Source organism: Atractosteus spatula, chromosome 12 (assembly GCF_055471065.1).
Source record: "Atractosteus spatula isolate fAtrSpa1 chromosome 12, fAtrSpa1.hap1, whole genome shotgun sequence".
NCBI classification, from domain to species: Eukaryota; Metazoa; Chordata; class Actinopteri; order Semionotiformes; family Lepisosteidae; genus Atractosteus; species Atractosteus spatula.
This window is the reverse complement of record NC_142717.1, coordinates 3,797,925-3,870,013: the sequence shown is the minus strand read 5'-3', so window position 1 is coordinate 3,870,013 and position 72,089 is coordinate 3,797,925. Positions and strand designations below refer to the sequence as shown.

The 72,089-nt window shown below is 41.2% G+C and overlaps 2 protein-coding genes across 3 annotated transcripts in view; one reads left to right on the top strand and one right to left on the bottom strand.

The window, feature by feature from the left end:
* The window catches only part of fbxl2 (F-box and leucine-rich repeat protein 2), a 60,992-nt gene extending 40,540 nt beyond the window's left edge, over positions 1 to 20,452 (bottom strand). For both annotated transcript variants that reach the window (XM_088928782.1, XM_088928783.1), the window contains exons 1-2: positions 20,079 to 20,452; positions 764 to 825 (exon numbers count right to left, since the gene is read on the bottom strand). In XM_088928782.1, the coding sequence (XP_088784908.1) occupies positions 764 to 825; positions 20,079 to 20,108 (92 nt within the window). In that variant the 5' untranslated portion in view covers positions 20,109 to 20,452. The remainder of the gene's footprint in view (positions 1 to 763; positions 826 to 20,078) is intronic.
* A 15,348-nt stretch (positions 20,453 to 35,800) lies between these two features.
* Positions 35,801 to 71,262, top strand: susd5 (sushi domain containing 5). Its single transcript, XM_088929736.1, has 5 exons — positions 35,801 to 35,977; positions 48,224 to 48,401; positions 55,613 to 55,731; positions 58,542 to 58,730; positions 65,937 to 71,262. Exons 1-5 carry the CDS (start codon positions 35,890 to 35,892, stop codon positions 67,280 to 67,282), a joined length of 1,920 nt encoding a protein of 639 aa, XP_088785862.1. The 5' UTR covers positions 35,801 to 35,889; the 3' UTR covers positions 67,283 to 71,262.
* The last annotated feature ends 827 nt before the right edge of the window (positions 71,263 to 72,089 follow it).

Genomic DNA, 72,089 nt, shown 5'->3' with positions numbered 1-72,089 from the left:
TGTTAGTTATTTTTTTACTTAATACATCATAAATGGCACTGCAGTAGATTCTCTGTCTTAACAGGTGAGGTGCGAGGAAATGAGGATGTTAACAATGTCCTTCTAAAGGTGACAGACGGATTCTTGAGCTGACTAAGACTTCATTTTCATGAAGGTACCACTCCTGTGAAGCTTTTTACAGTTCCTGAAGCCCTTTGTGGTCACCAGGCCCTATTGCGAGAACAATCTTCGACAATAAGGCTCCCGAGGTGAACTGCTTCCCAGTCCTGTGGAATCAGCAAACGTACTACTGCACAAAGACACGAACAGCAATGATAACTCTCTCAGCTACAAACCCGGGGACCTGCACTGAAAACACAGGCACAGACCCGGCGACCAGCCATCTTCCAGCTCAAGGGCAAATTCAAACATTTTCTTAACCCACAACAAGATATTCCAAAACGTATGGCGGGAACGACAATCACATTATGAAGTGTGACACTGAAGTCACCCTTGCCTCATTTTTTGCTTTAGGAATAAAGAAACGCAATCCCCAAAATATCCTTGAGTTCTTCCTGCCATCCGGATTATTCCTATCCTCTTTAAAAACACATTTATGATGCCAGAACCTCTCCAGGAAGCATGAATATATTTTACACTTGTCTTCCTGAACTTTTGCCGATAACCTTCCAAGACGCTATTTTTGGCCTGCTACAAGCCAGCGCAGCATTCTCACTGGGATGGATTAGCGTTCTTAATTACTTAAAAGGGATTAGACACTCACCTAAGGAGAAGTTCCTTTGGAAGCTTTTTGTTAATGGGTGCCTCATCATTGTTTGAGAAAACCTGGGAAAAAATGTAAAACAACATTATCAACAATGAGGGAAAATAAACAGCTTTCTGAAGAGTGGAAGGTGAACAAGGTTTATGTAAAAGCAGGCTAGATCATGTTTGTGGTGTGGAAGCCGGTTTACAAGACCTACCAGACAGCCACAAACACGATGCATTGCAGATGAGCCGAAAGCTTTTTCTTACCCCTGTGGTAGCCGCAGTGTGACGTGCAATTAAATAGCTCAGTGGAAAGGTGTGCACTGGTGACTGAAACCTCCACTCATTAACTTTTGGGTTAGCAAATACATCCCTAATGCATTCACTAAAGATGTTACAATACATTAAAGGCCGAAACCGTTTTTTTCCAAGTTACTTATACACCGCTTATCAGTGCGACAATGACATGAAATCTTTCAAGGCATTTTGGTTTAAAAACTGCTTCTCCAATGTTGAAGTGAATTATTAACTCCTATTATTCTAAAGCCAACTGAGCAGTTGTGCCACCACATTAATATGTGACCAAAACCAGGCCTAAATTTGTTCTTGATTCTCTCACAGAAGGAAATCAATCTGTTTTCCTACTGGCAAGATTCAGGTGTGCAAAGACATATTCAGTGTGTTAATTGTTAACCACTAGCATTCAGCTTTACAGGGAATCATGTGGCAAGGCAAAAGTCTAAGAATTACAGGATCTGGATTATAGCTGTATCCATTCTGCTTTTCACCTGCCATGAGTCTAAGACAAATAAATATATGTCCTATGTTTTAAAATTGTAAAAAAAAAACGATAAAATATCAAGAGAAACAGGTTCTCTACAGAGGAAAGTAATGGAATAAGAAAATCCTGTTAAATCCTATCTGAACAATGTCAAAGAAGATTCCACTTATTCAGTAAAAATGTGGGCATTACAAAGCTGGTTTTTTTTGTAGTTTATAAGGTTTTTTACATTCCACAGGATCCACAGTGTCTGATTAATGGATGCTTTCAGAGTTACGAAAAAGAAACACAAACTAAAATACTAAAGCTGCCAATACACGTTTTAAAGTTCTTACTGGAAAACAACAGAACAATGCTCGTATAATTTGATTTCAGCCTAGGAGGACAGCACAGAAAAAAAACTCCCGAGTCTTAATGAACCACCATTACTTAAGCGGCCTCTGTGTGCCACAATAGTAGTTCTCATGATTTCAGGACAAAAACATCGGTTTTTGTGAGGTTCCTTAGTTGGGGAGTGAATTTCAAGTGGAGAAGCATGAAGACCAAGGGGCTTTCAGAGAAAGTCTGGGATAAAGTCTTTGAAAGGCACAGATTACGAGAAAGGCAGAAAAAAAAATATCAAAGTCTCTTAATATCCCCGGTAAGCACAGCCTACTCAATCATCTATAAAAGGAAGTTGCATCATACCACCCAGATACTGACAGCTTACTGAGCAGCTGGGCAAGGAGGAAACTAGTGAGCGGTACCACTGCAAGGCCAACAAGAACCAGAGTGCAGTGGCTGAGATGGGAGACAATGTGCATCAGTCAACGATATCCTAGTAACTCCACAAAGCTGGCCTGGCAGAAGTAAAAAACAATCTCTTATCCCACAGGGGCTTGGAACACAGCACCTGAATGATCTGGCAAAAGCCAGCAGCCATATCACCCTGCAACTCACACCTGGGAACCCACTGGAGCCCAGCAGGTGTGAGCCTGGCCAGTACCTGGATGGGAGACCTCCTGGGAAAAACTAAGGCTGCTGCTGGAAGAGGTGTTAGTGGGGCCAGCAGGGGGGCGCTCACCCTGCGGTCAGTGTGGGTCCTAATGCCCCAGTAATGCCCCTAATGCCATTTGTAAATGCGATTCCACAAGACCGGGATGAATAGTTTTGCAAAAGTTAAAGCATGAATAGTATCTGTGGACAATAAGGGAATGGTGGACAAGAAGGCTGTGTATATCATCAAAATCCCATTTCCCATTATACTTGTTTTTATTTCCCGGGTAAACCCCTGCTGAGCTCACTGTAGCAGATATTCTGACTGATAAAAGGCAGAAACACCGAACAATACAGACCAACGCATAAAAGGACAAGCACAACAAGACTGCCTCACAAACCTTAAGAGTGATGTTAATGTTTTCAGCCTTTGATTTCTTCAGCTATTTTATAATATACAATGATAAAATATACAATGCAGTGTCTTACATGAAGCCATTCAGTATTCAGGAGACAGCAACCTTAAGAACAGAGAACCTTACACAAAGTCAGGGGCTGTTTCAGTCTGGCTGTATGAAGGAAATATCGCAGCAGATCAAACCTGGCCATGCAAGAGTCACCAGTCAGACACAGGAAGGATGTACTGTAGTGCTAAACAAAATGTGGTGCCCACAAGCTTGCTTGCCTACATTTACTGAGCACAAAGGTCTTTTAAAGCAGCACATGGGTGGACTGTCAAAATCAGAGCCTCCCGAACTGCAACCTGTAGCTGACAACTATCATTCTCCCTACAGCTCCGATCTCAGCCCTTGGTTTCCATACAGCTACAGTTGTAAGTCAACACAGCAGAGATTAGCGTTTCCCTGAATCCAATCTGTTCGGCAGATATGGTACAGAGTTTAACAGGGGTTTATCTGGCTCTGAATGTATTGCAGGAAAAAAAAAAAACAAGGCCTAACAGATCAACAGAGGAAAAAAAACAGTAATCACTACTCCATCTGACACAGGGAAAAAGACTAGGCTTTAACAAAATATTGTGAGTAACTGAAGTATATAACAGACAACAACTGAAAGAAATCTTATTTTATGAATAATCCACTCCTTAAAGCTATTATTAAGAAAGTCACTTATAATTTGGATGTGCATAATGAAATCAAATCATGAACATATCCGCCTTATATTATTAAAAATGACTAATGCTCAACAAATACAGTGCAGTACTGCTGTAGAATGCTGTAAAGGGCTAAAGAGATTTCCAAAAGAATGAACATTTATTAAGAGTTGCTCACTCATACGGTTTGAAATTGAAGTCTATAGTGCTATCCTGGAATGTATCTACAGTGTCCTCTAATGCTAATTCATAAAGCCCATTGATTCTATAGACGGAGTCATAAAACAATTGGAGTCTGTCGATGATCTTTTTTTCTTAAGGCCCTGTTAGTGGTCATTGGGGGTCTTGTTACAATGGCAAGAATGACCATTACACCGACATACAACATTTATTCAAAATATTTTGAAAGTTCAGCACAATTCTTTTCCCCAGATATTTACGATATAATTAAACACAACCAAGCCCCTAAAGCACCAAACACTCTCAGTAAACTCACTTTCGCCAAACGATGCACACCTTCAACACTCCGAATTCACACAGTCAGCAGCTTGCCCCTGACTGCTAGACTCCTGTCACGGTCTTTTTCAAAACAATCTGCCACCTACACCCCCGTCCCCATCGACACACCAACAGGAATTGTCGGAATAAATCAGGAGTGAGTTAAGCGAGATAAACCGAACGTACCTGAGAAGCCAGCAACTGAATAAAAACCAGCTAATGAACAACGCAGCTGTGGTTTAGTTTAAAAATTGATTCAAAATGCTGGTGCTCTGAGTGTGTACTGTATCACACACTGGGTAGCAGACAGCGGGTCAGGATGCCTAGAGCAAAATATATCGGCCCTGCTGCATTATATCAGCTTCGGTGCCACCCAAGGTCGTGATAATCCAAATTTCAAAGCAGCCCAGCGCCTCTGAACCGTGACAACGGCCCTCAGCAACTTCACTATCTCCAGAGCTCCAGGGCTGCGCCGCGTACAGGACTGGGGTGTGCGTTCAGGTCTTCCTGTTTGAAGAAAGATAAAGACAGACGTCCTGCTGCAAGCGCACTAAACACGAGAACGAAGGCTTTGAAAAACAGCCTTTCCTGCAATTCATGCGACGGCTGTGGGAAAAACGAGTGAAACATGAGGATTTTGTGTTTGATTAGGTAGCACTGCTGCTGCTCAGCGCAGGGGCCCTGGGTTCAATTCTGGACTGTCTTTGTGGAGTTTGTATGTTCTCCCTGTGGTCACATGTGGGCTCTGGTTTCCTCACAGAGGCTAAAGACATACTGGTAGGTTAGTTGGCTTCTGGGAAAATTGGATCTAGGGTGAGTGCGTGCTTGTCTGTGTACCTGTATGTCTGGCCCGTGATGGACTGGTGTCTCGTCCAGTGTGCACGCTGACTTACACCCGCTGCTTGCTGGGATAGGCTCCAGCTTCACCGCGACCCTGAACTGCATTAAGCAGTTAGAAAATGTCTAGATGGATGGACTTTTTGTTTGGTAAAACAATCGGGGATAATAAATACAAAATCCACCAAATATTTATTTTCATGTTTTAATCACTTTATTTGGTATAGTTCCCTTCGCAACACTTTGTCACAGAGCACTTTACGGATTTTTACACTAGTAAACAAAATAACACTTGCCGATCATTGGGCACAGAGAAGAGGAAAACAAAAACTCCCAGTGTGAGACACGAAACCTCTGGGGGTACCAACAAATTCCCCCTCCGGGCAGTGGGTTTGTGGTACATTCTAAATTTGCACAGTTCGGCCTAATCATGCTAATGAATTGCAAACTAAATGCAAATGGAAGCACATTTAAAACTTTAAAGCCATCACACACTCATGGATATCGGAATTGCCATAAAAGTGAAATGACACATATTACTCACAAACCAACCTGCAACTCTTAAGTCTGTATTATTTTAGGAAAAACTGTTTAGATTTATGAAGAACTTTTCCTCACTCAGAATGTTTTATAACAACGCCCCCAACTCGAAACAAAAACTCTCTTTCAAGCACAGGCTCCTCTGGAGACCTTATGGAGCTTTTAAGTGACTGTTACATATACACATTGATTATTTCCAGAGCCAAAGATTCTGGTTTCATTAAATATTTTACAAATATTGTGATCTAAAAAGAAAGAAGAGTTATTGGATATACTGCCAAGATAACTGACAGAATACTTGGACAGCCAACAAAACACCAAACATATAAATTGTGAAAAGGAAATTGTTGTACAGTGAATTCTAAATTAAGCACATACAGTTGGTTGACAACAATTGGAGCTGCAGCTGTTCCAGAGATCTTGAATATGACAGGGAAAATGAACATTATAAAGGAGTTTCAGTCCCATAGAATATATATTTTCCACTTTCCCCAGTAGAAAGCATTCTTCCCACAGTGACCATAAAAAGTCAAATATGTCCAGCTGAGCAGTGCAAAGGAATTTAAAGAACTCAATAAAAGGCATATTTAAGAAAGCCATTACAAATTTATGCTAGGCGATTCATCTCCCTGCCTCTCTTTACATTTCTCCCTTGGTGAAAACCAAGTACTCTATCACAGAGGTCCTCAAACCAGGTATCTTGGTGCCTGAGGTATACTGTATGGCCACATATTCTTGGTGTTGGCCAGATTGCTTACAGGAAGTATTACACTAAAAGCCTGAGTTTTTTCTAAAAAAAAAAAAGTCACCAGCCACTTCAAGGATCACCTGAGAAACCTTCCCTAGAATTCAACACAACCAGCTACATAAACTGGCACATCAAATATATCCCAGTTGAGAGAAAAAATGTATACGAATAGGAAAAAAGAACATGAAGATTATGGTGTGCTCAACACATTTCAGTCGCATCAGAAAGTGCCTAGGAACTGCGCATTTTGCACACAGAAGGTATTGAAAATCTCATTAGAGATCTTTTTAATGCTGAGTGTTGGGCTGATATTGTATCTAGTGAAACATTTTCTTCACCGATTACATTTACAATTCCCTCTTGTTAAATCAAGCACATAGCCTTAATTAGACAATTCCAACACACATGGGTCAGACTTGGACAACTGTACTGTAAATGCAGGACCTGTGAATTTCAGGATCACTTGCCCTATATTCAATTATATTCTAACAGAACCAAACTGATCAGTGGTGCACGCCTGCTGTTAATGAAACATATCCCTTATTGTGGAAAACACATCATTTGCCCTGTTAAACTGTTTGCAATTAAAACCTTTATTTCTATGCTTTGCCTTGTATGATTACCTTACTAGGAGCACTACTTTTGCCACATACAGTATTTAAAACTCTGCTAAGGTATTTGCTAAGGCCTGCACTTACAGTGTGTCCCTTTCAGACGAGCGTCCTTACAATCACGAACACTGCAGCATGTCAGTATAACACATTATGCTTGTGTGACTAAACCTGTCATTCTTACACCAAAAATATGGATATCCAACTAGGATCTTTGAATGAAAGAAATAACAATGTACACTTTCATAAATCGCACATCGTACTTTATGACAAACCTGTACAGACTGCTAACAAAGCATGTTTCTGGGCTTAAAGAGCTGTGGAGAAATGTTGGCCCTTCAGCCCACTGCTTGACAGGATAGGCTCTGGGACCCCTGCTACTCTGAATTGGAAAAAGCAGTTAGAAAACAGATGGACTGTATATTAATGGATAAATAAGACTTTCTGGTGCAATTCTGGATTCATCTATTTGGTGAAAAATCAAGTTACCATTTGTTGTTATGCTAATGGCTACTAGCACATGAGGAAAGTATGTGGTGTCACATAATTGATGTTTCAACTCTTGTCTAATTCATCTCTGTTTTACTGAGCATTTACCACCACTTTTTGAAACAGAAAAATGAAGCTACAGCAATGGGTCAGAAACCTTGCCTGAGAAGAATTAGTATTCTGATGACTCACCTCTGTTACAGTATTGCGAAATCTAGTATTACCATATAGGCAGAATCTGTAATCACCTTCATCAGGAAGACAATTATTGTTATTAATATTATTACTATCATCATCATCTGTACTATCACTCAGCTGACTTAAAGTTGTCAATTAACCATACCAGTTCCCTGGAGACATACAGTCTCACCACCCTAATTCTTAAGAATTAATTAAGAGATGTTCAGACACTTGGAGCAAACGTATCTATAATGTTGCGTTTCACGGGCAATTTTTGTTAAATATTCCATGCGGGGGTGAATTTGCATAATTATTCAAAAAACCTCCTCCAGAGTTCTGAAAATAAAACTCAAAGTTTGCGATTACAAACATTCTCGGTCAAAAGGGTGCCTTTTCTCAAGGCTAACTTATAGAGGATAACCTTTGTAAAAAATATTTTGATCTCCTAATATATCTTTAAGAAACATTTTATTTTCTCCTTTTGGAGGGCATCATTATAAGGGGTAGACACTTAGTACACTCCATTTGACAATGGTGAATTTCAGAAGGCACCATGGTAAAATAAGACAAGCGATTCTTATGGCAGAGTTCTAAGCAATGAAATACAGCCCTAATAAAATCCTGATAAAGTCAGATCAATAAGATCCCACACTCCAGAACTGAACTGCTCTTCCAGTACCAACCAGCTCTGGGATAATCTCAGATTCAGAGAGGATTTAGACAGTGAACACCCTGTTTGACAGCAACACCACTGCCAAGCTTTTGACCATTAAAAACAAATAAAACACTTTTAATCTGCACACACCTAACAATGCATCAAAGACACAGTAACCACACACAGCATATACACTGCGAGTACGGCACACCAGTTTAGGAAGATCACGTTTTAGAAGCAAATGAAATTAATCTTACACTGCAATGAAAATGTGTCATAACACTGAAATCTGCAGGCTGTACTGTATGGACACTGCACTGCTAATAAGCAGCAGCAAAAACTCTGGGACTCTTCAGACTTATTAACAGCATAAATAATATTTTAAAAAATGCAGTCAGTAGGTATTTTGTCAACTCTAAAGCCTTTATTCCTATTTTTATTTTCTGTTAGCATTTCTATTCTTCTTTCGTGTGACTCTGGTCTCCAGCCAGTCCCCCAAGCCTGTCCACGCTCTATGGCTGATAGGGTCTTCTCCTGCTGCGCCCCAGAGCTCTGAATTCTATCCCCAAGGATATCAGGGAGTCACCTACCCTGAGCGCTTTCAAATCCAGGCTTAAAACCCTCTTCTTCAGAAAGGCTTTTACTTAATCAGTTCTGTGTCTGCCCCTTCCTACTTCCTGTGCACTCAAAACCCTTGTCTTTTGATTTTTCTAATTCTCCATCGTTGTTTATTTTTACTGTATTTCTACATTATGATTGGCCTTACCTGAAAATGACCTCAGTCAAAGGATCTTTCATTGAATCAAACAAACATCACAAAAAGTACAAAGTCGTGTCCAAAACAACGTCATTGAGCGCATGTAACCATTAATTATGTGTATAATTTATCCTCAATCAACTCTAGAACAAGCAATTATTGTTAAGGAACAGGGGTAAAGTGTAAATTTGCGAAAATCAGAAAGAAGCTTCTAGGCAAATGAGTCATGGCTGCTGCAGCTAGAGAATGATTTACATCAGGGCAGCCTAAGACTGTAATCCATCTTCTGTTTATCATACAGCAGGTTTCAGAGTGACCTCCAAGCCTGACTCCGAACACATGGCTTCAAATTCTCCAGCAGTGACAGCTTTCAGAAATAAGGCAGGGACAGTTACTACTGTTCTCAAAACTTTCCAAGAAACACACATAAACATGGCAAAGACAGGGCTAGAAATCCACCTCACCCTCCCCAGTCGATGAAGAATTTTCACAGGCTATATTACACAACTGATAGAGTGTGGACAGTAGAGGCCACAGACACACACACTGTGCCTTGCAGAAGTATACAGATCTTTCACATTTTGTAGTAATGAAGCAGCGAGTAGCATCTGTTCTACAGTAAAACCCTCAGTGTTACGGACTGCGGATTTAACAGGCAAAATCTGCAAATGGGGAGTTTTGTAAAACCCCTGACTTTCCCCGCAATAATGGGAAAATGCACGCTTAAATTAATTAATTTAGGGGCACAAAATGACCTTGACAAACCACACAATTATTTTGCATTTGATCTATTTCAGTTAACGTTTATCTTCATAGCAAAATGGACATTGTATCTAAATTCTCCCTGAACATGTGCCAACGTATTTCTGACCATGTAATAAAACCTTAACTACCTATTAACATTTTTTACTTATTAAAAAACAAATTAACTTACAAAGCAAAAGAATGAATGTAACCACAGAAGAGAAAGAAATCCAAAAAAAACACTTAAAACGTGCACCTCTCCCACACATGGTTCTATAATAATTAATAAGTTGAAGATATAAAAGAAACAGAATATATATCAACACATCTCTGGAATTAAAAAAAAAACTGTAATGCCAAAGATATTCCAAATACGGGGTCCTGCTCTCAGGTTATTCAGTGTTTCCATTTATGTACACAATTTTCAATACTGATTCTGCAATATTCAACTTTAGCTGTAGCACTCATGTGAAAAACAATCTGTGGTTTCTCACTGTTATTAGTACATGCTTTCATTGCGGTGTTTGATACACCTATTGTGTAATAATCTTAATAGTTCAGCGCTTACATAAATGACTACAGTACATCTCCACTAGGCTTAATATAAAGCAAGCCGACAGCTTTGTAAAACGTAGGTCTGCTCTTTTAAAACCACGGACAACCAAGTGAAACGCAGCGTGATCTGAAGATGAAGCAACCCATAATTCCAGCAGCTGGGAAAAATCTGGACATCCAAAGGGTTTGTGAGGGCAAGCAGTCTGCCTGCTGAACAGGCACTGCATCCAGTCAACTGTGCTTAAACTGCTCTAAAATCTGCCATAACATGCCTTCATACTCCTGAAGCACTGTCAGAGTCAAACAATGCCCTTGTCACAGACAAGATTTCCAGGGCTATACAGTAGCTATTTTTGTAGCTCTGCTAGGTTTTCCCATTTTAGCAAAAATCCGAGATCGATAAAAGATTAAAATATCTTCTACGTGTGTAGCAGCACAGCACCTTTGCTCGAAGAATGGACGCAAGCTTCCATAAATCCCCAACGTGAACAGCGTCTGAACAACACAACAGATATTCCTTTGTATCTTACAAATAGAAAAGAATGGCAAGCACACAGTGTAAAATAAAATATTATGCCGCCTGGATTTCTTCAGTTCAACCAAACACCTTTTTATGACTTTTTCCACAAGGAAATGCCAGAATATATAAATAGCAAGCCCTCACTGTACAATATATACTCAAACAGGACACTGGGCCCTACATGTAAAGAATTTAGCATCAATATGCTATAATCCACACTTTTTCTAAATGGATTGTAACACAAAACAATAAGTCACGTTTGGTTGGTCAGGCAGCAGCCTATATGTGGGATTCTACCAGCCTTCAGAAACGTCATGTTAAAACTGCATAAGCCGATTCTTTGGATACTGCAATTTCCCTCATGGGATCAATAAAGTATCTATCTATCTTGGATGAGAGCCTTGGATCAATTAACTACTAACTACCTAATGAGCCTTTTTTCATTTGTCAATTGTAACCTTTCTAATAATATTCTTAAACACGAACCCAGGCCAATACAGAATTTGTGGAAAACAGGTTTGAATACAGAGTCTACTATGTTTAACTATTAACTACATCACAGGTGCAGATGTACCCTAAATGCAGCCACTGTTAACAACTGTTGCCCCTCCAAAGAAATTAGGAACAGCTTTAAATACTATTTCTTTTACATTGTATTAATTGGGTTGCTTTATAAGAACTACATAACAAATAAAAAAAAGCCTAGATGATTGTAAGCAACAAGAAATTCCTCCTTACTTTATGCCATCTTCTACATCAATAAAATCAGAAATTTGACTTTAATCTTGAATTTGCCCTGACAGACTCCAAAGGCCCAGATTTTCCAATGCAGTCAGAGGCCGCGGCTTAGGAGAAAATTCTAGGGCGGCTCTCGGGTCAATTTCAAATTCCAATTTCACATTAAAATTCAACAAACCTTTATTGGCATGATGGACGGCTTGCAGTGTTGCCAGAGCAGATACAGTACAATTAACACATTGACAGTACAAGCATGCTTTTGCACACATCATTTAAGTGAAAAGATTCTGAAAGATCCCAGTACACACAGTACACACTGGGTGTTCTCAGAAACGCTGAATAGCGTAGTAAGGTGGTTCCGATCATGGTCAAGGAGGAGCACAGTTCAGTCGAGTTTTAAATCTGCGTTGCTCACTGATTAATTAATTGATTGGCTTGACAACCGGTTTGAGAAACAAACTGGCGTCTAAAGACATTTTTGGGGCGTTCTAAACATTTGCGCCACTGCATTACGGGGCCAAAAACTCTCACGCTTCACAGAGGAACTCCACAGAAACCCATCTGTTCGACGCAAACAGCACAGCGAGCTGGACGCTTACTGCAGTCTGGGGATGCTTCGTCGCTTGTCAGCTCTAAGAAGAATTCTTCAAACGCTGCCTCAAAGTGGTGAAGGATTAAGTATAGTATCTGAAGCACAGCAGCGCCAGCTCTCCTCGCTTGTGGAACTGGACAGCAAGACTGGGAGACACGCCCAGCCTCCAGTTAATTACTAAGCTCTGACGGTCCCTTTTCTGGATTTGTAACGCAAAAAGAGGTGATCTCCTTATACTATGGCTCTTTTCTGTCTTCCATTCTCCAATTCCAAGTCAGTCGGACATTTCATTTAATCAGTTTTAAAAGAAAACATCTTGGTATGTACATTTATTCAAAAAAAGCTGCATACAGTACCTCACACAAAATTATCTGGTCCGCATTATTTAATCTGCAACTATTTATTAGTATAGCTCTTCCATTTTACTAAACAGACATCTAACTTGCCGGAGAGCTACAGAAAGGGTTTTCATCCAGGCTGTGGGTCAGTTTACCCATCACGGTTATACACCAGGATCACACAACACTGCAGGACAAACTTGTTTAAAGAGAGAAGAAACTGCCTTTTCAAAAGAAAAGGTTCTTTTTCTCTTGCGGGTTCTTGAAGAAGCCAAGTACTGTATATCACCGCTTATTAAAAAAAAAGCATAACATCAGCAAGAACACATACTGTATTTCCCCTGAAACAGCAAATAATAGAGACTACTTTTTGTCCTGTGACTAAAGGCTCATGACTGCTGCAGCCCAAACCACAGCTTGAGCAAACGCACATAAAAACAAAATGAGAGAAAGTTAAATACAGCAGGGATCGCTAAACAAGTGGTCAAGAGAGCACTACTCAGTCACTGAGACAAGAGCCAATTTATGTTCACCGTAATCCAATAAAGCTATAGCTGGACATGGACAGGGAAAGGCAGTCTTGGGGGAAATGTTTGCACACCATATATTTTCAATGCAGTGTGAAAGAATAATTGCTTAAAATTGAAAATTAAAGTGTTTAATTAATTATTAAACATAAGTAATCATAACTTAATATAATACTAATGTTATTTTTCACAATACATTTCCATTTATTTTCCTTACCTATAGGAATTTATATTCCATTCATGTTTTCTCAGATTTTATTTTGCTTGCAATTCACCTTGTGTCTTTTCTTCCTGTGAAGTTACCGTCTGTTTCTTTCATCTAGCTATGTTCACAAGAGTGTCATATTGTTTTGCCTATGCACCAAATACTGTGGTCCAGTCAAAATGTTTCAGTTGTCAACTCCTAATCTGTGCACGTCCAGTCTGTGATGAAAAGCACATCACAGCACTGCTGTCAGGGCTTGACTGGTGGATTTGGGGTGTATAACCACACCTGCGCCTCATCCCGGACAAGAAAGAAGATGAGGGAAATAGTGACAAGACAAGATTCAGGGGGTACTGACTGTGGACTGTGGGAGAGACTCCATTAACCGCTCTTCTGCTCTATAGGGAAAAAGGGTAATATCGCCTCCTGCAGGCATTCAGGTGCTAAATGTTATTATGTTAACATTTTTGTGTAGAATTAATTTTCCTGTAGTCTACACGGTATTCTGTCCTGGGCCTCTGTCTTCTTTTCAAATCGAGGTAAAAGAAATTAGTCTTACAAAGGGTAAAGCATGCTAAAGAGTTAAATTTTATATTTCAACATAAAACAGTCTCTTAAATGTTGACAAATTAATTAACGTCCATACCACATGTACACAAAACCTGGCCTTATTGCTTAATTTAATCCCAGGATTAAATTGTATTGTATTTGTTTTAATCCTACATATAACCCTAACATGAACCCCAGATGAAACCCTATTATATGTAACTATATCTAATAAGGCAGCAGTAGTTCATACCTTGAATAATACAGCCAGTATCTGAAAGCGCACCACAACAAGCGTCGATTGTTATCTCAAATGGCATAAACAGTAATTGTTCTGACACAGATGCCAGATGGGAAGTACGGCAGTTTGGAAAGGGTACAGATACAAATACACACGGGCTATACAACGTCAAATACAGTTTTCCGCCATTGTATCTCATGTTGTAATGTCATGCTTTCAAGACACACAAACAAAACACAAAATTAAAAAGCGACAGAGGGACTTGGATTCACAGACAATTCAACGCCTCTGCTTAGTCTTTATACCTCATTTTTAATTTGCTGGAGAGTGTTGCATTGTCCTCAATGTACAGCAAACCCTCAGTTTAACTGATTAGTATAGGGCAATGGGTGTTTGTTATTGCTTACAGTATGTGCATTGTATCATTAAGTCAATATATACTGTATGTATGCTTCCTGGATCTTTTCACTTTTTGTAACAATTAGAACCAACACAGTCAATGAAAACTGTTCCTGTACCTTTTACGTCTTAAATATAAAAGCTCTTTATTTCATGTCGTAAATATCCTTTATGAAATTTGATTAACCATACAAGACACAAACAACATACCTGATAAAGCAATAGACACACTCTTTTAGGGCACCATTGATATTCCTGAATTTCAAACCTATGTAGTATTTATTTTTACTTTGTTTAATATTTATGCATTTCCCTGTTGTTGTGTGGAAAGTCCAATATGTTTCTATTTTACAGGCAATATTCCACTTTAGCAGATCCAAAGTCCGTTTTGCACCTCCATTTCTCTCAGATCGGCTCTCCAACAGCTTTAACTACCCTGCTTGGCAAAGCCTCTGACCAACAGTGGACAACCTTCTCCCTTTCTGTAAAAATGACCCATTCTTTGTCCGCCCCTACAGCAATGCAGATTGTAAAAGTAAAATTTACAGCAACAAAAATGCTACCGAACTTGAACTTCATTCCTCTCATGGACTGTGGCAATCCATCCACAACTTCACAGTAAATGCCAAGCTACAAAAGTTAATTTTCTAGTAGGAAGTATTTTGCAAAAATGGTTTCAACACTAGTTTGTCAAGAGCAATGCATGAAAAGTTGTTCGGTACATGTGATTTATGACACTAAGATATCACAGACATGTTTTCAATCTGCAATGATTCTATCACAGAACTAAAGTGGCTGTGTTTTTTTCATCAAAACAGGAAAACATTAACCAGATCATGACAATTATAAAAAATAGATGTATAAAAATGGAGTCAGAAAGGACTACTGTGCTGTGCCTGATTAAAAATGAGCAATAATTAAAAGGTAATTCACATAAGTTAAAGCGTAGTAAACTGGTGTTTTTCAGTTCACATTCTAAGATGGTTTCAACCCAAATCTGATCTGCCTTGGTTGCAATAACTGTAGGTACTTGAAAAAAATATTTTCTAACATGACATGTTGTAGCTGCTCCAAATACTTCAGACAGATGAGTAATCAAAAAATATAACAGGAATTTATGTTTATCTTTTTTATGTTGTCTTATGTTGTTCTTGTAGACCTTAAAAAAAGATCAAACATATCATTTTGTCTCTGCTGCCTATAGTACTGAAACGGAGAATATTAAATACTCATTACTGATTAAAGTTTAATTAGGCTTCAGTAATACCCTTGATGTAAATACTGAAGGTAACCTCACCTTAGAAAGGGACAGACAGCAGTACCAGATACACACACACACACACTCACTGCAGAAAAATAAACGGTAATGACAGGAACAGAGAAAAAAGTAAAATAAAAATGTTTTACAACATAATTATAACTCAGGCAGCCATAAGTGCACATTCTTTATGCACCACTTAGAACATGTACACCAAAATCCTAAGTATATAAATTCCTGGAGTTTATATAGCACTTTTAATCCTAAAAGGACAAAAAAGCATTTCTGAGTGTTTCACATACACAGTAAGATGAGACCCACTTCATCCTCCCCTGAGATACAGCACCCCAATGATTGACACCCTGCTGCCAGTAGGAACCAGCAGTCCCATCACACAGCAGATCAAGGGGAGAAGTGGGAAACTTGTTTCACCACTTGAATTAAGGAGAAACTATAGAAAGGCCCAACTATACAAGCTAAGAGTGGAGCTCATTCAAAAAAGGTTCACACCTCTACCATTCTGTACAGTGCCCTGCGACACTCATTATACTGGAGTAAGATTTCAGCTCCTGCAACACAGTGTCTCCTGTCCCCATACTTGGGCAGTGATTTTGGAAATTCTGGTCCGGAGGTCAGAGTGCCTCCTACTGGTCAACCAACAACACTAGAAACAATAACCTGGTCTTTCCTGGGGGGTTTCCAAGCACAGGACTGACCTGGCCTAGCAGTACTTATCTTCTGATCTGATCTGAGATCAAGCTAAAAGAAGTTAACAGCGCTAGTCAAGTCAGCATCTACAGACAACAGTTCTGGCCTTATTATTCCTTATCAAGGCAACACAGACACACTGGAAAGACACCAGCTACCAGTAACATTGCAAATGCATCAGTGTCTTTAACACATCCTCTTTAATTGTAAACACCCTGCAAAATTTGTTTATCTTTTACACAGAGTTAGGATATATTTTTCTTTTCCACTCATTAAAAATCAGGGTTCAGAAATTACAAGGGGGGTGCTACTGGCTTGAGCTAAACAACATTCAGGAAGAGACAGGGAGAAAGACAACGACTGAATAATAGGATTATCAGAAAATATTGCACTGAAATGACGGAAGAAATGCAGTGATTACTTTTAAAATTGGCGTGTGCTAGAAAAAACAACACCTAATTTACCAAACTTCAGACAACCATGAGCCACAAATAGTTAATAAACTAAGCTTAATTTTAGCACTGGAAGACAACAGGCCACAAAGTATCAATAGCACACTAAAATGGCTATATCCCTACTATTCTTTTCTCAGTAATTCAAACAAATCTAACAGTGAAATACAGGCCTACTTTACAAGACAAAAATGGCTTGTTGACAAATGATCTTTTAGGTTTCTACATTTTAAATCAAATACATCCACAACGTACCTACTAGTCTTAGTTCATAAAAGAGTTGGCATACCACATGGTATTTCGTTGCAATTATTTTAAGCGTTTCAGCGTTAATTTTATGAGGCATTAAAAGTCTCTGGTTCAAAACAATCTGCACCCCAGAGCAACTTTCAAAACAAAAAGGGAATAAAACATATGATCTCTTAAAGAAACTGATCAGGTGGTTTTGATCCGGTCCCTTCCTTATTTAGAAATGAATAACTCTTGTTTTGTCATTTACATTAAGCCTCGCTACAGTACACAATGGCTATTTCAATGCCAAAGGATGTGAAGAGACCACTTTACAAACTATCATGGCTTTTGGAAGGCTTGTACTTAAACATTCTAGTCTGGTTCCAGTCAGTAAACTGTGTCTGTTTGAAAAGCAAAGACTGTTTTCCTTTCTCATGGACTAGGGTGTTAGATTCCACCATTTTCAGATCCCCAGCCTACACCACTGTCCTCGGGAAACAGAACATCACTTCATTTGCCAGCTCGCTCTGAATTTCCTAGGAGGAATTCCCGAACTGTTAACTTCTCAGCTTGTTTCTTACTAAAATCCCGAGCTTGTGCCAGACTGAAAGATGACTGATTGTATGGTGAGCGCTCAGGCTACAGTAACTCTTATTAAGCTTTCTGGACTTACTGTAAGTAGTTTGATTGCATTCTGCACGATAAATGAAGGAATGCATAACCTACCAGGTTTATCCACTGATACACTATGGTTAGAATGGTAGTTAATCTGGTTAATATGATAAAAACTCAAGTCAAAAGGAATTAAACTGCAAAAAAAACAAGTAATAGGTTTATTTCATGCTGAAAGAGAAGAAAAGAAACACAACATTTCGGCTGTGGAGCCTTCTTCAGGTGTGAGCACGCTGTGTTTTCTTTCTTCTCTTTTCAGCATGGAATAAACCTGTTACTTGTTCCTCTGCAGCCTACGCATGCTGTAGAGAATAAAACTGGCCTTAGATGGTTCATATTAGGTCATTGGACCTTAGATTGCCCATCTTGTTGGCATTACGTGACCTTGCTTGTAGCAGATTCTAACGAAGACAAAATTACATGCCAGGAAGCAGGCTGCCTTTCTCACATAGCAAGTTCAAAACAATAACGAGTGATCTGGTTATATTACAGCTATAACCGGATTTCAAACATACAGGCACTTACTGTAGGTATATGATCCTGTGCCTTAGTTTCACGTTCGAATTGAGTTATGGCTTCCTTTAGATTAAGGATTCCTACCTCTGGACTTCAGAGTCCAGAATCCGGTAGGATTTCCGTTTGTTGAAATCGCCAGCAGTTGAAGGCTCTGGTGAAGAGAGGGCCTGATCCAGTTAAATCTTAACTGGTTTAACTGGTGAAAAACTAATCCAGGTGAAGAGCTGTTTAGAGCTCAAGGGGATCTGTGGGAGTCTGGACCACGAGGACCGGATCCCAGTTTCCCTACCTCAGATAAAAAAAGAAGCGATGGCAACTATTTCGATGAAAGTGATCATACGCTCTGTAAAACCTGTATCGTCTCTCTAGGCCAACTGACAGCTGTGTGCGTAGACTGTCAGTGTGGCACTGCCCTAGCCTGACAGGCCTGCATTTTCACATCCCCCCCCGGGTGTGGTGTATGGGAAACAAGTGGTGGAGGCATCAGCCACAGAGCAGGGCAGTACTGAAGGTGCGCAGTCCACCCCTACATCTCTCTGAGGAATGGGCAACAAGTTTAAACACTGCAGAGTCTTGTGCTGATACTCAGGCTTGCCACCCCAGGAAGTTTGACATCGAAGACGCCAAAAATAACCTTTAAGAAGAGAAATGCTATTTTCTAGTATAACTTCTTGAGTATTCCTTTCAACCAGTGATAGTAAATGACGGGAGGGGGGACTATATATATTTGATGTTGTTTAATAGGGTTTGGGACATATAACGTTAAAATAACAACATTCTGACTGCATCACAACAAAATGATCAAGAGGCCTCGCATCACATTCACAAGCCCTGTCCAATCTCGGTGCCCGTGTGTCGCACCAGACTGTCAGCCACTGCCGTGGAGGTACAGTAACTACATCGGAACTACAGAAGGGACACGGAGCTCACACCGCCGGCAGCCACGACACACTTGGACAGCGGGCTGAAGCCCCACATCCACCCACCCAAGATCACTGACAACCGGCTACAGTCGGGGTCTGACGAATTAATTGAGCTGCGATGCACGAAGCACGGGGTATAAATGTTTCGGGAGCGTAAAGCACGGGATATTCGCCAGCCTGAGTCCCTTTCCCCTCGCCTCCGATTTATTTGCAAAGGCTGCACAAAGACCCCCCCCCCCAAAAAAAAAACCAACAACCAGGGATTAATCAAAGAGGCGCAGCGTACAGTACGTCTAGTGGAAAATGAACAGCAAATAACAAAAGCGGTGCAATAGGACACACATGCACAAGCTCCTTTTCTGTGCAGACCTGCCAGTACTGCTGCTACCTATCCTGACAGTGTCTTCACCAGTCTCCCTTCCTCGCACTGCTGTGGGGAACTGAGCCCAATCACACAGCTTCTAACACAAGGGACAGCCGGTTGATCACAAAACGACACATTTGTCAGGATGTGTGGTGTGGTGTGTGTGTGTGTGCAACATTGCGCACCGGGAAATCCTGTTGTATTTATTTCGGGGTTTTAGATTTTGTTTGCTGTTGGGTTTGTTGTTTGTTTTTTCTTGTATGTGTGTGGGTGGGTGTGCGTTTGTTTAGCGTCACAGCTGGGTTAAGCAACATAAACAGGCGTCCGTGAAACTACTGCCGATCCCGAACAGCGCGGTCCCCCCCAGTCCGTCCCCCCGTCCCCAACCCCGACTCCCACCCCTGACAGATGTTACGATGAACAGGCAGCGGCCCCAGCGACCTCGGCGAGAGCCGTCGCGCTGCCCGGAGCGGTGGCACAGGAGACAGCAGGGGTCCCTTGCCTGGACACGGCCAAACAGGAGCCCAGCGGCCAGCAAACGCGCTGACAGCCGCAAGACATGCGGGTCCGGCCGGGTCCCCCCCTCCCCGTCTCCCTAACCGGGGTGCACGGCAGCTTACCTCAAATCTGCCCTTGGTGATGCCGTTCATGTCAGCAGGCGAGCGGTCTGTTGGAGCGCCAGCACCAGCCTGACACCAGCGCCAGCAGCCTGTGGCAGCGACGTTCAACTGGGGGGTGATCTTATTGTACGGGGCTGCAATCGGAGGGACCCAGCCCCGGACGCGCACGCCAGCGGCAACCTCTCTCCGTGTGGCCCCCGATCGCCTCTTGCTCGTCTCCGCCGGGGAGGGGGGCAGCTCTCTCTCTCTCTCCCCGGGCTGGCAAAGCGGCGACTGCTGCTGCTACAGGGCTCGGAGAAGTCCGTGCTCTCCCGAGCGTACCATCACACAGCCACAATAAAAATAATAACATGGAGGAGACGTCCTGCCTCTCTGACCTCACTTCCGCTTACTCTCCTAAGCCGATCACAAGACTATTGTGTGAGACGCCCGGCTCCGCTTTCTCTCCGCCGCGTCCCATAATACTGTCGGGTGAAGCACAAGGAGAGGCTGCCCGGGTGGTACCTACTGTGCCCGACGCCGCCCGCTGGGTTTTAGGTACAGGGGTGCTTTCGCAGGCACTGTGCTGGAGGAGAGGAGGGGAGGGGTGTGGTGACGTCATTTCTGCGGGAAAAGCACGCGTGGCTGCTTTGTTTTGGTTGTGAGCAGGGCCGGACCGGGGGTCTCCGCCGGGCTCCGCTGCCCTCTTTGCGGCTAAAGAGTGACCGCCGGACACCGCCCCGGGGCAACCGACTGGACGCTGCTGTCGGTGACCAGCCCGTCCTCCCCTACCTACCCTACCCCACCCCACCTCCATACTCATTCGCCTCCTAGCTCGCCACCACTCTGCACCGCGTCCTATCTCCATCGGAAGCAACGCTTGATGGCGCCCCTGGTCCAGTTTATAGGCTGCTCAATCCATACAGGAGCCGAAAAGCCGTGCCCCGTGGGTTTGTTTAGCTTTTTTTTTTTCCAGTCTGAAATGATTAGAACGTAAGAGTAGAAATGTAAAAGAACTACCATGTGTTCCAAAATTACACTATACCTTCTGCTAATTTGCGAGATCCTGTTTTCTTTTTTTAAATATTTTTTTTTCCAGAATGTGGAGTCGTCGGCTACTGTAGTCAGCTGTGATGGAGGGGTGCAGTTCTGTATTTGTCCTAAAGCAAGGCCCGCACTTTAAAGTTTGCCAGTATTTCGCCCGAATGTTTACGTTTTTGTTGCTGTCAGGTGAAAAGCCTACAGATTTATTTCTGCAAGCGTGCAATGCAAGTGATTAAGCTGCCGGGATTGTGGTATACATACTAGAAAATAGAAACCGCCGGATGAAAAGTAGTTTTAAATTGCGTAAACCCGTTTTCCACATTTTAAGCAAATATTGAAATGCTTTCTGACAACATTTCGCTATTTTGTTTTTGTTGAGATGTCGACGTGTGGGTTTTGTTCAAACACCCGTGTCAAAAGCACCCATTCACATAAAGATGGCCTAAGTGGCTTTAAAAAGCAGACATTTTCAAATCAAAATACTTCGAGCCGAATGAGCCTGTTTGAAACAATTCTCTCCTTTTAAGTGGATAGTGACACGGGGATATGTGTGACCTCTATTAACTATTCACCAGGATCTGAATACACCCCTGCAAAACCAATATTAGTCCAGTTTAAACTGAATTGAACACCCCGTAGTTCCATATAATGGGGAAAAAAGAAACCGCTGCTGTCCGCATCTGTCCGAATGGCACAAATTGCTTTGGGTTAAGAACTGCAACAAAACAGCCAATGTTAGAAATGCCTCTTGTCCCCGTGTTGAAGATACGGCACGATCGCCCATGACGAGCTCTAATATACAGTATATCCCTCTCAGGCTGACGCACAGGCATTGACTGTTCCTTATTAAGTAATGGGTTTAACTGTGAGATGGTCACGCTAGTATAACAGTCTTGCAAAAGTAGCAATTGAAAATCCCGATCTTAGTCTAGGTTTTGAAACTGTTATGAGCTGCAATGTCAAATTCCAAGAACTTTTCTTTCATTTTCTCTTCGTGATCTTACCAGTAAAAATGCCATAAAAAGTTTATCTCATTTTCGGGGAGGGACATGTCAAGAACAGGCAGCAAGCAGTCGCAATATAAAACCAGTAACAGAGATGATAACATAATTTTTAATGAGAACTGAAAGTAACACCAGAAGACCTATTAAGACTCATACATCCAGAAATGAAAGAGAAATATCTAGTCAGAGAAATACTCAAATTACACTGATGTTTTTAAGTTCTCAAACATGAAAACAACAAAATGGTGGTGTTCATTTTCTGTACCTGAGCTGTTCCATGTTGTATAGTAATGCAATGTTCTTGTATTTCAGTCTGTTGAAAGTTAATCTTGGGCCGACACTTTTGACGTTATAATAAATCCTTTTTTAAAAAGGGACGCTAACTGTGAAGAAAGGGATTTCAAAAACTGTTTGTAAAAAATCCTTCAAGAATGTTGCCTATTATTTTGTTATACGGAGAACATTAAGAAGTTCTGTTGGATATGAAAGTTGAGAACACCACACTCATTAGTTACTGATTATGATTAAAACAACAATGGCGTAGATCATAAAGATTTCAATTAGTAAAATGGTTTCAGTCTAAAGTCTCATAATTTTTGTTCTCCCTCTGATAAAGTTACATCCAGCTGGCTTTCAGTGTGCTCTCTGCTTTATATGGTGTTTCATGGTGCTTGTGTTTCCAAAAAAAGTCTCCCACATTTAATTTGCACAGGACAGAACTAAAATCCAAGAATAACCCAAAGGAAAAAAAAAATTCTCCAAACCGCACATCTACTTTTATGTTTTCCAGCTTCTGTGAGTATATAACCCCAGTCGCACGAAGCAGCCAATTTTAAAAACTCATTACATTCTGCTTTGTGGCTTCATTAATTTTTACATCATTCTATTCTATGCGATTTTTGAACCACTAACTCTTCTTGCCAAGGCTTTTGTACAGCTTTTTAAAAGACTGCTAGGAACTACTTGAAAGCAACAACAACAGCAACCAAATTTCTGCTGTCAGAAGCATGTGCTGGGTACGCCGTTTATATTAAAAACGTTTCTGAGAGAAAAACAAATCACCAGGTGTCAGCTATAGGATATTTCTTTGCATAAGAAATGGTCGGTTTCTTTTATTGTATTAAATCTAAAAAATAATCCATATTCTGTCAATAGAAAGCATTTTGGGTTCGAGCACACAATGCATGTCCCATTGAGAAATTGGGATTCCTTTTCTGAGTTTAGAAGACAACATCCTCGGCATGGGTCTTTAGCCCTCTGGACCTCTGGAGTAAAACCTTGCAATGTGGCTCCTCTGCCTGTTTGTTAAGCATCAAGGAGTTGTCCTGGTGTGATTCTGTGGCAGAACACCTGCTGTCCTGCCCTTTTCTAGCTAATTAGCTGGAGTGCCAACCTAACTGTTGTTGAAGGTAGACAATGAAGCCAAGTGCCTAAGATATGTGTTGGAGAAAAATGTCATTTGAATAAGGGAGGAGCCTACGTCACATTTTGCCCTGATATGGTTCATTCTTTTTCAGCCATACTGCTATTTTTGCTCTTAATTTTTGAAAAGTGTTTTTGGGAACATGTTCACTGTGGCAGAAATGAGCAAGTCCCAACATAAATCGTGTGTCTAAAAAACAGAGAATCACAATAAACAGAATAAGATAAAGGATATAAAAAATCCTTTCAAAAGCTAAATTTAGAAATGTGTCATTTTACTTTCCGAACGACAATTCTCACAACATCTGCCCAGATTTACAGCAGATTGTTACAGAAGCTGCTGTTTTAGTTTTTGTCACAGTAATCATCATTGTACAGTACTTTAGAACTTGTCCCAGCCGCCTTTGACTAACACTATACGCTTTGATACTGGAAACAATATTCATACAATAAGCACTCCTACATGAAGACTGTGGCTGAAGACGTTAGGTAAAGTGGAATAAAGTAATGTACAGTATAAAAGGAGGATGGTCTACAACAATCTAAAGTAAATTCTGTCCTGCTTTCTGTCCTGGTTTAGTAAGAGAGAGAGACTGCTTCTGTTAAGCACCATGAATGTGTCTCATTCCACTGAAAAATGAAACATTGTCAAGAAAAGTATACAATAATTGTGTTCCGTTTTGACTTTAGGCTTTCTGTTGCTAGGCTCAGTGCCTTGCATGTGCTCGGTCTTTAGTGTATTGATTCAAATTGTAGCAGGTTAGAAATTAGAAACTGTCTTGTTGATTACAGGAAGAGTAAAGGAGAAAGTTAAATACCTTTGACCTCAGCACTCTGGATAAATGTAATCAATGGAATGTTAAAACAGTCCTTAACTTCTTTAAAAAATATATTAATACCATTATTATTATATTTATTTGACATTTTCTGGAAGGGAGCACCATGTTCATCTTAATATGAATAAATTAACTTTCTCAAGGTGTCATTCCATATGCGTAACAGGTGACACCCTCTCTGTATCGATATCTTATACCGATGATGTCCCTGCCTTAGGCTGTCAGTCCCCTGTGTCAGAGGACTAGCCGTGAAGTGTAATGAGTGTGACACTCATGTGGGCTGTGTGGCTGAGGAGTTCAGAGGTGAAACGCCTGGTCGATTTCTAGTGTTTAATTTCTGCAATGGCAAAAATAGCTAACATTTAGATCAAGAGCCTTGCATCAGTGGGAACCAAGACCGAATGTCACATCACAATGACACAGGGCCGCAGAACAAAAGTCCTGCATTTTTCAAAGTGCCTCTTTCAAAGATTTACCTTGTTTAAAGGTTAAAAAATCATCTTTTTTCTCATTGCCTAGAAAGGGGCGATTTCGAGCCAACCAGCTAAGAAGTGAGGTGTGAGTAGAAGCGTGTAAAAGTATGTCAAATGAAAATATTTTTGTTTTCTCTCTCCTAAAAAAAAACCTATGTGAAATGAAACTGCGACACTGTATATTGAGTAAGAAAACTAACAAAAAAGTGCTTTAAAATATACTCTTAGTTTTTTTAAATCATCCCTGGTTACACTAACTTACATATTTATAAGAGTTAATGCTATCCTTGGAAAGAAAGCTAGCACACAGTCTCCAATGAGGTTCCATATAGGGGTGAAGCATTGTGCCCAAAACTGTCATCTGTCTGCCTCTACAGCCATGCTAAGCTAAAGCAAATATTATTGTAAGCTAACAATACTCAGACATACGTAGTCTCTGCCAGTGCCTCACCAGCATGGAGACTGATCACCCAGCCCCATTGGCTGGTACAAATGAACACAGGGCTGGAGGCATGGTCAGGGGTCTAGACCAAGTCACTGCGTATTTCATTAGAGTGGCGGGGCAAGACATTCCCAGAGCATCGCAACTGGGGGACACATCCTGGGATTCGGATTCTAAAAAACAGGCAAAAGCTTGACCGCGGCTTAACAGGGCTGCAGCCAAACCTGGCAATGCGTGAGATTTTATTCTGTTCAATGTACATAAGTTAACATATTCAGCGCAAGATGGTATATTTCATGAGTCTGACCAGTAAGCAGGGTATTATTAATAAACAGACTGTTACGTCATGTGCGCAAGGTCACAGGTTTGTGTAACAGGTTTCTTAGCAAGAGATGAGACTATTACAGCAATATCCCTTGCTTGGACTCTCAGGAGCTTTCAAACTCTCCGCAGTATAAGACTTTAGTTGGAGGCACACCAGAGGCAGGGATTTGAATCCACTGCATATGTTATGCAAACACCTCAAAAGTAATACCCTTCTGTGCTTCACAATACAATTTTCAGCTGTACTGTGTATTGCAAGAAAGCCAGCTTATGTTGTCTTGCTCTCAAGTGCCTAATGGCAGAATTCCATACTTGGTTATCCGGGGACATGGAAAAGAAAGTCTCTAAAATGTTAAGAATTCCTCAGTCACTCACCAATATTCCTTGACAAAGACAAAGTCCCTTCAATGCAGTGGATAGCATAAGTATCTATATAAAGCTCATCATCTGAGAAGAGATGAATACAGTAATCCTTGTAATGTGACTGAGTTATGTACAGTATAAATAGATTTTTTTGCTCTGATAACCAGAGGTCTGTCTTTACTTTTCATAAATGCTCTATCACTCACGGGAATAATTGATGGGTAAAAGTGAAGAAGTATTGCCTTAGAGCAAATCCTAGTCTATTTTTCCATGATAATAATAAAACGTTTTTTTAAAATAAAGTAATGTTAATTAAAATCTTCTTTTGGTCATTAGTTCCATAGATTCATTTTACAGTAGGTCCACTTCCATTAACAGGCTGCTATTGAATCTGTATACTGTATATAGTTTTCAGAGTATGTTAAAATCCAGGTTACAAATACATTTAAAAAAAATGTTTTTTTTCATATTGTGCACAGGATTCAAATGGTTAAAATAATTTATTTCTGTGTTTTTTGGGCAAAAGTCTTTCTTCAGCTGCTTAGAAAGAAATAGCTCAAAAAGCCATTTGATTCTGTATACACACCTATACAGTATACTCATATTGGTATAATTCATCTACATTAGAACAAGAAAAGAAAATATCTGAAGACTAAATATGTTGTTCAGACAACATTCTGTTACCCTTTTCATGGGTTTTCAAACGTCTCTAGTAAGCTGCAGATAAGGGCTAACAAGGGTAGCTTTTCTTTAAGGGGCAAAGGTGAAGGCTTGGACGTTTTTCTCCAGCCCTGTGAGTAAGTGGTCAATTGCCTTGTTAAATAGCACAGATCAGAGACAGCTGCCCTGCTTGCCCTCTGTCGTAGATATGCAAGGAAGCCCACTTGAATTTCCCAGCCGCAATACAATGTGTATGTTCTTGGCTTCCAGTAAAAGAACCAAATTTTGACATTTACTTGAGTCAGAGTCTGGCAGAGACTATTGCATATACCCGCAGGAAGCACTCATCATGTTGTGCTAACATTTCAAAAATAACTCCTCAAACATGCAAAGCCATCACCATGAAAACTAGAAACCATTCAGACGACCAGTCTGCTGCTTTTCAATTTCAGTAGCGTAATGGTCTTCTGCACTGCAGATAAAATAGACTTCAGGGCACAGATAACTGGATAACAAAGATAACTGGAACTGAGAAAAGCAGCACAAAAATCTGCACGAAAAGAAAAAGAAACAAGTAATTGTAATTCTAAACTTTTTTTTTAAAGTATAAAACAAAATTACGGATCATGGCCCAAAATGACGTTTATCCTGTCTTGGCCACACATGCGTTTTTTTTGCCACTGGAACTCAATTCTGGATTATTCACAAATCCACAGAATGATTTTCTTTGACCCAGACATTGTTGCGTATTTGACAGACGTGCAAATTGTCGTGCCTGTCTCACACCTCGCTTGCATAAGCACTGACAGCAAAGAGTACAGTGCATGCAGAGAAAAGATGTTTGAATACAGGACTGGACTGTACATTGGTAGTAAACATTCCTCTTCATAGATTTTACTGAATTGAAAAGTGTTTTAATTTATTTCAGTATTTCAATAGCTTTCAAGATCAGGCTTCAGAGCGTGAAATATGCACAAGTTATATGTGATGCAAATATGTATAAAGAAAACTGAAAAATACTATAGATGGGTTGGAAGACAACCACTATCATCAGAAACATGTATCTAACGTGCCCACAAGGAATGTATGTGCAATCCAAAATAATTCACTCTGGACTGAAGACTAACTGTACATGTGCAATCTTAATACTGCTCCCTTCAGTATATTGCTTGTTTTTTTAACACAACTGGTTTCTCCCTGAGATGCAGAACAAGTATGAACGCATGTACATTATCATGGTCAGATGCGTGTTGGGGTCCTTTCAAAAGGGATTGATGTCTGTTGCCTTTTGTCATTGTGTCTGACCTTACATTGCCTGATAACCTGAAAGGGCTAAGCTAAAATCTGACCAAAGCATTCCAGCAATGAAACTCTGATGTAAACTAAGATTCTTTAAATGTCTACATTCTATACCAGTTTTAGATATTAAGCAGTCTGTTGCAGATGCTTGTCTGTCACTGATCCACTTTGAGGTGCCCAACTTAAAACCCAAACCTTCGTTTTGTTAGGACAGTTGCACCCAATCTGTTGTGACCGACCCCTTCTGTTGCCTTTTCGGATCTGATTTTACTGTTACAAATCTTCAGTATGTAACTCGCAGTTAGTTCAGAATTCTCCTGCCCTGCTGCTTTACTCAACTAAGACTAGAGAAGAACACGTTTTTCCTGTTCTTTGTCAATTGCCCAGGCTTCCAGTCTCTTTCATACTGATTTCTGTTGCTGGCTTGTAAACTTTATTCCATTCCTGCTAAAATCCGACCAAAGCATTCCAACAACAAAACTCCCATGCGTCTCCACCACTCAGCTCCTTCTTAACTGATGGGTTTGTTTTCCCCCTGCACTGTGCTCTTCCCTCACAAGACTCCACGTGGACTATCCCCTACTTTGTAAGTCACTGTGTACATCTCAGTGTGCTTTCTGTTAATTCGAATATCTGTTGGTCTGAAGTGTAGTTATGAATGATAACCACTTTCTTGCAGCTTTGCTAAGTGCTTAAAATAATTGTGCAAGCTGAAACCATCTGGACTGTAAGTGGTCCACAGTGGTTAGTTCTTGGCTTCAGTCAGCCGCAGACAGAGGGCATCTGGTGGTCGCCAAGGAAAGTTTTTGGCTAAACCAAGCTATAATAATAAAAATAATATGATCGCCACATATGTATTCACTGGGATATTTTTGTGTCTCGGTAGTTTTGCGTTCCATGTTATGCACATAATACATTGAGCATATTATTTTCCTGTTGTCTGTTGCTTGCATTTGCCTTCACGTCCAATTACATCGAAACCGTACTTTCTAATGTAGGCAAATTGCCCCTCCAGAATAAGTATAGTATAGGTGTGTTTTAACTGCATTTAAACTTGGTCTAAATCAAGCAGTTTTAAATTAGTAAAACTATTATTTGCAGTTCAGTTAATCAATATGTGAAGGAATTAGCCCCTCTTCTCAAACAGGCACTTTATTCTGTCTTGATTGTGCAGGATTTCTCAGGTACTTTGTTGCGATCTCCATGCAGCTTGGAGATCACTTATTTTTACAATGACTTCCTTTGTAACACCCTGCCTTGTGGGCTGAATTTGTGAAGTGCTCTGGATATTGTTAACTGCTGCACATTTTCTCTCATCTTCATTTTCTGTTCACAAATAAATACAGAGAATCCCAAAATAGAAATCTTTACATTAATATATACTTAAAACAGTATATATGAACACATCTCATTAAGTTTAGACAAGGTTAACAGCTACAAAGCAACAATTTCTCTTGTGCAGGTGCATTTTTCCAAGTCATTTTTCATCGCTTCTAGAACACGACAAATCCCATTGTTTATTGTTACATGATAATCTATCTCACAGATTCTTGAGGTACAGTCCTCTGCCCTCTATTTTCTACAGATCTTCTGCTTCCTCCCTCCCTTCTCTCCACAGATCTCTGAGGTGATAGTTCTCTCTGGTAATGGACAGGGCCAGGCTGCCTGCTGCCTTGACTGGGACCTCGATGCTGTTGAACACCCCCATGTTCCTCACTCTCCGCAGGGCGTCTTTCTCACTGTTCACCACGGCCCAAATCACATCAGAAGGAAGTTTGACAGGAGAGATGCCGTATCTAATGCAAACAGCGGTCAGGGAAAAGTGGAGTGAAAGGGCTTGCAACCAGTCTTCAAACTGGGCCCAGAAAGCCTTAGCAAAAAAGTAGGACCGCAGGAGATGGGTCACAGTCTCTATAGCTCTGTCAAAGTTGTCCCTTGTCTCACAGTGGTCTCCCTCACCAGATGTCTCTTTGCCCAGCTGCTCAGCTACTCAGGAAGTCTGCGGGGTCGTACAATGCACCTTCCATTTCTAGATGATTGACTGGACTGTGCTCACAAGGATATCTCTGCTTATGCTGCTCCTGTGGTCTTGAAAGTTAACTTTTTAAAAAGACAGCAGCATGGAAGTCCGGAAAAAGAATAAGCAGAATTTCGGCTTTGACTTCCCTCGAGCTCCCTCACCTCCAGGGGACAGAGTCATGTCATATGACTTTCTTAACCTGCACTTATTTCTTTCTGGTACACTACAAAGAATCGCACCTGCGTTAACAAAGAGTAAATCTGAGAGGGTGTCACACAGCAATGATGCTGTTGGTGGAGTTCATTAGCAAATATTAAAGGGATCTACTTTTTGGGTGTCTTAAGGGAGTAACTCTCTGCTCTCATCACCGAAGGGCTGTGTGTTCTAATCCGTGAAGCAGACTCTGTTGTTGTACCTTGGATGAGATACTTTACCCCATTTGCTCCAGCCCGTCCAACTATGTTAATTGGGGACTATTATTGCTGGAAATAATCCCTGTCATGGACCACTGTCATCAATTTCCTTCTCCCCAGTGAACTACACATGAAATAAAATGCGCTGTATTTAGGCCATGTTGTATATTATCAGTGCTCTGCTCTTTTTCTTCCATGTCTTTTTATCTTTAATACATACTGTATGCTGGATTGCACTACAGTAATACAAGAAGATTTATGATTTCCCGGTTTGGTACTTTGCTGTCTCTGGCAATCAGCTCGGCAGAGGTGGGGGTTATTGTTGATTAACAACAGAGCCTTGTGTCTGTGTTTACAGAAAAAATATTTTGCTCTGCCTCTTGTGACGCAGAAAACTTGGCAAAAATTGGCTGAGTGTCATAAGATTGGTATTCTCTCACCAGTGCTTGATTAGTGTGCCATAGGACCCTTTTTTAGGAAGTTAATGTCTTTATTCCAAACACCACTCCCCTTTTCTGATCTTGAAGTGGTAATAAGATTACCATTCGAACAAGGAAGCAATACACTCCTGGCAAATTACACACATCGATGTTTGAACTATGACAGTGCTTCCTCAGGTCCCTGAAAAACAATTCTCACTCACCACTCGCAGATTCTAAGAGTGTGAATCACAATCTATTTCTGATACATTCTTTCTGCAGTCTTTCCCAGCCTTCACCAGGCACTTGTTCCAGCTGAGGAAGCCCGGACTCTGAGGAGAGCTCGAACCTACCCAAGAGCCTTTAAAAAGCTTCCCAAAATCATTAATGAAAGCTCCATCACACACAGGCTTTCTCCAAAGGAATTTATTCTTGTGATCTGATGGCAAATTGAAATAAATTGAAGTTCTGTGTCACAAGTGCCACAAGAAGATATTAGATTAACAGTGAATGTGTTAACCCCCTAGGCTGATTCATATTCTAATATATTTTCAAACTACAACATAATTACAGCAGATCTTCATGAATGTCTTAATAAAAGATTAAGATAACCTGATAAAATGTATTACATAAAGACATAAGATATATTAAATTGAAATAAGCCAGCAGCAAATATCCTCATGTGACTAACTTTGTGATCCTTCATATTCAGTAACTGGTAGCACCTCCTTGAGCAGCAATGACTTCAACTAGACATTTCCTGAGACTGTTTATCAGTCTCTTGCATCGGCTCTTAGGAATTTTGGCCCCTTTCTCCTTCCAGAACTGCTTCAACTTAGTGACATTTGAGGGTTTCCTTGCATGAACAGCTTTCATCGGGTCCTATTTAGGTCCGAACTTTAACTCCAATCTAAAAAGCGAAATTTCCTCTTCTTCAGCCACTCTGTTTGTAGATCTGCTTGTATGTTTAGGATCATTGTCTTGTTATATGACCTACTTTGCATTCAGTGTAAACTGACGAACGCATGGCCTGACATTCTCCAGAATTTGGAGCAATGGCGAATTTGTAGTTCCGTCAATGAGAGCAAGATGTCTGGGTCCTAAGGCAGCGAAGCAACCCCCATCCAGGGCGCAGCCCAGGGTCCAGGTACCGAGAGAACCATCCAAGACAGACGAAGGTTAAAAATCCAGAACGGGATCCGGAACAGGAACAGGGAGTTAAAACCAGGGTTATGAGGCCAGGCGCTCCGAGCCCCGGTCTCAGACGGTCAGGACGACGTGAGGTCTCTCCTGGACCCTCTCCTGCTAGGCGGGCTTCCAGGCGTCCATTTCCCTGTCACGCCCTCTGCAGCCAGAGGGCGCTCCTTCTCTGTCCTGTCCCTAGTTTCCTGCCTGCTGTCCTTCCGGTCCCTCTCTTTCCCTTGGGCTATATATCTCCGGGTCTTGCTCTCTGCCCTGGCTCAGCATTGACGTTCGGATGTCCTGAGACCCTCCTAGCACCAGGTCGCCCCACGTCTTTGCACTAACGAGCCCGGGCCTTTTTCCCGTCTCGCCACTACGCATATGGGTCTTTTTCCGCTCTCCTGCTCTCCATGGTTTGTCCCTTTGGACGTCCGTGACACTCCCAGTGCTGAGCCAGGAATAGCGGGAGCACCAGGCTTGAATAATGACTGACAGAACAGGGGGCAGGTGCACACAATAAACTAAAATACGAAAGGGTTGGAGCGCTCTTAAGAGGAGGGATGATGATGGTGACATTAGGTTATCCTTAGAGCCATGTGGAAACTAATACTTCTTCCTGCCTTGTTTTAACAGGTTAATTTCCTCCCCATTTCCTCTCTAAATCTACCTTGTTGTCAGTTTCATTGGACCTTGGACTTTTAGCACACTGTGTCTGTTGATTGAATTTTCCTCATTTTCTGCCTTCACAAATAGTTCTATCGTCTCAGAATGTTTTGTGTGCATTTCACAACACGACAACACAAATGTATCATTTTGCTACTCATTCCGCCTTCGACTCTCCTAGTTCGTCTTTTACAGGAGCCTGGCTAACAACACCAGCACGCAGAGGACCAGGAGCTGAGGCAAACACTGCAAACTGTAACAGCACCCCTGCCACCCCCCCAACTGAACAACCTGGTCTACCCTGTCGGAAGAAAGAAAGGATTGTTTTATTATCCTTCACAGTTTACTTCTCTGAATGCTAAAGGATTCTAGGGCCTTGGTGTACTCCACCCTTTTTTTTAAAAAAAAAGATAAATCACTTGAAATTAGCAGTCTGGGTTTCAGTGTCTTTTCCACATGCTTTGTGAAATAACACGTTGGAGTCAAAACAGAGGTAACCAGCAAAAGTGGTAAAACTAATACTATATACAGTAATGCAATCCTGCAGCAGATTTGCTTTAATATACAGTAATCCCCACTGTCTCTAATGGGTTTAGGGAATGGAGACTTTGGCACACACGAGCATGGCCATCATCTGTTTCTAGAGTCTTTCTACATGTTTTCTGTTTTACCTTCAAGAAATGCCATTGGAATGTACAGGGAATAGCTGACACTTTTAGGGATGACAGTCCTCCAGTATTTCAGTAGTGACTCGTGGAAAACAAATAACCAGGAGGAAACTTGATGGGGTTTTGAGAGGATTTATTTGTCGTTCATGTACTGTACTACCCGCACCCAACTTTTAATCTCAAAGCCATCATTGAAGTTAACTAACAGTATTTTGTACTTTTTATATTCAGATTTTTGTGACCTTACACACTTTTTTTTCTAAAGATGACAGAACGCATTGTAAGGTTGGATTGACCCACTCAAGTGGGTCATTTCTTTCTGTGCAGGTACTGTATGTACATGGGCAAGGTTACTTTTCACAGCCATTCAAGGTAGAACCCTAGTCTTCCCATAATACTGCAAACAGAGCAATGGCATTCTCCAGCAAAGATGCTGTTGCCAATGGTGATTATGACATGCTGCGACCACTTATAGTATTACAACTGCTGCTGCAAACAAATTGACTTGATCTGAATCCTCAACCAGCTGTTCCTGGCTCAGCATTGAGGGTTCGGATATCTTGAGACAGGTTTCTTACCGACATCGTCTGACCCCCTGAGCCCGGGCTAACCTCTTCATTTGCAAGCCTTCCTGACATCCGTATTCGAATCCCTGGCTTTCCACGGAAAGTCACTCCCGGCATCCGTGACAGGATGTTGAACTTATTTTTTGCCCCAGTGAGTGGTGTTTTTCTATTTTTTGTTCCCAGGCTTTTTGTTGTTACTTTTTTTTACTCCTGGTGTTTAGATTGAACATTTCCTCATTTCTGTGTTCCCTGGTCTTCCTGATCCCTGTTTCCCTGGACTCTTGGTTCCTATCTATTTTCAGTCTCTTTCGTCTCTTTATTTTTGTGGTGTGTACTTTTTTATGTGTTTTGTCTGTTTTTTTTTGTCTCGCTCCTCCGGAGCCCTGCCCGGCCCCCCCTTCCTCTACTCAATAAAGGGTTTTTACCCTGGAGGAGGGGGTAGCTCTCAGCCATGTACTCGCAGAGGTTTCCTTTCAGTTAAATGAGGTTTTTCCTCCAGTGCTGTGCAGGTCATTTATTTTTGGGGGCGTCAGGAGCCGCCTTTGAAGGGGAAGGGGGTACTGTCATGCCCTCCACATCTAGAGGGTGCCCCTACTCTGTCCTGTTCCTAGTTTCCCTGTGCTTTCCCAATTTCAGCTCTCTGTGCTCTTGCCATGCTTTCTCCTCCTTAATATCCCCTCATTTCTCCCTGAATGAGTTCCCTTCATGGGCTGATGGGGATATTGACCCCGGCCACCCAGTCTTGCTGTCGAAGACGAGATCCTGGCTTCCTTCACGGAATGGAAGGGTGAGGTCCTCAGATCACTGAGCACACCGACTTCCAAATCAGCAGGATGGGCTGAACGCCCTCCTCCCTGGTTTCTGTTAGCTACTTACTGTAGGTTTCCTTCTAATTCACTCTTCCACTTCATACGTGTGCCTTACACCTCTGTGCCACCAGATAACAAGGCAGAGTCTGTCTGCCACACCTCTAATTTCCTTCCTTGGATTTCTCACAACCCACCTGCTCAGACTGCAGTGTAACAATGTTATTACTCATCTCTGCATTTGCTGTGTCCTGCACTGCTGTTTGCTAATGTTGCATTCTATACTTTTTGAACACACCACACATCTCTGTGCCAAACGACTGAAGCGCTTTGTTATTTTTTTTTTGCCGTTCAATACAATAGTTACAATACAGTAAAATCTATTAACTGAATAAATTGCAACTAGTGGTAACACAAGTTGTGTGAAGAGTACAGCCTTGATTTAGCTAAAAAAGAGCAAAGGAATGGAAAATTATAGCGTATAAAGCTGGACATTAAATTCAGCTCCATAATCCGTCTATTTGCTTAATATAGTTTGATTTAATGTGCTAGATTTTACCCTTTACCGATAGTTAATTAAAGAGCAATTAAGAATACTTAAAATTTACTTAATTGACTTAATATCGTTTGATTGTAGTTGTAACGACCACAGTAATATATAATGGCAAAAAAGTCCATTTCTACCAAAATAAGGTTTTCGTTCATTAATAAAATACACATTTAGCCACAGACATCTCTAAAGGCGCTTGTTTCTATGTAATTAAAAACAATATTTCGGCCCAGGTCGAGGTCTGCCAGACCAGTGTGGGGATGTGGGTCTCTCTCCTCTCGGGCAGTTTGCTGTTTTAAAGGCGAGCCCTGACTTCTCTCTCGACAGCTCAAATCTGCTCCATTACGTATTTACTGACAGACTGATGAGAGTTTTCACGGGGGCACTCCATTTGCACTGCGGTGCACTATTTGGGTAGATAAAAACCTCTGCCGCAACCAGGCAGTCTGCGTTTTTTTTTTCCCTTCAAATTTTTTCCCCTTAGATCTTCAAAGTCTCCAAAAGGGGAGTCTGTCCGGTTCTCCTTCACCACTTACAGTGCAGTCGCTCTGGCGAGCAGAAAATAACGGACCATACTGAGCTCAGTCTTCGCTCCTGCATCGCTCCTCCAGGCAAGGGACACGAGCGTCCCCGAGTCCAGTTGTGGGACTTTTCTTAAAACAGAAAAAAGAAAGAAATATGGCTCTGGACTGCTGTCGAACTGTAATCCTCTTACAATTGCTGGGATTCCTTCTCTCGTTTAAGGACGTTTCAGTCCAAGCGGATGGTAAGTTCTTTTATGATGTGCTGCTTGCTAAGAGTTTGTATACACTGCTGTTGTTTTTCTCCTTTAAACCTGGAACTTTGAAAAAAACAAACAAACAAACAAACAAACAAACAAACAAACAAACAAACAAACAAACAAACAAAAAGCCAGCAGGGATAAGAGATAACGGGACTTATTTAATCGACTGTCCCTCCCGTGTCATTGAAATGTGTTGCAGCCTACTGTAGCAATTAAAGAAGCGCCGTCTCCCAGACTTTCACCTGTAACTGTGCGACATCAGGCGTGCGTCTGGGACTTTGAAGGCTTTTCTATGACAGCTCTTTCAAAATGTATACTTGTAGAGGGGCTTTGTATTTACCACTGCTTAGTATTTCCTTACCATGTAGACTACATGGTGATCGATGCTAAAGCCGGAAAAAAATGTATGCGTTTCAAATCTTTCCCATCTTGCTGGTGGAGCAAGAAGTTTGTTTCTTGCTCCTTTGTACTGTACGTACTGTGTTTGTTGTAATCATTTAAGACATCGTTGTCAACATAGGTACGGGGATATTAACAGTACAAATACTAAAGGTCTCCGTTTCTAGTTTAACGTTATCTGGAGACTCATTCGAATTATTGAATCCCCGCCATTAATAACGTACAGTATGTAAAACCCAAGCCCGTGTGACTGAATTTGAATAATCCAATGCCATTTGCATGGCTGAATAAAAAACAACATTATTATTGGAATTGCTGCAAAAATATGCCGAACCGCAAACTTGGCTTGCTTTGTTAATTTTCGAAACATTTCCCCCGGTCTCATATCGCCGAAATTAACGGCCGCTCACAATTTCAAAAAATGTGCCTGTGCACTCCAAGACCTGCATGAATGCATCCTTTTTCTTCACACATACTGACATCATTGTAGGTGGAAGAAGCAGGACTTCAGAACTGACGAGACCGTGTGTTATTGCATTCGCTTAGGTAACTTGGGGTGAAAACCATCATGTACTGTATGTGGACTGCTAGCTCCAAAAAACAGCCATGCAGTGACTGCAAGAGTTAGCTAATGGTTCACAACTTTACCCTTAAGCCTCTGAGACGGACTGTTTCCTTTCCCGTGGACTGAAGTTTGTCAATTAATACAAGAGCACAGAGAAGTCAGGTATACTGTACTGGTATTTCACGAGAACTGTATTCCATCTCCCAAAGATGTTCGCTCGCAGAGCAGCTGGCTGTGTTTCTCAGTAGAGCTTTGCACTGCTGTATTATAGGCACAATCGTTTGTGCAAGGAGTTCTTCGGGAGGTTTTGTTTCACCTAATTTTGTGTCTGAAACAGAAAAGCGTTTATAAAAAAAATGTTCATTAACTACGACGCCCTGTCACATGATTGCTGATTTTTTCTGTGTGAAGCAATTGCTTTATTCTGAGTCGTCCAAGTACAGGGTTTAGGTGGAAGGAGATTAGGGGGAATGGCTAATTTCATCCGGGTTTGATACTGCTGTTGTTTCAAAGATGAATTTATTTTCCTGAACCGTGAATTTTAACGGCAGTACAGAATCGAAAATGCAATTTATCACGTTTTGATGCTTCTTCTCTTCTGTCACTTCTAACAGTTCACCAAGTAGTCAACACGTACGATGAATTTTGGAGAGGGGGGATTAATATCCGACCTGAACCATTCAATTGATGTACTGTGAAATGCTCCAAGTCTAACATTTAATCGACCTGAGAATTAGGACACCACAAGATGAATACAGCTGTTATTGAACGAGTTAAGTATTCATTGCTGTTAAAATATTGATGTTCATATGACATGCATCTTGAATTCAATTTTGCTGGAGTTTTTTTGGATGTATTTTTTTTCAGTCTGCACAAATATCCACATGCAAGGCCGGTATTATTTTACAACGTACAGAAGAAGACTTTTACTGCGTTTAACTGATCAAATCACGAAAAACTAAAAACTGCTTGGATGTGACCAAGTCTTTAAACGGCGCGGTGCTCATGCTGCCATGTGTCATATACTGTTTTGAACTATTTGGGGAACCCAGTGTAAAGACAGCCAGGTATGCTAGCCCGAGTGATAGTCATTCCTTGCACAGATCTCTTTCAAAAGCAGCTCCACTCCAGTCCTCTGTTTTATCATCTCAGATCGCCGCCCTGCACATTGAAAGTTAATTTTCTAGCTACTGTATCTCTATCGGCTCCAAAAAGCAAGCGTGAAGCTATTGTACGCACACGAAATGAAATCCCTCTTTGAACAAAGTGCTCTTTCTGCTCTTGCAGTGCGTTTGAGGAGACCAGAGCACTTGGCGGGGTTGCTGGGGTTGCGGTAAAGCTGTCTATATTACATGCGCCCCAAAGCCAGTGGAATACTTCTCCACCCGTGTGGCTCCCTTGAATCATGTGACTCGTTTTATGTCATCTTTATAGATGTATTTAAGGAAAGATTACATGGCGCTGTTTATAACTCAGCTAAAGGACTGGTGTGTCACCTCAATTTTTCTCACTAATTTCTGTCTTCTCGGCACTTCTGCTCATCTCCCGCTGGTGATCTTGCTGAAGCTTTTACGAGCCGTTTTAAGCAAGTGTTCCAGTAAGAGCCGTGTCTGGAAAGACTGTCCGCAGATCGACTGGCAACGTTTCTTTCGATGAGTGCCACAGTCCCGTCAGTTTTCCGTCTGCTCTCGACGCCGGGTGAGCCAGTGACGTTTTGCCTCTGTGTCCAGCATCAGCAAGACATTATAAAACCTAAAATCCTGCTAAATAAAATGAACTCCCCAAAACATTTTATAGGTTTAAGGGGAGTCCCCAAAGCTATAAAACTCGCCCCCCAAAACGATGTTTTAGTGTTATGTGTTATGCTAAAAAACATATTGGTAAAATAGATCTATAACTAACTGAGCCGCCACAAAGAGTATGTTATATAAATAAATCTGCACTGGTTCACAAATACATTTCGCACACGTGTCTTCATGAAAAATTAGTTTATTACACCACCTAGATAACTATGTGGTGCATTTCTTCATTTAATCTGGGGGTTTTGCTTCTGACACTTTTTTCTTTTCGCTGCGCCGTTTGTCCGCTCTGAACTCAGACAGTCTCAGCGGCTCTTCAGATGTCTCCACCCCCACTGCTGCGAGTGACGCAGCGGGATGCGCAGTAGCTGGGAGGTTTCTCTCTCCTGCAGGTTCTTCAGCTGTCCCCCGAGTCAGACAAGGGACAGGAGACCTGGAGAAGAGGACCCGTAAAGGTTTTCACGTACAGTTCAAGAACAGAGTGGTTAGCATTGCTGCCTTGCAGCGCTGGGGCCCTGGGTTCAATTCCTGGCGTGCTGTCCGCGTGGAGTTTGTATGTTCTCCCACTATATATGCGAGTTTCCTCCAGGTCCTCCGCCAACAGTCGAAGGACATTCCGGTAGATTAGTTGGTTTCTGGGAAAGCTGGCCCTGGTGTGAGTGTGTCTGTGTGTGTGTGCCCTGTGATGGACTGGTGTCCCGTCCGGGGTGTACCCTGCCTCGCGCCCGTTGCTTGCTGGGATAGGCTTCGGCTCCTCTGCTCATCCTGTGTTAGAAGAAAACAGATGGCTATGATAATGAGCTGCAAAACGATCGAGGCTTCGTAAAGAATCAGAAGGGAGTGTGCCATGTGTGTTAAATGATCTAATCCGTGGTGCTCAATGACAAGCAATCCAATACATAGCCTATTGATTGATTCAAGATAACACCTTTAATGTTTCACAACATACTGAAAAAGACAAACATCTTCTGTGATAACATCTTCTTCCAGCGCACATGGGTTTTCCCAGGGATGTTGTAAACATTAAAATTCAGTATCAATGAAATCATGTTGGTCTGGGGTTGAGGGCTACAGCTTTTGGGGTCCTGGGTCTGATTTGAGATTGGAGTGCCTTCTGTGTAGAGTTTGCATCCTTCCCAGGATTTCTTGGGAAGTTTTCCTCTGGTATTACTCCCCAGAAAGATGCTGGATAGTTAACTAATTGGTGTCTCTGAATCATTCCCGTGTGTGTGTGAGTGAGTGAGTTAGTGCCCTGTATTAGGATTGGGGTCCAATGTCATGGAGTTCTTGTGCCCCTGTTCTTCACAGATAGGCTCCAGGTTGCTGAGAATCTTGCCGAGAACAGGAGACGTTTTGCTAATTTGCTAGGGATGATTGAGGAAATGACCAACATACTTTAAATATTGCATTATTTATTGAAGGTAAGAAGATTGCAGCAGCAGATTTCAAGCATTTAAATAATACGCTCACTACCCTAGAACTCGGTGGAGGAATGTTTTTTTTTATATCAGGGATTATTATTGGTGGACAAACTTCAAAGGAAGTTTCTCAGTTGCTTGCAGGCGTGAAGGGTAGAGGAGGCCCCATCTCTTGTCAATCAAAAACAAATGAACAGAAATTGATTAACAACTCGAGTTCAATCCAGCCAATACAGTTGTCACAGTCCCAGATGTCCCTGAAACATTTTGCCGTGTAACATATGTGAATAAAAGGCTATAATTTAGTCTGAGTGGAAAAAGAGTTATAACGTTCTGAAAATAATTCTGGATTTCTATTTAGCTGTGGAGTTTGACTTCAATGAGGAATAGAAAACCTCAGCTAAAAGTGTACTCTAGAAATAATTGCTGTTGCAGATGCGAACTGCCCTTTTTAGTACATTTAAATTAAACCGTTTCTTTTTCAGATTTTTTTCAGTGTCAGGAGAAGATTTTATACAGTATTAGCCTTTGAAATACCTTAACAGCTATGCTGAAATGATCAGTTATATGTTTTCTCAGTATGTTTTACATAGTTTTGCACTCGGCAAAGGAGAGGCATATACAAAACTGTTTCATTTATTAATTTTTAGTGCATATCCTTGTCATGACATGAAGGAGGACACTTGATGTGCTCCTGACAGTGCCCTCCATTATACAGTATATGGGTATTAAAGAGATATGTATTAAAGAGAGCTATGAGTTAGCATTGTCACATATTTCCAAGGGTGAATATCGCATTTCAGACCTTTTCTTGCTGCACAGTAATGGAGCAGTATATCTAAAGTATTGTATACCACACAGTATCTCTCATGTCACTGCTGGGGGACCAAGCTGGGTTGTTATCTATAGTGTATTACATATTTATTGATATGTTATTCACATTCCCCCAAATAATGAATTTGCTTCTCAAAATATTAATTAACTGACAGCATGGCTTTAATTTGCACAGACTCTAAATTCCGAATAGCAATCTAAGATAGATCAGTGTGGACATTAACTGAAAAAGGGAACGATATTACCTAAAAGGAGAACCTGACCAAGATGAGTATGATGATGTAATTAAAACCAAGCATGTTACTCCTGAAAGACTAAGAGAAAGCAAAGACAAAATCACAACAACAATTTTAACGGATTGTCCATCTATAATCAATACGTTGCATGTCCCGTTGAGAATCACAGCCAGCCTGAACTGTGCTCAGAAGCACAGGGGTCTAGTGAGGAATGGGAAACACATACAGCTCTCCTTCTCGATGGCATAAGAGTCCATCACAACCATTAGGAGAGAGGGAGGAAACAGATCACCAAGGAAACCCTACTCAAACTCGGGGCTACAGCCATCCTTTGGATGAGATGTCCCCACTGAGAGCTGGTGTGTGGTGAGCGTTCTGGCGCACTATGGCTGCCGTCGCATCATCCAGGTGGGGCTGCACACTGGTGGGGGTGGAGGGGATCCCCATTACCAGTAAGGCGCTTTGAGTGGAGTGTCCAGAAAAGAGCTATGTAAGTATAAGAAATTATTATTATTACCACCATTGCCCCAAATTAAAGCAACAGAGCTAAAAACCCAATAACTCCTGTTTCCCCTCCAGCTATCCTTTCATCCGAACAAATTCACAAAGTAGATAAAGTCCTCAACTTCAAACATTTATATCGATCGGTTTATGCAAGAAAAAGAGTCTCAATTCAAAGAATGGAAGAAATAGACTTTTACATTTTAGTTAAGACCATAATGAAATTTCTGCTAAAGATTTCTTCCTGTATTTCTTCCTGGAGAAGTCAGGCGTAACTGGGTGTTTAGTCAATGTTTCACTGCATTTGAACAGCTTACATCTTTGGTGTTTGCCAGTAGATTCAATCATATAACTCACATATTGTTCTTTGTTCTTAAAGGCTTCATCAGATGTTGGTAAAATACACTGTTTAAAAATAATCATATAATCATATAAACAATCAAAGCCTGAAACTGTAAACACAATGTGGTTTTAATAAGAGTCCAACTTGAAACCCAGTTCTATGAGTTTTTAATGAGAAGCAGGCCTCAAGGAACAGGTATACATCAACTGTTTGTCATTTAATGTTTGAAATTTTGGATTTCCTACACCCTGCTCTTTGATGAACTTGGTTGCTTTTTGTCCTCTGCTCAGTGTGTCATCTTCCTTAACAACAAACTATTCCAACGAAAAAAGATACCTCTCAAAAAAGACGTGAAAAGTTGGCGAAGGGGAGACACGTTAAGCATTAGCTTGAAGATGTAGAGTCAGTGCCGCTGAAAAATATTCTCAAAGCATCGTTTGAGTGTACAGATAATTTGTTCAGCGCTCCATCCTCTCAGTTCCTAGGGTCTGCTCTGAATATGCCTCAAGACTAATCTGAATCTTAACTCACATCTGAAGCCCAACCCAGATCAATTAAACCCGCAGGGAGGGTTTCTTCTTGACAGCCCTTAAGGTTGTGCAATTGTGTTATATTTTCTTACAACATTTCCTTGCATTAGGTTCAGAGGCATCTCCTCAGTAAGGCTGTTGCTTACTAGCCTGAGTAAGTATAGGTAGTTTGCAAATAAAGTGAGCCCAAACATCTGAAAAGAAAATACAATAAATATTGTTAAAAAGAAGGGAGATAGGAAAAGTTGGGGATATAATATGTAAGGTATTTTAACTTTGTTTTCCACATTGGTTTGTTCTACATTCATTCTTCATGTCAGACATTGGATAATTTCTAGGTAGAAAAAGAAGAAACGTAACTGGAATGAACAGTTCCATGGACTGCAGATGGCTGAAATGAAAGGGTAAAACTGACGAGGACACAGTAAGAACACGTGTACACAGAGCATGTTGGTGCTGAGCCGTCTCAGATGAGGAAAACGGATGGGACTCGGAGTCAGTACGGAGCCTGAGGAATAAATATTCACATGTAGACTCACTTGGAAAGACAGACAAATTGCGAAACAGACGTACCAGTTGATTGGATCGACCATTTCTTTTAGTCTTCATTTTGGCAAAGCTGCTTGGAGCTGCACTAAAAATATCTTTTCTCATAATACATAACACAAGCGCAAATCACAAAAATGCTGAAGTTAGCACAGGGACCTGTAAACGAATAGATCACTGGCTGTCACACACCATGTGCAGACTTCTAAGGCTCCTAAGGTTTTGTCAGACAACCAGACATCTGTATAGTCCCCAAGTCACTACTCTGTGGAAGCACCTTTGGCAGGAATTACTGCTATGACTATTTTTGATAACAACTCAGCTAGCTTTGCACAGTAGGGTGGAGTAATATCTGCCCATATTTCCTGGAGAAATCGTTCCAGTTTTGATGTGTTTTGGGGATTGATAATGGACTGCAATCCTCAAGCCTCTGAATAAATGTTCTATTGCTCAGTATCTTTTTGTTAAACCCATTGTTAAATCCCATTATGTCTTTGTTTTTGATTTGCTTTATTGAAATGTTAGTTTTCGACCTAGCCATAGATCCGTGCTTGACTCAAACGCATTTTCTTTTGGGATCCTCCTCCGTTTTACACCTTCCGTTATTACCTCAGTTGTGACAAGTGATGAGCAGCAGCTCTGCCAGCACCTTGCATCGCCTCGGTTTTCCTGGCCGGTTTGACATATCAGTATGTGAGCTGTGGCTTGAAATTCAATATCTAACAGGAGAAACTGAGAGAAACCGCTACATTTACTCCTCAGACGTTTTAAGTCCATTTGATTACCTCGGTCAGAGACCATCGCGCTAATTTTGTGGACTTTCAAACCAATGTTTTGCACCTGATTTAGGGTGACGGGAGCATAAGAATTGTTTCAAATGGGAAGAGGCCATTCCGTTCATTTAGTCACCAATGTCTCTCTGAACTCTTTCTAGTGCATCATACAATTTTAACATAACATCCCTTGATGTCAATTCTGTGCATTCAGCTACATATCCTAACCTTGTCTGTGCCTTTTTCATGAGTAGGCTTTTCTCTCTCTGTATTTCCCATTTTGTACTTACTGTACACTGCACGTTTTTACTGCCTTGTGTGCACAGCCCTGGGCTTGTCTCATATGTCTCATTTTCTGCCAGGTGTTGGCCTGGAATCTCGTCTAAAGAATCTCGACTTGTCTGACTTTGTCCAAATCTTTTTGAGTCTAAATTGCTTCTTCTACTGTGTTTACTTATACTCCAATTTTGGCACCATCCGCGAACTTGACCTTTATACAGTACGACTACCAGAATCGAAATCCTTGACATAAACTAGGACGAACAGTGGGACGAATACAGATCTCTGTGGCACTGAACTGGTACAGTTCATCACCACGAACAAATCTGCTCATATGAGAATCGAAACTGGATGTTCTGCAGAACGGGCTGGGACTCCACTCAGAAAAGACCCAATGACCTAAGAATGTCTTTTTTTTTAAGTTTTGAGTATGTTTTGGTATTTGTACATGTTGAGTATTTTTTAAAAGGTTTGGAATAGAACTGTGAACAGAATAAATGCGTGATTTGGTGATTTACGACACAGACGTTTTCAGCCCTGGGTATTTAATTCCGACACACGTCCAGAGAAAGGAGAAAGAAGAGTTTGAGATTGAGATTGAGTGGGCGGTGAGTTTGACAGACAGATGGAAGCTGGTGAAGCGATGTAAAAAATATTGTAGCTCATTGCTAGAGCAGGTGAGGAAACTGGCACAGCCATCAGGGAGAAGGCGATAAAAACTAAATGAAGCGTTCTTCTACACAGCCTGAAAAGACTCGTGGCCCAGATATAGCAAAGCCCCATCCTGGAATTCACAGCAGCACTGCAGACAAGGTGGTGGAAAGAAGCGATCGGGACTAAAACTAATTTGGCTGGTCAGATAAGGGTGTGAGACAGAAGATCCAGCAGTGCACGCTTGTGAATTTGTGAGCTGTGTGAGACTGGCATCACAGGGAAAGAGAATGATCAGAAAAAATGCTTTTCAAGTATGTCTTATGTGTGAAGGAAATACCCTCAACAAGTGGTGTCATTGAACTGTGGAGGAAAGCAGAGGAGAGAGTAGTTGGACAGTCACAGACGTGATCAGGCATGCTGATGTGCAGATTGACGGATGCACACACATTTGCATATGTATATCTATTTAAATCACTTAAGCACTAAATACTTAAATAATAAGTGTTGTGGTTACTTTGGATGCATTGTAAATTCTGTATGGTTACAAAAATTGTTGATGGGTGTTCAAATACCCTGTAAAAGCAGATTACGCCAAAACCGGCCCGGATTAAGTGTTTGGTCAGCCACTCATTGATGTATTTAGCAGTCTAGGAGGAACAATTTCTCTTTCCACAAAACTGGCCAACTCAGACATTATTCAGAAGACTTGGCCAGAATAGCATTAAAAGATCTCGTTCAGCTTTAGTAGCTGCAAATCTGACATTTGTAAATACATAAAATTGTGCCTTATCATGTGGCAAATCATTTGAATGACACCACAATAACAGGGCTTGCTGTCTCACGTTTCAGGGACTTTTAATGTGTTCTCTTTAGAGGTAAGAGTTGGAATAGGAATACTTAGAATAGGAATGTGATTTCTCACCTCCGTTTAGAATGTGAAGTGAGGTTACATGTATTCTGTAACATGCCATTGTGTACTATACATTAGATTACTGAAGACATACTGTACAGGTACCATCCCCTTATAAATTCATTATAATGAATACAATGTTTATATTATCAATTAACTTTGTGTGTTTTACTTTCATTTTATAACATTTTTTCATGTCTCAAATATACACCTAGGCAGCATGTTGTAGATTGAGCTCATATAGTACAGTATGTATCAGAGTTGCTTTATGTGAAACATTTGTTCTTTTTTGTACTGTGTCTCATTGAAATGTTCAGTTTATGAAGCAAAACATAATTAACATCAGGTTTGACATATCACATGAGCCAAGACTATAATTTAATCTGAAAACCACTTGTCATTAAAAATGTGTTTCAGTTGTGTTTTTTAAACAGTGAAAGTCTTTTTTCAGCTATGAGCTATATGCAACAGTCCTGCTTACTGTTTGCTATGGTCTGTACTGCAAACGTTTGACTTTTCGGATACATTGCATATATGCATATATTAGAAGGAAAAAAAATGCTTCTATGGTATTTTTTAATTCAGAATGAAAATATAGAAAAATAAGATTTATTGGACATTTTTTTCATCTTGTAAACATGCACAAATTTCATAACTTTCTCATGCTTTTATTTTTTCAAATCTGGATATCATAAAGACAGTACTGTTTCCTGCTACCTGCAGTGAGACTAACAATTCCCAGGAGTGAAGCCAGATCTCAAAGCCTGTGTGTGAAATTGTGTGTATGAGCTTCATGACTTCATGCCTAGGGAGGAGACTTGCACAAGCAGGGGTTTGGAGATGATACAGTGTCTCCTGCCAGGCAGCATCTCAGTCCGAGATTAGAAAAAGATGTGATGTTTGTCCTAAATTCTCACTCCCACTGGGTGTAATTGTGCAGACAAGACAACGAGACAGTTTCCATGTTCCAGGGGTCACATTTTCGAACCGAAAGAAGTAATTCATAAATTCTTCTTTCGTAAATAATGTTACCCAAGACAGGAGTGGAGACACGTTTTCCTATTAATGAACATAAGTAGGATTACAAATGAAAATACTGTAGGCTATGGGTAACTAATTGGTTTGAGGAGCTCATCTTGCCATTTCTTCAAGCCAGGGTATCTGCTTCAACATCATGGCTGGGTAGCTTTTTCCACACTCCCTCAACCACTTGCATGAAGAAGTGCAGGGCCTTGCAGAAGTACAGTATTCAGAGTATTCACAGGACACCTTCCCATGCTGTCCCATTTTGTGGAATTACTAATAGAACACACATTTGTGAAATCTAATATTATATTCAAAACGTCAACGCTCTGACTTGGAGCACTTTTTGCCCATTTTTTTGGCAGATTTGTTCGAGCTCTTTCAGCTTCAGGATCACAGAAGGACAGTCGTTTTCAAGTCTTTCCAGCAGTTTCAAATCACAGAAACTAAGGCCAGTACTTTGTCTGGGCCACTCAAGGACACTCACTTTTCACATTCTTAAGTCACTCTTTGACTTTGATTTTTGGATCATTATCCTGCTGAAAGGTACATTTTTTGCCCCAGTTTAAAAGCTTTAAACTTTAAATGGTTTATAACTTTAGTGTTTGCCTGTACTTTGCTCCATCCATTTTTGCTTCAGTACAAACAAGACTTCCAGAGGATGATTTCCTGCTGAGGAGAGTCATCCCCATAGCCTGATGCTGCCAACACCATGCTTGAATGTAAAAATGATACAGACTAGATACAGTCGGATGTGTTGTGTCGGGTCTGTGACGCAGGTCACAATTGGCTTCTGGACCAAAATGTTCCAATTTGGTCTCATTAGACCAAAACAGCTTTTACCACATTTTTGCAGAATTATTCAGCTGCTGTGTTCCAAGCCCCTGTGGGATATGAGATTGTTTTTTACTTCTGTCATACAGGCCAACTTTGAGAAGTGACCAGGATGGTGTTGACTGATGCAGTTTTCTCCCATCTCAGCCACTGCATTTTGCTGCTCTTTCAAAGTCGTCACTGGCTTTGTAGTGGCATGTCCTCTCTGGTTTCCTGCTTGCCCAGCTGCTCAGTGTGCTAGATGGTCTAAGCACTGTCCGGGTGCTTTCCACTTCTTATCGATTGATTTCACTGTGCTCCAAGAGATATTAAGAGTCTTTGAGTGTTTATGTCCTTCTCCTGATCTGCTCTTTTATACATCTTTATTCCTGAGTCGTTTTGGAAACTTCTTGGGCTTTTTATGCTACATTTACAACTATAGTCTGCATAAAACACTTGAAACTTGGTTTTACAGCTAAAAACACAAGAATGCACCTACTAGTACGACATGTGTTAATATGTTTTGTTTTTGGAAATTGCATCAAACCTGCAGTAGCCTGCTCCTTTGCTGTCTCTTACACTCGTGTCTCTGTGCTGTGCTGCAGGCAGGGTCTTCATCGTGGAGTCCAAGAGTGGCTCTGAAGGGCTGGACGCAGAGGCAGCACAGAGGGCCTGTGACTCGGAAGGTGGGCGGCTGGCGTCTGTGGAGGACCTGAGACAGGCTGTGGCTGAGTGCTCTTTCACTGCCTGTATGCGGGGCTGGCTGGCCGGCCCCACCATTGGGTAAGACCACCCTCTCCTCGACGGATCTCACACCGAAAAACACCCACAATCCTTTTCCAGGGCCAGGCAAGCACACAATAAACTCCCCAGGATCTCCATTCCGGGAAAACTGAAAGGGTCTGTAGGTAACGCAGAAGGTAGGCATTTTCTTATCCATGCCAGTCAGAACTTTAAGAGAGACGTGTGAACAAGACAAAAGAATAACCTCCTTGAGAAATACTGTACGATTCTCTCATTACAGATGAATTTTCCAACCTTACAGAAATCCCTCAGTTCAGGGTGCATTCTGAGCCCGTCATTTAACATGAATCAGTTCCTTGTCACACAATTTTGTGTGGTTCTTTTTTACAGAAAACCACAGAAAACAGGGCCAAAATTGATAACTGGATATGACTTATGGACAAAAAAAATCGTAATTTTATAAGAAAAAGAAAAAAAAAACATTTCCATTTTCTCCAGAACTATAAATCTCATGCTGAGGTGACAACAAGACAAATTGTTCCATTTGCGCCTCTCCTCTCAGTAATAATTTGCTATGGGACAAATAGGTCTCAGTGTGTGGGCTCTGTAAAGACCATTCCCTTATAGATATGGAACTTAAGAAAGCAGAGAATGTCATGCATAGTTGCCACTACTGATGGAAAAAGGAGATTTTTAACAGCCTGTTAGAAACCATTTCAGGGATATTCAGCCTCCTGCCTGTTAGTGATCAGGAGCTTTTGCAATTCCTTATCTAATGCACTGCCACTCGTTTTTTCACTCCTGCTCTCTATAATAACCGTTCTGCAATAAAATTGGTGTTTACATGTCAGGCTATCATTTCCTTAAGCTGAAGCTGTTTTTGTTACATTTCCACAATTTAGCATCATCCGTAGTGCAGGGCTCCAGTCTGGGGTTAGGGTTTAGTGTGGTGTCTCTGTAAGGGCTTGTTTCTGAGGTGGCGCAGAACAAGCCTTTGGTGAAACAACAACATGGCAAAGATACTGTGTCCTTTTCCTAATGAAAAGTTTCAGGAGCCTATCTCACACGTCGTGGGATTTAAGAGGGTAAGGTGAAGTCGGTTCACTGGAAAATGTCTAGTGTAAGTAGTGAAAGTGGGTCCCAAGCAGGAAAATTAAAAGCTAGAAACTGAGATCCTCACAGTGTGGGGTGTGTCCTGTATTACAGACTAACTTCAGTTTCTTCGATCGCCCAAGTCCTGCTAGTTGTTTTCAGCTGGAAAGTGCCCTCTTAAACAGGAGCTGTAATGGGTGACCTCTGCTGGCGTGATGTGTCTCACACACAAAAAAAAGAGTTCTTGAGAAATTGTCGTTGAAGAAATTCAGGTGGTTGTTTCAGACCTTCCCCAGACTGGATCCAGAGCAGTTTCATCCCGCCAAGACAGCCACTTAAGGTTTTTTTTTTTGCTTGCCTTCTTTCCTCCAGGGTTAGAAACAAATACCTTGTTGCGAGTCATTAGTGTTTCGTCACAGAACCGACCCACCACTCCGCACCTTCTGAAAGACTCGAAATGTGAATTGAACTGCAGCATTGCTCGAAAAGGTTTGAGCCTTTCGAAGATTATTTTCTGAAAGTCAATGAAAGGGGAAAAATCGCTGTCAAAGAACAAAACGGATAACAGGAAACTCAAAATAAATCTTCCTAGAAACTAGAATCCTTCCGCCCTCCTTCAGTTCTGCCCCATTAGCTCCACATTGCTACCTTAATGACAAGCTTGTGCTAATCGCACCTCGGTGCTAACTGGGACAGTCAGCAAATCCTTCCTGTAAATAAAGTCGTTAAATTGGATTGGAGGAGGAAAAAAAGAGATTACATTCCTTCTCAACTTCTAAGTGCTGAAAAAAAGATTGGGAGAGAGGCGACTGTCAGTTTAATGACAAAAAAACAGCTGGAAGGGTGTGTACGCCGTGATATTTTTTTTAAAGACCGTGGGTAGATTTCACAACGAGAACTAATGTTGACGTGTGGCACTGACTGTGGATCTTGGGGAAACTCCATTCACACCTTTTCTGCTGTATCAGGAAAAAAAGGTCATATCTCCTCCTTTAGGGAACCTGGGTGATTGAAAGGAGAAAGTATGCTTAAGAATTAATTTTAATTTGACCCCAGTGATTTCTCTTATGTAGTCGAAGTTATCAAGTGCACATTCTGCACATTAAGATAAACACCATCTGAACCAAGGGGCCTTCAAGTTGGTGTACTCCAGAGTTAGGGTTAAATCATAATTTGCAAACGATGTAGCAACTTTTACCTGGTTAAAGTATGCAATCAGCTCAGTTATGTCATTAAACGCCAGAAGAAAAACATGAAGGCAGGAACATTTTTAATCTCAAAGTCAACAACAGTTTCTCTTCTATTGTGTGCCTCTTCTGAACTATGACCACCAGACTTTTTAAAGACATTTTGGTCTGTTTCTTTCCTCATTTTTTAGCAGATGAACCTGCTTGCCTCAACTCTGGTTAAGTCTAGAGAAAGAAACTAGATGTTATTTAATTAGGCTTCATACACAGGAGAGGAAAAGACAAATTTAGATGACAGAAGACTGTATGTTCCCTGTGTGTGCCATGAATTAATGTTCTGTCACAAGACGCACTAAAAAATCCCAGATTATTAACTTAACACATAAATAAAAGCACAACGGCAAACAATAAGCATACTGTACCAATACTGAATCTTAAAGGTCATGCTAAAAAGAGCAGTTAACAGAATACTGAGACATTTATTCTTACAAACTTCGATGAAGACCAATGAGGTGGCTGAGCTAAATTGATTTTCTGGTAGGATGTTTTTTTTAATGAAAAGTGTGTTCGACTGTATTTTGTGTTTGCTTGCTTGAGGATAGTAAAAAAGGGGCTGACGCTGCATTTCCAAGTGTGTTACTGAGTTAATTATGTCACACAGTTATGTCACTGAAGCACTACAAGGGAAAAAGTACCTTTAAATGTTTCGAGTGAGTTTGAAGGTTTATTCACATGAACCAAGAATAATACATCTACATATGCATTCACTTTTTATCTTATGTTTATGTTTGCTGTAAAAATAATCAGATGGGTAACTCTGCAAACTTCATCCTCTTGCGGAAGTGTAATCATGTGAGTGATACCGTCCCTGATATTCAGTAAGAGGTGAACAGTGTAACAGGTCATTTAGGTGCCAGATCTTGCCTATCTCATTAGCTGTGTTGTTTCTTTTATTCACCTGCGGTAATTGCCCTTGTTGAATGTTACTCTGTCGTGTTTCATGATGTTGACATGTTGTCCTACAGTGACACTATGAAGCTTGTAACAGTTATAAATTCAGAAATATTGCGGAGGACTGCTGTGCCTTCAGTTCGGACCTCTCTTGTCTTCATTTTCTTGCTGTCCTTACAGTAGGGAACTAGGGCACAACCTGAAACGATTCAATTCAGCCTGAATATAAAGACTGAGATGAGGCCATCAATCTCTTTTACAGCATGAGAGGCTTTATCATCTTAGTCTTTAATAGCTAAATTCTGTCGAAAGAAATAAATTGAGCTACTACTCTACAGAGGCCCAAGCAATTATCATCGTAATCTGTACTTGACGCTCACAGTGGGACAGAGAAGCAACTAGACAACTCCTCACAGGGCAGAATGATGTAGGGTCTCAGCAAACTCACGAAACCCATTTAAGTAGCCAAGAAGACCGGTCCTTCATGCATTGAAGGGCCAGAAGGAAGGTGGTAGGTCCTAGATGGGTCCCTATGGGTCCCTATGGGTCGAGCAGTATACTTCCCCATGCTGTGACTGCCACAGCCCATCTTAGCAATTCAAATTTGGTTTTTAAAAGTTTAACATAAATAGAAAATCTAGAAATTTGGAAATTTAGAAAAATAGAAAATCCATCAATCAAATAAATCAACAGCATTACTAAAAAGTGCTTTGTTGTTTTGTTGAGCTAAAAGCAAGCCTAAGTGCTAATAACATGTAGTGCCCTCTGTAAAAGATATGATTTTAGTTGTGCTACACATTCTACGAGGCATTAAAAATGCATCTAATATATTAATTCCAGTTAAGTTAAATAAGTGGTATGATGTTGAATAGTTCTGAGGAGTGTTGAGCTGCTTGAGAGGAAGTATGGGAAATGGGTCAGTCAACGGCCTCTGGGGTCCGGTATGTCCTCAAGATGTGGGTTTTCAGTTTCTACTGGAAGACATTGAGCAAGTCCACAGACTGTGGCAGCTGGATCCGTCCACCACTAGGGGGCAGCACAGAAAACAGTACCTGAGACCTGCCGCCCCGCAGTGTTGACGTTGCCATTTGAGCGGAGGAAGCAGATCTCCAGGGCCCGACAGTGGTCTGCAGGTGTGGTGGTTCTGTCCTCTTGGAAGCCCTGGGGGCTAGCACCGGGGTTTCGCATCTGATGCCATGATTGGCTGGTAATCTAGACAGACGACCTTGCATTTTAAAGAGCACGACAAATTAGGACAGAGGCTCAACTGAACTGCCATTTCTTCTCTATTTCTGTGACGGAAGAATTGATCTAAAAACAATTATTCGGAAAAGGAAAATGCCACATCAGTTGTGAGTTTCAAGCCTCAGGAGTTGTATACTGTAAAGGCACGGATCAGGAGAAGGGTATAAACACTTTTCAAAGACCCTTAATATCTCATTGAACATGGAGAAGTCGATCTTTAACAAGTGGAAGACACACAGATACTGATTAGATCAGGAGGCCCCTGCAAGCTAAGTAGCTGGGAAAGGACGAAACAAGTTAGGGAAGCTACTATATAGCCAAAGGCAACTTTGAAAGAGTCACAGAGTTCATGGGGCAACAGTATCCCGTATGCTCTACATTAGGAGCTTGTGTGTAACGGAAAAAAAAAAAACATCTTAGAAATGTGCATGAGGTTTGCAAAAAAGGATCTAATTGATACTGGAAATAGGTTTTGTGTGGTCAGACAAAACAAAATTTGACGTCCTGCTCTAAAAATGGGAAAACTGGTCTAAATGCAAAGCCTTACATCTGATGCAACCCCGACATAGTGCATCATTCAGTCACCACCATCCCTAAATGTGGAAAGTTTTCTAAGGCACTGAACTGTAAACGTGTCTATTGTATCTCCTGCTGAAAGAGAAGGTTTGATTCCTGTTGATAGTGATTGCTCAGAATCCTTAATGCTTTTACAGAAACTGCACACTGGGTTACGAACAGTAAGTTTAATAATGGCTCATTTTCACAAGTCATGTTTCCTAGTCACTTAGCTCTTAGCATGCAGGCAATACTCCTGTTCCCCTTTTGCTTTATTGCTGCTCTAAGTTGCACAGCCTCTTGCAGCTCCTAACTCAGTCTCTACGCAGAATCAGAATCCATGCCATCTCTCTCTTTGCCAGTAAGATTCTTTCCATTCACTGGTAATGCAAAATTATGCTACTAATTTCAGAATATTTTTCATAGCTGCAGTCCAACATCCGCAATCACTCAGCTAAGGAAACAAAACTAAGGGTGTATTTGTGTTCACCTTGGAGCGCTTCTCTCAGAGAAATTTGATCATCTGTAGCACCAAAGCAGAGTAAAACGTCCTCTTTTTAAAGTCACACAGCAGCAGGTAGAGGCAAAGGCGTGGAACCCCGTGTTCCAGAATAGAGAAATCTGTGCCAGTTTCTCGAAAAGAGTAGTGGTGTTACTCTGGCTTCCTGGCGAAATTTCCCATTGGCCTTGACCAACCATGGCCTCCTAATAACCCCCCTCTCTGAACTGGCTTCATCACTCTGCTCTCCTCCCCACTGAGAGCTGCTGTGTGGGGAGTGTACTGGTGCATCATCCAGGTGGGGCTGCACACCAATGGTGGTGGTGGAGGGGATCCCCATGACCTGTAAAACACTTTGAGTGGAGCGTCCAGAAAAGCGCTGTATAAGTGTAAGCAATTACTGTTCTTCTCGCTTTCCTACCTCACCTGCTGTGTAGTGGGGTTGAAGGGGCACAATGGATGCTGTGTGCAAATCCCTGTCCTGTATGTTAAGTACTGTACTTATGCAAAAGCAATTCATTATTTTCATGATTTTGACAGTCTCAGCTTAGCTTTGCTGCTTCACAGCGCTGGGGCCCTGGGTTCAGTTCTGGGGTCTGCATGTTCTCTCAGTGTTTGCATGGGTTTTCTCCCACAGTTCAAAGGCCTACTGGTAGGTTAATTGTCTTCTGGGGAAATGGGCCTGTGTCTGTGTGTCTTCCCCAAGATGTATCCTGCCCGGCACCCACTGCTTGCCAGGATAGGCTCCGACTCCACCGCAATGCGGTATTGGATAAAGCAGCTAGAAAATGGATAGATGGATAATAGTCTCATTACCATTACACAGGGCATCGTTCAGCTTCAAACAGGAGAGTAAGAAGCTGAGACTTCGGCGGCATGAAAGCCCTTCTTGCGCCGAATGAAATTCAGGGTGTGCCGGCAGCATGTATCTGCAGTATTTATGAATGTGGTTCCAGAGCCTGTATCTGCAAAGACACTGGAGCAGGGACAGTGGTGGGGACTCTTCCAGACTCAGTGTGCTGCCACTTCTCTCGCCTTGTTTGTTTCATCAGGGATTGTATCCTGCGCATTCGTGAGCCTTTAAAGAAAATACTGGACGGCTGGGCCCGGATTTCTTTACTGTGGCTCAAGAGCTTGTTCTCCATGAATCAAGCCCTGTTATTCCAGTTTGGTGAAGCAGGTTTTGCCAGAGCCCAGCAATGTAGTGCCACAAAGTGGCATTACTTCATTAGTACTTCATATAATAATGATGAAAAAAGACTCCCTATTGGAGGCTTTATGTACTGCAGTTATTCTTGTTTTTTCCTTACAAAACCTTCCGATTGAGTTTTTTTCTGTCATATGGCTTTGTGCCATAAATTCAGATTATACTTGGAAGTGGTCAGACACATTGCAAATTAAGTTGACTTTAAACCAATCAAAACGAACTACCAAACACCACTGTGATTCTTCTAGAAGTTGCTTGGTAAGATCCTGGAGTCGGTAAGTCAGTCACAGATGTCATATTTCCAAAGTTCTTATTTCCTCAGTGCCACATTTTTCTGGAAATATCATGACTTCTATAAAAAAGTATTCCACTTATTTGCCAAAGAAAAAAAGTTGTAAATATAATTATTTTATAATAAAAATAACTTGCTTTCGTTTGTCACTGATATCAGGATCTCATAAGGTAACATCATCAGTTAACAGGAAAATGTATTTAAAATGAATTTATTTTTTAGGACAACAGTGTGTAACAGTCTGGGAAGTGGACAGCAGAGCATGACAGCTGTGGTTGTGAAGACAGAAAATGCCTCCACAGCAAGCGCTCAGCTTGATACCTTCTGTATAAAGGACAAAGGTAAGTGCTGGTGTTTAGTTAAATTAGTTAAAGTGAAAGAACACAGTCCTGAGCTGTTTCAGTAGTGGCACCAAAGCTTGTGTTGAAACAATAGCCACCGGTCAGCCTACATAAACCCAGAGTTAAAGTCTTGGCTCTTATCTGAATTTCCTCATATAGTCTCCTTCCTCTAACTGCACTTGTAACTGTTTTTAAACTCTATATACAGTACGTGACCATGTGTATTTACATTATGTGTATTTGCATTTAGATTTATGTGCAAGTGATAGCACATACAGTATACGTTTCTGAAGCTGTAGAATGTTTTACACAAGTTTCTGGCATTCGACAGGAATATTTCTCGTTGGGTGATCTAGATGATGAATGAGGCAGTGTCTTACATCTCATCGAGATGTTTAATCTTGATTAAGCTGTGTCCTGCTACAAAAAATCTAAATAGCATGCCTAACTCCGAGAGATCACAGAGACAGAGGACCTCTGTTCTAAAGCCCTCCTTCCAAAAGTCTCATCTGGAAGAGGGTAAGGGTACATACACAGCATGCTTGAAAAAGTTTTGAAGTTTAATATTCCTCACATTTCCCTCGTCAGGGAAATTTGTTACATTCTGAGGCTTATTAGATTTTTTCTCATTAACTATTATATTATAATACATCCTATAATAGATTGACTAAGATATCCTTATATTAAAAAACAGAAATACTGAAATACGTGCAGAAACCAGTTTTGATTTTGACTGTGAAGTATTTGCTGGTCTAGGTGGAATGTGATTCATATCATTAATGGACTCATTTTAATTTCTTGGTGCTTCAAAGTTTATAAAGACCAAAAAACTTGTTAAAACAGTAGCTGGTAGCTAAGAGCAGCAGTCTGTGTTTTTCTCCTCAGTTTTGCAGCATGCGGTCTTTTATATGCTGATATTTGTGTGATTATTTCTTAGTGTTTGTTAGGCATACTCACAGCAATAGCATAAGCAGCTCAACAGAAGAATTTCCAAAGCTGCTCTAAAGGAGCTGTCAGAAAAGGGCAGGCACATGAAACCTGTCACACATCCATATAACATTACTGACTCCTTTCCTCATTTCAGCTGCTCACCTGCATGTGTTAGATATTTATTTCACCATTATTGTTTTCTGGAGCATTTAAGTAGTCCAGCAGGTATCCCAGTGATAAAGATAAAGAAATGAAAATCAGGGAGTTTTGCAAGTCAGGGAACACATAATAGGACAAGGCATAAAATATTACTGGCTCTTCCATTTCTCTTTCCGAAAGCTGTGTGGACAATGTTGTGATCAGGTGATATAAACAGATGTTCTGACTCTAGTTAAGAATAAATTCACTGTGAAATAGATGATGACCTTACCTTGATGTAGCCAGTCATCAGAAGAACAGATAGAGAGGACTGTTGAATTCTCTACACGAGTGTCTTGCAATGCCGATAAGCTGTTTTCAGTTTGCTAGTATAAATGAGGTTGAGCTATACTAGTGACTTTTTCTGAACACATGAACAAAGCAACTTTCTTATTCCTATTCTCCTTATCTGCAAGTACTTTTTCTATCTAGCTTGTGCTTCTGGTGATGACTTCTAGAGACAAATCTGTCATCGAGCGCATAAGAACAAAGGGATATTGTTCTCTCCAAGGAGAACACTAACAGATGGGGAAATGACACTAATACCGAGCTTAGATGGAACATAGTCTTTCTACCATGAATAGATGTTGGCTGACAAAGTGTTTAAAAAATCTGTACTTTTAACCCCCGTCTCTGTGAAAGGGAGCAGGAGAAAATGAGTCTGGCTTTTTCGTAAAGTAATTGAATACTAATACTAGAATGTCCAAAGGAGGTGTGTGGTGCCTGTAATCAGGTTTCCCCATGAAAAGCCAGAGGTTCACGTATCATGGCTTCAAATTTTTTACATTTAACTGACATAAATACAGCACTATTAGCACTATGTGCAAAATTCCTAGGTTTTATTTATAATTCAAGGGTTTTTACCTGTGATCCTTCTGGAAATAGGTAAGGATTACAGTTAATCTGCTGTCTCTGCAGCACCTGGGAAGGTGGAGGTGGAGAAACGAGCCTCTGAGAACACCGGGCTTCTCCTTTGGAATTGTTCTGCTCATCTTGAAATCAAGCATGGAGGTTTCACAAAATTCAGACTCGAAATGTCTAGAAATCCCACTAGCCAACCTGCACAAACACCTTTTACCCATCTTTTAACTGTGAGCAGTTTACACAAGAAGGGTTTAAGACTAGAAGATGTGTCTACTTTTAGATATGCTCTTACAAGTGGTTGAAGCAGCAGACTGTACAGTTTGCCGTTCTTAATATTGCTTCCCCATGCTTCCTGTTGGGCCGCGTAGTGACACAGTGATTTGCAGTGCTGCCTTGCGGTACTGGGGCTCTGAGTTCAGAGTTCATGCTGGTAGGTTAACTGACATCTGGGAAAATTGGTCCTGGTGCGAGTGTGTGTGTGTGTGTCTGTGTGTGCTCTGTGATGGACTGGCCACGTGTCCTGTAATGTGTGGCTCAATAATGATCTAATTATCTAATTATCTATCTAAAACATGATCTATTTACATGTGTGTGCATGTTTGCGTCTGTGTGTGCCTTGTGATGGATTCTCGTGCTGGGACAGTTTCTAACCCCCCCCAAGACTTCGTATTTGATACAGCGTTTAGAAAATGGATTTAGAAATTCCACTCTCTACACCTACCATACTATACCGGAGCAAATGTCCATAATGAGTAGCTTTCATATTCGTTAAACTGCTGAACAGGAACGAGCAGATCTGACGTGACATTTCCCCGCAGGCAAGCCGTGTGGAGACCCTCCCTCCTTCCCTCACACCAGCCTGCAGGGCCACACGGGCTTCGAGATGGGCGACGAGCTGCTGTACGTCTGTGCCCAGGGCTACGTCATGGCCAGCGGGCGCAGTGCTTTCAGCCTGCTGTGCGACAGCTGTGGGGAGTGGTATGGACTGGTCCAGGCCTGTGTGAAAGGTGAGACAGTCACACCTGACCTAGAGGGACCTTCTGTCAGAGCTTTGAGCAGCAGCTGCTGGCATCCATAATCAACTAGAAAGTCAGTCAGTTCCAGAACACTTTATACCCTGGGTATCCCCGCACTCTGGCCACAGCCCTGCATTGGAGATCCTTCTGAAATGAGCCTCTAATACCAGGGATCAAGGAGAGCCAAAACACTGTGCCTACTGTTTTCTTTAAGCCCCTTCCACAAAGCCCAAGCTACACCACAGTAGGAATTCTGCCCCTGGAAATGCTCCGCAGTTGCAGACTAATTTGAGATGTCAGCAGACGGAACTGTTTCTGGAGACCAGAAACAAAATCCCAAATACTAATGGAACGTGAAGACAATCACATTAATTAGAATTTGCTCATGTTGCATGAAATACAAAAAAATCTGTTGTCCATGAGGTCTAAGGTTAGCATCAAGAGAACAAACATACGTGAGTTTCTTATAAAACATGAATTCTCAAATTACCAGGCAGTAGACATTCAGGGAAATGTGTGTGTTAAGATTAAGAATTGATTAATAGAAAACAGAGAGTACAGGTAGGGGATTCATGCTCAAATTGAGGTCATGTAATTAGTGAAGTACCACAAGGATCTGTTCTAGGACCATTGTACTTTCTAATCTATGTCAAAGGATCTAAATTCTGGTATAAATTGATAAATTTAACACATGGTACCAAATTAGGAGGATGGAATAACACTGTAGAAGCAACAATGAAAATTAAAAAATATTTAGAGAAAATTCAAGACTGGGCCAACACCTGATATTTAATATAGTGGTTAAAATGCAGACAAGCGTAGGGGTTTGCATGCACATAGTAAGCTTTTAAAGGCAAACAAAATACTAGGATGATTAGTTAAACATTAAGGGATATTATGGTGAAATTGTATAATGCAGTAGTAATGCTCCATTTAAAATACCCGGCTGTGTACAACTGATGTCACCGCATAATAGAAAAAACATTGACAGATATCAGACCATTGAAGTGTCACCAGATACATTCCAGGGCTTGAGGGAATATGCTACAGGCTGAGGAAAATTAACCCTGTTAGTCTTGAGTACAGAAGACTATCAGGGGATCTGAAAAACGTGTTCATAGTCCCCAAAGTCAGCCTACGGTAGCAGATTTCTCCCAAATAAAGAGTGAAACATGAACCAGAGGACACAAGCGTGTACTATATGGAGGTGCATTTACAACTGAAAACAGGAGGCACTTCCTCACCCAGAGGGCTTTGGGAGCATGGAACAAGCTACTTAGCCATGTGCATGCTGTTGAAAACCGATACCCTGAGGTCTTTCAAGAAATGGCTGGATGAGATCTTTGGATCAATTAACTACTAACTACCAAACATTCTGGATGGGTGGAGTGGGCTCCTCTTGGCACACATCTACTCAATTTTACATAACGCTTTTCTTTGGTTTGCTCATTCTCACGCAGTCTCTCCCTTTCATGAGTCTCATGACCTACAGTACAGTCATCTCACCTGCCCCGACCGCGGAAAAAGCCATTTTTATGCATAATCAAAGGGGTTATTTAAATACTGATACACTCAATAGGTAAGCAAGGTGAATTGGGTGTATTGGATGTGGTTAGTCATTAAATTATCTGGCTCGCAACAAGGAGTGGAGGGAGAGAAGCCTCTATTAGAATCAAATGACAAGGTATAAAATGTTTACACTGTACATTTCCCATAATACTAAACACTGGGAGAAACATAACAGCTGCAGGTGGTCCAGCAGAAATGGATGAAAGGTACAAAGTGGCCATTTGTGAAGCTGGCCTTATTCTAGCAAAGACTGTGTGGTCGCATAGCTTTTGTAAGTCTTCCTAATGCATTAGGATGTGCAATGTCAGGTCATGTCAGAGTCCTTATTCACACTTCCAGAGTCCTAAATGAGGTCAGGTTCTGATAAAGAGGCAAGCCAGTGTGTGAGCTGAAAATAGATATGGGTGGCAGTTTAAAAAAAAGTGTTGGACAAGCCAGGCCGAACTGGTAGAGCACTTCAGAATTTCCTTGTCAACACTGGTTTATTTGCACAGAGAGGCTAGAGAAGTCCTGAGAAGTTATTACTGGCAGAACGGACTGTCTCTTCTCAGGCTTGTGTCTGTGACAGAATCAAGACACAGGGAGAGAGAGAGAGACTGGGCAGCGCTCAGTGAACAAAGATAATTAAACTGCTGTTTGGACCCCTGCTCTGGGGATGTGAGACGGTCAGAGGATTTTACATTCTGAAAAGCTGCAGAATTCAAAATATTGAATGTTTTAAATCAGCTTTAAGGCAACTTGAGCAAAAAAATGGCTGTAAAACAGAGTTTCAAAATCCTGGCCATCCTTACCACAGTGTAAAGTTATCTGCTTACTATTTATAGGTCTACTGAAATTGTGTCCAGTGAAAGAATATTAATTGAGACTGAATGAAAACCACCAGACAATGAGATTGAAAAGCCCCTATTTACAGCCTTCAGACTGTATGTTAATGTTATGATAGGCTGACATAAAACCATGAAGTGTTTTTATGAGCCTGCAGATTCTTAAATGTGTCAGATTTGACTAGTTAGAGTCGGTCACTTATGAGACATTTTTTACGCAAGGTCAAAGATTTGGATCACACATTTTCATTAGGACTTATGAATGCAAAGCTTTCTTTTTATTAAATAACACTTTTAAGAGTATTCTTCTAGCTTTGCACGTACCAAACATGGTCTTCTGACTGTGAACCCATACTTAACACAATCTGGAAGTAATTATTGGTCTCAGATCAGAACGATTTTACTTAAAAGCTTCGATTACTCTCGCTTATTCCAATACCTCCATGAAACTGGCCTTTCCAAGGGAGCAGGTGTATTTGCTCTGTTAATAATGATGACGACCACAGACGTTTGGAAGCCAATGACTTCTGCATTCATTTATGTTTAACGCTGTGGCTTGAGCAGGGCGGTGAGGAATTGGCTCCTGCTTGTCAATCTTAATCGAATCATGCCAGTCCTCCTTACAGGATGTTTTTAAACAGGCTTGCCTAATTTCTCCCTTCCTGTTTGAAATCCCCACTTGCGCCATCATCCCCTGTCCTGTATGGCACTGCTTTCAGCTCTCCACATCCGTTTTCTCATGCTTTTTTACCTTGCATTTAGGCTGCAAGGCAGAAATTGTGTCTTTGTATAGACAAGCTTTGAAACTCATAGACAGCCTATCAATTTCCTGGTTAATGAATTTGTATCATTCGCTTGGTCAAGTTTGCAAAGATACATATGTATACTGTGGAGAAAAAAAACTACACTGACACTTCATATATACTCTGTAAGTGAACAAACCACAAATATGATACACTGTAGTTCTGACAGTGGCGTACAGGAGAGGTCAGGTCAACAAGCAGTTTCTGGCCTTCTAACGTGCTAACAGAATGTGTGTATAACAACAGGTCAGGATGACTGCAGACATAGATCACAGAAATAATTCACATGGTGATATGGGTTAATATATGGAGAGATTATGTCACAGACATGAGGTCATTCAGTTTGTGCAGAGTCAAATCCACGTGTTGGCAAGCAGGAAACACAATCCTGCGCTGTTACTGTTTCCTGACTATTTTCCACACTATGAAAAGGCACTGTGTTCTGCCCCAAAAACAAGCATATTCAGTGGACAAGGTACGTAAAACAAGAAGTATGACTTAGGAAGAGCAAGAAACCTGAACCTCAGAACGAAGGAGCCACAAGGCCTCTGGTTAGAAACAAGCATTTCCTTTCGAAAACAGAAAATAAATGATCACAGTTACGAGAATGTGTTCTAGTACAAGTAAGGCTTTGTCACCCTAAAAATTGGGGTTTTGCAAGACAATTTTCATAAGGTTACATATTTTCTTTCCTTCGGTAGTGTTGACTGTAAGAACTTTTCGTGAAGTCCAGATAGTACATTCACAAATAAACTGCAACATTGTTAAGGTGCATTAATTGTGGCAAAGGTTTTTATATTATGTCTGTAATATACGGTAAAGAAAATAGCTAAAATGTTGATAGTGCTCACTTCCAGAGCTTGACTACACTGCCTAACAATGGCAGTAAGTATAGTAAGAGTGGGTCCACAAGACAGTGTATAGTGTAGGTTTCAGTCGCCTAAAAATAAAGTCTCAGGCTTCACATCTTTGAATTCCATTCTGGAAAACAGCAGCGTTCATGCTTCTTCATTTCAATCTAATAACACCTGCATTCAAAATAGCAGAACTCCGGGAAACCTTATGATTACCGTCACCGCATATATGAGGAAGTGGAACGATTTGAGTAGAAACTTTAGTGTCTTCACTTCATTTTCAAAATGTCCCTTTCCAGCACCGTCCTGGCAGTGGCCGATTTCCCACTAGGGCCTACGAAGGAGGGAAACACTAGTGACTCACGAAAAACGAGCCGAAACAACATTCTTGCGATCGACTCCACATCAAGAATCATACGCTCTCTAGCCGCTGTTCTAGAAACTAGAAGTATCGAAGGGATGGTCACTCAGCCCGCTCCGTCAATCACGTGGTTTAGCATCAGGATAGTTTAAAGTGCATCATGTCAATCGACGTCATTCAATTGGCTTTTACACCTCTTCTTGCACATTTCGGAGTGAAACTGCCTAGGGCCTACGAACAACGGAATCCGGCCCTTCGTCCTGCTACTTGGCTCCTCTGCTTGAATTAAGGGGGAACTTAGAGGGCCACATTGTACTAGCCAGGGCACCAGGGTTAACACCCCGACTCTTTTGAAATGTACTGTGGGATCTTTAATGATCATACAGCCAGGGCCTGGGTCTGATCTGAAGAATGATCACTCCTACAGCATAGTGCTCCCAGTTACCATACTGAGGCGCTGAATCTGAAATTCTGCTCCAACGGGAAGACCGCCAGCTACTGATTCACATCAGCTCTCACAGATGCACACTGGATTTCCTTGGAGGTCTCCTAAGCCAGTACTGTCCAGTACTGTTCCGCCTTGCTCAGCTTTTTAACGTTTCCTATAAATCTAGATATTTTCCCTATCTCTGAACTGGCTTCAGTACTCTGTTTTCTTCCCCACTGATAGCTGGTGTGTGGTGAGCATAGTGGTGCACTTTGTTGCATCATCCAACTGGGGGCTACACACTGGTGGTGGTGGATGGGAGGCACAATAACCTGTAAAGTGCTCTGAAGTGCTATGTAAGTGTAAGGAATTAATATAACTATTTTTTCCTACAAAGAAATATATTCAATTTTCTGATTCTATTTAGCAACTTGTGGTGAACCTTTTAATTGCTCTTTGGAGAAGCAGGATAAAACGTTATGAAACCTTTCAGTTCTCCGCAAAGATATTGGAATATCACAAAGATAATGTTTCGATATCCAAGATCTAATGGGCTAATTAACAGCTTTAAGACCACAAAGGTGTTTGTTTTCAGGCTGAATTTGTACAGCTGTGCACAGTGGGTGTTTTGTTTCCTTGTACTACATAAGTGTCATTGCGCAAAAAAAAAAGGTTCTTCTTTAAAATTCAGAGACTTCAAAAGTGGTGGGATATTTAGTGTGCAGGAAATTTGTTGGTCTTCCAAGAAAAACAAAAGACAGTTAAATTGGTTAACATGCTGTGGCTATAAAGGGCCACCGTAGTACTTCCTTGCTAAATGCCAGCAATACCCTCGTCCAGCATCTGTAAATACAGAAACTTAACCTCTGAAGAGCAGGAAAGAAAACAGTGGCCTTGAGTTGTTTTGAATCCGACTGGGACTGGATCCCAAGCTGAGGAGGAAGCTGAGGAGCCTGTGCTTTGAAGTTGTGTTGATTGAAGGCAGTTTGCAATCCTATTGGCCAGCAACTTCAAACTATAGTTTTCCTGCTTAATGGATAGGATTCAACGAAGGCTTTCCTTAATCCTACACACACATACAGTACAGTATATGTATTTTAAAGAAAACCGACAACCACACTTTTCCACATTTCTTCTAAACAGTACTTTTTGAAATGTGTGTCACCTTGCAGATGTTTATTACCCACATCTTAGTTTTATTTTTTTGCTTCAAGTGAATAGTTCGGTTTGATTTCTGGATTTTAAGCCTTTTGCAGCAACGCATAATCCTGTGGTTTCGTTTACAGCTGGACTGCACCTTAAAGTCCCAAAAATACAAAGCAAACAGAATGGTAATAGGAAGTGCTAACTATACGAAACACTCCTTACATGTTTTTTTCTCGTCTCTTTTTCTCACCAGCATGAGATGCCTCAGAGCAAGCTCCCATGAAATTGCAGATGATTTAGCTTAGTCCCCTTGTTGTGAAGGATGTCTGGTACCCTTTACTAAAGGCTTTAGTTCACTCAGCAGCTGTAGCCTCTCTGTCCGCCCTCTTTCTAGGCCCACATGGTGATCTGCCGCAAGCCTGCATTTGGAAAGACTTACTTTTTAGCTGCCTTGACCAGCCAGCCTCCCATAGGTACTAGTACCCATATTCTACAAAATGAATAGGGAATTTCCAAAGCCTGGGGGGAGGGGGTTGGGGAAAAGGTTGGTGAAAAAAGATCCTTTTCCATCTACACTATATGCCAGAACGATGAGGAGAGTCACAATCGCAGCCTTACTCGCAAATCCAAGCAAGATTAAATGAGATCATATCACGAAACATGCAAAACTGCGATGCTCAGTGGAGTGACTTCCACCTCCATGCCACTCATACCAAAGAAAAAACAGTTCAAAGGCAATCAAAAGTCTTAGAAACTTCTGAGGAGCTTTAACAGCTTCAAATCTTATTGCTAATGGATAGGCAAACTCGGCACATTTAGGCTTCAAAATGATTGCATACTTTTTGAAAGGATGCATGTATCAGCAGTGGAGCTACAAAATGGTCAGATTGCATTGCTGACTCCTGTCTCAAGTCATCCTGCAGGGGGTCCATGTTGGCCTGCAAGAGTTGGAGCATTGACCTACGTCTGTGGTGTCATTTGGTTCAGTCTAGAAAGTGAAAAGCACACAACACCATTTTAAATCTACTGAAGTCGTTGGTACTATAATAATAATAAAGAATCTATAAGACCTTCAGCTATTCATACGTGTGCAAAATATTTTACAACCCATATCCGTATATACAGCTGAATGACAAAATGACACGATAATGCTCATTAATTCAGTTGATTTCAAGTTAATTGTAACATGTGCAATACATTTTCCCTTTCCTAGATGAGACAGAAGCACATATCGATTATGAAGACAAGTTCCCCGATGGAAGGCACTTGTCGTACGAGGATCCTGAAGAGCCGGAGGACAGTCAGGAGGCTCTGTCCTTCGGCGAGCATGGGGACACCGAGCAGGAGAGAGGGGATGCGAGGGGAAGGGAGGAGGAGCAGGGAGCAGGGAGAACGGAGGGGGAAGGAGAGGAGGGGGTGGAAGACTCAACGGATAGGGACTTCCAGGAGCCCACGACGCCCACAGAGTCGCCGGTGTCCCTGCTCAGCCAAAAACATCTGTTTTGGTTTCCCTCTGAGACTTTCCACGAGCCAGAGGAGCCGGGAGAGAAGGAGGTAACGGCCAGGGAAGGAGCGGGACCCGTCTTCACGGACGGCGACAACCACATTGGAGTGAAGACCTCCGGCAGTGCGACAGAAGGGGTGCCAGGTTTTGATGACAGGGAGGACTTCCCCATTGACCTGCCCGCGGGGGACCCGAAGAATGACACCAAGCAGGCCACGAAGGATTCGGTCGCCAGCACCGATGAGTCCTGGCTGGACGGCTACCCGGTGACGCAAGAGGTGGCCGAGGACGGGGAGAAAGTGGGAGGCAGCAGCACGGAGACTGAAGACGGGGAGGTGCCGGGAGTGACGGACCGCCCGAATCACGTGGAGATCAGCCGGGCGGACACAGCCAGCACCGCGCCGTCCCCCGGCTTCACCCAGATTGCGGCGGCCCCCACGGGTCAGATCCACTACGGCGTTCAGCACCTGCCCGCGGCACTGACGCCCAGCCCGGCCCCCGAGAACGAGAGTGCCGGCGAGGGCGCGGAGGAGGCGGCCCCGCGCTTCACGACCACACCCTCTGAGGCGGCGCATGCCGACACCATCACCCCCTCAGAATCGGCAAGCGAGGACCATGAGCTCGCGGTAACTTCCACTGTTGCCTCCTGGGAGACAACTGACGCTTTGTACCCCATCGTTGACCACATGCCGGAGCCCACAGACTCGAACGACAACACCACGCCCTACCAGATCCCCAGAGAGACCACCGCCGGGTCATCGGACGACTTCGCGGGGACTGGCCTGTACGAAGAGTACATCACAAGGAACCTCACGCACGGTCCTGGAGCCAAACTCCGTCCTACTGCGGCACCTTGTGTGGGAGAGGACTGCCCCCAGCATAGCAGCGGGCCGATGATCGCCGTGATCATCGTTGCCATCTGTTTGCTGGTAGTAGTAGCCACACTGGCCGTCTGGTGCTACAAAAAAAGGCAGCAGAAAAGCTCTGTTTACAAGATGAATGGGAAGGGACAGACTAGACACCCCCAGCAGATTGAAATGCAGCAGAAGGTGTAGCTTTTACTTAGCGTTCTCTTTCTTTTCTTTTTTTTTTTCTTACGAGGAGCGCAGAAGCCAAACAGAAAGGTTAGATCAACTCCAGTGGGAGCCGAGAACAGACTCTTTGTTTGGAGACGAGAGGGACATTGTGGTACAGATTTTTATTTTGTTCCTTTATTTTTCTGTGAGACTGGTTGAGTAATTTTCTTTGTTTAGTTGGGTTCGATGTTGCTTGTTTTCCGCAATGATGATTGAAGCTTCAAAACACCAAGGTTTTTCCTGAGGTAAAATATTCTCATTGACGCCACACATGACTCCAGTGTGCAGCCAGATTAATAGAATGGAGCTGCACAGTAGAATCAGAGGAAGACCGTCCTCAATCGACTACTTGTCCCCATGCCAGCAGTCCAGTTTCTGCTCCTGGATGCTTAATAAGCACAGACACAACAAACAGGGAAAAGGCCTTGGTAAAACTCTTTTGAAATGTGTTCTAGTCATATTCCGTCCTTTTGTAATTATTAAGAAGTATTAGAAGCTTTAAAAAGCCCTTTTAGCATCACCTAAAATTTCACATCTGGTACATCTGTCCTGAGTTTAATTACTTGGCTAATGGAAGCACCTCATACTTCCGTCAGTGACAGATTAGACTTCAGTGGTTTCAGACCGTTGATATAACCTTCTTGGAATAAACATCTACGTCTTGCCCATTAATAACAGTACAGTATTATTTTGATATATCTTTGTATTTAGTAGGGAGAAAGCAGAAAGCAGAGGCATGAGAGCTAGTGGAAACCCAGCATGCATTTCAGGAGAAAGATGTTACATGTACTGTAAGTACAAGGGAGTAATTTTAGATAATGAGATTCTGAGGGCAAATGTAAAACAAACAGATTTATATGTATCAGTGTGATATTTTCACTGACCACCGGATTCAGTCTTATTAAACAAATACCATAAAACACATCCGAATTTTAGGAACTCAGAGACACTGGATGAAATTTTGATAACAGAGCTTTGAAAAAGAAAGATTTTTCACAATTTTATTTGCCGTTGAAAACAGTTTTTTTGGACAATAGAGTTGAATATCCTGCATCACAACTCTTTTCAGGTGTGCACAAATATAAGAGACGTAACTACATTAACTATGAATGTGATTTTTTGTATGTACGTGGACATTGTATAGTGTAACGGCTACTTTCTTCTGGGCTATGTAGTGCACAATTTACAATAAAGATTCACATTCTGTGAGGTATTTTGGGTGCATGGCGAAATATGACAGCTCTGAATTATTTCAGGAGAGCTCAACCGTTTTTCAATGATCTAAAAAAGATTATTTTACAATTTGATAATCCTCAGTTTTATCACCATGCATATACTGTATTTAGAACACATAATCAGTAGTTTTGCAGTTACTAATCAATGGTATATTTGCTTAAAAATGTCTCACCTTTTTTAATTCAATGACAATTTAAATATCTATTAATAATTTGTGACTGTGTTTGATGAATTAGTTTCTATACATTTTTATGAAGACCTACGATGCTTTTGTCTATATTATGTCTGAAAATGTTTTGAAGTCTGAATTATTTTGTGTTATAGAGTAGCTTAAAGTGAAGGAGGGGTGCAGAACAGTATACTCTTTGCTGAGTCTGTTGCTGTTACATCACGTTACTGGAGGGTTTTCACGACGAATGGGATTGGTTTTGCTTGCAGAATACAGGGACTTACTGTAAAATGTGTGTGTTTATCAAAGGGTGCTTCCTTTTGTCATCTGGGAGCAAGAGCAGTCCACAAGCCGCTGTTCCAATCTATCCAATATATCCCAGTTTATCCATAGAGGTTATGTCCTGTTGTCTGATATTTGGGGAGCAATGCCTTGTTAGAACCACCACTCTAGAAAATAAATATCTTTACGTTAATATGTCTGTCTGAGATGTGCATGCTTATAAAGGAAAACATAACGTCCTGTGTGGGGGATACCAGCTTCCAGAGTTTTCTCTAAAAACCGAATCAAGTGGATTTGACCAACAGAGATGAAAACCCTCTAAAAAACATTGTGTTGTAATTTTCTTTAAATTATTTTTAAAAATTCTGTAACCAAGCTTTTTTTTTTCCTAACAAAACGCGACAACAGTAACCAAACAGATTTATAATTATATGATTTATGAACCAACTTAAAGATTCTCAAAAGATGCTGTGTACATAGGACACAGCAAGTTGAAGGGAAGCTTGAATAATCTAATCATTAAAGAAAACAGACTGCGGATTCAAGTCTTCTCTTGACATGGTTTTTAATGTGGTGGACACACTTCACACATGTGATAAAATCACTGTTAGGCCGGATAGGAAGGGTCACATCATCATAGGCAGCCGTACAATCTCATAATCTCTTAAATTGTCTGTGAAACTTAAGACGGAGAGATGTAAGAGTCAGAAAATTATCTTTTGCTGTGACCAACCATCAATAACACTCTTGCAACAACTTCTCATGCTGCCCCTGATTGGTGGAATTGATGCTGAGGGAAGCTGCACTCTTCTTGTTGGGCAATACAGAGCTTATCCAGGCTCTGTAGCTGGGCAGTATGAAAAGATAATGCACAATTTCTCTTGTTCAATAGGGTTTTTAAACTTCTCGGTACTGCACATTGTTCGATTCAGTCCTTCCTGTATGAATTGAAAGGGTAACTCTGTAGCTTGACTGAATCCTGCATTACTACAATTTGAGAAGAGGACACCTGAGAGTCTGTTTCTCAGTTAAGCAGATGTAGATCAGGTTTGTTAGTGCTGTCATGCTTAAAATCACACCCTAGGTTATAATTTGGGTGGCACCAAAATGGACCTTTTACTGTATATTAGACACCAACACACCAATACTCCTGTTCCCAGTGTTGTTGATGAGAAGTCGATGAATGTCATGTCTGAGTGTTTGTAATGTCTCAGGTGACAGGTCTCCTGTTGGAAGATTTGCCTTGGCTTGGTACTATTGGTGCTGGGTAAAATAGTGGAGAGGCATGAAAATGTACATGTAAATAGTACAACAGCAATTGACGTACTGTCAGTGAGTTCACTGGATAAATATCCACAGTTGAGTAGGAGCCCTGTTGTCGGTCAAACTTTGTCATAACTTCGCTATGATCATCATGTGGTGTCTGACAACCCAAGGAATTTTTAAACAGTATATATAGTCACATCAAATTAAGTTAATATATTATAGACCATATACAATTAAGTATATACTGTACATTAAAGACAATATACAGTGTGAATGTTATCATTGCTGAAATGAAGTGATTCTTTGTGTCTGACTGGTTGTACTGTTTGAAACGACTGAAGATCCAAGTGCAGTAGGAACACAAGGTTCCTCTCTCCTAACAATATGAAAAATATGGAAAATTGTGTCAGCGTTCAAAATGACCATATTTGTATAATTGTGTATCTTCACTTGATAAGTAAATCTAACGTTGTTCCATTAAAATCACCAAGACTTTGTAAATGACAGAATGTGCTTCCCATAACAAAGATGAAATTTTATTCAGTTGTTCAGTAATTGACGGTACTTATGAATTTATAAGGCCAAAGCTACAGTTTTTCTCTAAAGCAACATTTGTAGGTAAATATTTTGTAGATCATCAGATATTTCAATTCCATAGAAGAAACCAGTCCTTGCCTTCCGATCTCTCACCGTCATTCAGTCGGGTATGTTGTTGAGTTTGATTCGGTTGTCACTGATGCTGTTTGTAATTGCGTGTAAAGGGATTTACATTGGTTGATAACTTCGCTGTGTTGCAATGTTTCTGTGATAACTACAGATATTATAGTTTTGCTGGTCATTATATTGAGAGCTAATGAAATGACCTATTTAATACAAATTGTATTGATTCTCTTTCTTGTCCAACTGTTCTTTTGTATATATTGTATAATTGTCATCGTGCTTCAGAACAATGATTGTTTTGGTCCTGCTGTGTTTGTTTTAATAAAGTAGCAAAGCTGTGTGTACATAGAAGGTAGTCTAAACAACTGAAGCTTAAATCATTTAATCATATTATTAAAGGTCTGTACAACAAAGTGACTTTTAAATTTGAAACATTACTATACTAGTCTTTGGAGGCAGTATTGATGTTGTGTTCCACTGTAAAATCAATCAGCATAAAATCTGTATGCGCAATAAGGTACTTGTACTTTCTTGCTTTTATGGCAAAACCGTTTTAATAGGCAGTTCAGGTTAGAGAGTATCTGAACTGAAGTGATTCTTCTTATTATAACCATGTAGCAAACACTCTTATCCAGAGCAGTCGACATACCTGTATGAATATGAAATGTATAGCAACAATCATGTTCATGCAGCAAGTTGGGAAAGTTCAATGATTTTTAAGGCTGACAGTGCTGGTGCTCTAGTTTATTTTTAAATCCAGTAAGTAATGCATAATCTGCCCATTTCTTCAACATTATGCATAATATTATTAAAGATGATATTAAAATTCCAGGTTTCAGGCAAGAAGTGAACAAAGCTGCATGTAAGATATAGTTGATCAAATGTTATATCCCGGTTTTATTCCAAAATCCAGTCAGTTGCTATCAGTATGCTCATGTATTTGTATTTTATTTAACAGTTAACAATTACTGCTTTTTATGTAAGTAAGTGGCAACTTGATTATAAAATGGAGGTTTCATTTCATTGTCAATCTGACACAGAAATAGGAATGAGGATAATGGGCATATTATGGGCATGTGATAGGATAAAATTATTCAAAAGTCTGGAGGAAGGCAGATTTTTAAACTTGCAGATTTTGAGTTTCTTTCAAACATATTATTGTAAAATGCTTCG

Coding starts and splice junctions, on each gene's coding strand:
- susd5 (XM_088929736.1), top strand. CDS start 35,890: ATGGCTCTGGACTGCTGTCGAACTGTAATCCTCTTACAATTGCTGGGA. Junction 55,732..58,541: donor CTTCTGTATAAAGGACAAAG/GTAAGTGCTGGT, acceptor ATTTCCCCGCAG/GCAAGCCGTGTGGAGACCCT. Junction 58,731..65,936: donor GGTCCAGGCCTGTGTGAAAG/GTGAGACAGTCA, acceptor TCCCTTTCCTAG/ATGAGACAGAAGCACATATC.